The sequence below is a fragment of the Vicia villosa genome, linkage group LG2 (assembly GCF_029867415.1).
Source record: "Vicia villosa cultivar HV-30 ecotype Madison, WI linkage group LG2, Vvil1.0, whole genome shotgun sequence".
Taxonomy (NCBI): domain Eukaryota; kingdom Viridiplantae; phylum Streptophyta; class Magnoliopsida; order Fabales; family Fabaceae; genus Vicia; species Vicia villosa.
This window is the reverse complement of record NC_081181.1, coordinates 210,758,497-210,825,585: the sequence shown is the minus strand read 5'-3', so window position 1 is coordinate 210,825,585 and position 67,089 is coordinate 210,758,497. Positions and strand designations below refer to the sequence as shown.

General features: G+C 35.8%; 2 protein-coding genes and 1 non-coding gene across 3 annotated transcripts; all 3 read right to left on the bottom strand.

Moving 5' to 3' along the window:
* Window positions 1-12,298: 12,298 nt before the first annotated feature.
* LOC131648129 (callose synthase 12-like) lies at window positions 12,299-20,518 on the bottom strand. The gene is made up of 2 exons (XM_058917912.1): window positions 20,499-20,518; window positions 12,299-17,534 (listed from the first exon to the last, which is right to left on the bottom strand). The coding sequence occupies exons 1-2, from the start codon at window positions 20,516-20,518 to the stop codon at window positions 12,299-12,301; spliced, it is 5,256 nt and encodes a 1,751-aa protein (XP_058773895.1).
* Window positions 14,557-14,637, bottom strand: LOC131654456 (small nucleolar RNA J33). Its single transcript, XR_009299493.1, has one exon. It is a non-coding gene; the product is annotated as a small nucleolar RNA J33 (small nucleolar RNA).
* A 3,310-nt stretch (window positions 20,519-23,828) lies between the features above and the next one.
* Window positions 23,829-25,087, bottom strand: LOC131648128 (chromatin remodeling protein EBS-like). The gene is made up of 4 exons (XM_058917911.1): window positions 24,969-25,087; window positions 24,502-24,841; window positions 24,358-24,426; window positions 23,829-24,150 (listed from the first exon to the last, which is right to left on the bottom strand). The coding sequence occupies exons 1-4, from the start codon at window positions 25,033-25,035 to the stop codon at window positions 24,045-24,047; spliced, it is 582 nt and encodes a 193-aa protein (XP_058773894.1). The 5' UTR covers window positions 25,036-25,087; the 3' UTR covers window positions 23,829-24,044.
* Window positions 25,088-67,089: the final 42,002 nt, after the last annotated feature.

Genomic DNA, 67,089 nt, shown 5'->3' with positions numbered 1-67,089 from the left:
AATTCAAAGCCTAAGCCTGGCCTGTAGCCTATCATAAGCTTATTTTTTTGCCTAAGCCTGGCCTTTCTGAAGACCTGATAGGCCTGTTAGCCTACTTAAAAGCCTATTACATTTGAACATTTGTAAATAAGTCATTCAACTAAACTTTATATAGACTAACAAATTAAAAGATCAGTGAGATTGAATGTTTGTTTGTATTGACTTATTTGAGTTTAACTAGTAGTATAAATTTTGTGATACTATTTGTTTGAAAAAACTTATGGAAGTAACTAATGACATTGTTCATAAGATTTTTTTTTCATCTTATTTTCATAATTTCTTTAAGGTAACTAATATTTATTTTTATATTTTAATTCAAAATATAAAATACAATATAATAATAATAAAATTATTCAAATTTATTTAAATAGGTCGGCCTCATAGGCTTAAAAGGCTTTTTATATGGTATGTGGTCTAACCTTTTTTTAGCTAAATAGGCTTATAAAAAAGCCTAGGTCTTTTCTATTTATATAAAAAGCCTGGCCTGACTTAAGCCTATGTAGGATGGGTCGTAGGCCCCTGTTAGTCGGCCTAGCCTATTTCCACCCCTAGCTGCAACAAGTCGAAGGTGTGCTTCGAGGCACAAAATGGCGAGGTTCGTGGTTTCTCCACAGATTCCCGAACGATTTCTCTCTGTAGCAGATCCCAAATCGCAAATTGGGAATCCTACGTATGTGAGTTGGGAAGAACAATATGCGTTGTGATAAGTGCAAAAATGTTGTTATTTTGAGTATATAATTGTGGCACTTATCGATTCTATTCATTCTAATTTTGTAATAAAATCCACACTTTTGTGTATATATTTGCATACTTTAGTTTTCATTTGTTTTATGTATCATTTACTAGCTTTTCTTTATGTTTTTGTAGGTATTTTATATTTTGCGAAGCTTGGAATGAAGCGGGCAAGTTTGGAACACTTTGGAGCAATTTTGGAGCCATTTTGGAGAAGTTTAGTTCAGCAAGCTCCGCTGAGCGCCCGTCCAGCACGCTTTCCAGTGGCGAACCAATTTTCCTAGCCGCTAAGCGGAGGTCTGGCCGCTGAGCGGACCCCTGTTTATTGTTCTAGATATTTTTGTAATAAGTGTAGTCCGCTCAGCGAGGTTTGCCCGCTTAGCGGACCTGCGCAGAATTGTCTTTATATTTATTCAATTGAACCATTTTAGGGTTATGGTTTTGGGAAAGCTTTAGTTCCAACTCCATCATTTTCATTCTTAGATTAGGATTAGCTTAGAAAACAACACTGGGTCATGCACTTGGAAGATCGGAGGTGAATTTCTCATCAATCGGAGCTGACAACCCGCGAGATGTTTGGTTTATCTCTTCTATTCTCTGTGTATTTCTTTGTGCTGGGTTTGTTTGTATAGTTACTCGAATCTTATGTATATTTACCGATTATAATGTTATATTTAACTTGCTTTACATATCTGTGTTGATGTTATCCTGGATTTTTGCTCTATGCTGGGGATTTAGGTTGCTTTAGAGATAAACTGCTTGAATCTTTATCTAGGATGATAATCTGTTGGTTCTGAACTCTAGAGATAGATTTAGAGCTAGCATTCACTGTTTGTATCTATTCTTAATGCTTTCGTGTTTGAGCGGCACGCGAGAGATCGCCGACGCGAGAATATGGATGTTCTCGCAGCTTCGCGTTAGAGATAACCTTAGTTGTGAGATGATCTCGTTTGTGCTCCAGAGATGGACGCTTATGTGAGAGATACGTGATGACATAGATGAGTATCGTAGGTTGAGTATTACGGGTTGGTAAGTGTATGTTTGTGAAGAGTGAATATATTTACATTCCTGATAAGTTATTTCTCTTCTAAGAATGTGTTTATTCTTTTCCTGTCTATATCTTTGTTTACTTTTTGCTCATTCAATCCAAAGGTCGAAACCGTAGAAACTGTTGAATGGCATCTCTCCATCTCTGAGGACGATAATTCCCGAATAAATATTTCCAAATCTTTTTTGTTGCTTGCCCTATACTGCATCCAACAAAATGGCGCCGTTGCCGGGGATGGTTGTTGAATTGCATCGCAATAGTTTTCGTGGTTTTGAGCTTTGTATATAACGTATATATTGTATAGTTTCACTTGTATATATATTTACTTGTACATGTTTACTTGTTTATGTTCACCATATAAGTTTACTTGTATATGTTACATATAAGTATACTTTTATTGGTGAATGTTGGTGAAACATGTTGATCTCGGATGAGCTCTTTAATAACAAATCTTCACTTTTCAACTTGTGAATCCAACATTCACCAATTTTCTCTTTTTGGTATGATAATAATTGTATTTGTTCCATACTTGTATATATATGTTTGTTTGTGCATATAGTTGTATACTTTGGTTTTTATGTTCGTTTAATCATTGTATATATTTGTACCCGTAACGTTTGTTGAGTGCTTTGGTTAGGACACTTTATTTAGGCTTGTGCGGTGAGACGTCACCATGGCATGATTGGAGGAAGCTACTTTCCAAACACCGAAACAATAAAGGTGTCGAGCTAACGACGTAAAACAAGCGCTTGTTGGGAGGCACCCCAACGGTTGTAAATTTTTGTCTATATTTCAGTATTTGAGGTATTTAGGTGAAGTGGAGAGAGCTGAAACACCAGATTCTGTTCTGATTTTTCTGGTTTTTTCTGTGTCCGCTAAGCGAGTATAGCAGAATTTTGTTTTTCTGCTCTGTACCAGAGGGGTTCCTATTCCACTTGGTTCACTCCTTTTTCCCACTCTCACCAAGGCTAATTAATAGTATATATTAGTTTTGTTTTTCTAATTCTTTTGTTGGCTGTTTGTACTCAAATTTTGTTCGGTGATTCGAAGATTTTTGAGATGATTTTCCAAAGCTTGAGTGTTTCAACTTGCGGATGTATGGTAGGATATTGTTTTTGAAGTGTATAATTCAAGGTACTCATTTATCGCTTTCTATAGCATAGCATGTTTAGGAAACTTTTCATTTGTACAACTACCATACCATTCATTCTTTTGCATTACTTGCTTGTTGATTGAATCACTTTAGTTCCCAAACCATAAATGTGAGGAAGCTTTCCATTGCTTATATATGCTGGAGGCCACAAACTTTGTTTTAACTGGATTTTATTATGCTTAATCTTTTGTTTATGTTGATTTTATGAAAGCATGAAAAGGATCAAGGCATTTTGTTTCATTTTGAGCACAACCACCATAACCAAATAGTCAATTCACCTTGTGAGTGTGTGATCATTTGTAAACCCTTTTGAGCCTTTTTATCACTGTCCATGTTGTTTTTGCTAAATGCTTATCTTTGAGTGTTTGGTTCTCATTTTTGCATGGATGATTGATTCTTTGTTTTCTTGAACCCTCAACCATGATTTTTTGTTTGAATTTTTACCTTGCCTTAGAAAGTAGGGAGTATTCGTATGATTGTGTGGTTGAATTCAAGTTGGGGAGAGAAATGGTTGCTACTTATTTGGTTGTTGCTATGAGGTTGAAAAGAAAAAAAGTGAAAAAGAAAAAAATGTGAAAAGAAAAGAAAAAAAAAAGAGAAAAACTTTTGAAAAAGAAAAAGAAAAGAGAAGTGAATAATTGTGCTAATAAGTATTGTGATTGGTTTGAGAAACTTGTGGTTATGGAAGAAGTTTAATCCAGGTTTTGTTGTTTGAATCTTTAGTGGATTGATCACTCCCTTAGGTTTAGGCAAGTTTTTGTTTCGATTAGCCTTAAGACATATCCCTTGTTTGTTAACCAAGCCACATTACAACCTTGAAAAGCCCTTGTGATCTTGCTTTTGTATCTTCAATGTAATTTTTGGATGAATGCATAATTTAATCTTTTATTTGCAAGATTGTTGGATGAGTGTTAAAAGTCCTTCACCTTTGTGTGTTCTTCATCCATTGATGAAATTTTGCTAGGCGTGATTCATGAGATAGCTTGTATTGTTTTAGAATGTTTTGCATGATTTTTGTACTAATGATTCGCTTCGTTTACATGTTGTCGTTGTAAGATAGTGGCAAGTATTTACTTTGTTTATACGTTTTTGTATTAAGCCATACATTTGTTTTTGGTTTTCTAAACTTGTTGATTCACAATTCTTTGGTTTATTACTTTCAATTCTTTGATTTATTTGACATTGTTTGAGGACAAACAAAGTTTCAAGTTGGGGAGAGTTTGATAAGTGCAAAAATATTGTTATTTTGAGTATATAATTGTGGCACTTATCGATTCTATTCATTCTAATTTTGTAATAAAATCCACACTTTTGTGTATATATTTGCATACTTTAGTTTTCATTTGTTTTATGTATCATTTACTAGCTTTTCTTTATGTTTTTGTAGGTATTTTATATTTTGCGAAGCTTGGAATGAAGCGGGCAAGTTTGGAACACTTTGGAGCAATTTTGGAGCCATTTTGGAGAAGTTTTGTTCAGCAAGCTCCGTTGAGCGCCTGTCCAGCGCGCTTTCCAGTGGCGAACCAATTTTACTGGCCGCTGAGCGGAGGTCTGGCCGCTGAGCGGACCCCTATTTATTGTTCTAGATATTTTTGTAATAAGTGTAGTCCGCTCAACGAGGTTTGCCCGCTTAGCGGACCTGCGCAGAATTGTCTTTATATTTCTTCAATTGAACCATTTTAGGGTTATGGTTTTGGGAAAATTTTAGTTCCAACTCCATCATTTTCATTCTTAGATTAGGATAAGCTTAGAAAACAACACCGGGTCATGCACTTGGAATATCGGAGGTGAATTTCTCATCAACCGGAGCTGACAACCCGCGAGATGTTTGGTTTATCTCTTCTATTCTCTGTGTATTTCTTTGTGCTGGGTTTGTTTGTATAGTTACTCGAATCTTATGTATATTTACCGATTATAATGTTATATTTAACTTGCTTTACATATCTGTGTTGATGTTATCCTGGATTTTTGCTCTATGCTGGGGATTTAGGTTGCTTTAGAGATAAACTGCTTGAATCTTTATCTAGGATGATAATCTGTTGATTCTGAACTCTAGAGATAGATTTAGAGCTAGCATTCACTGTTTGTATCTATTCTTAATGCTTTCGTGTTTGAGCGGCGCGCGAGAGATCGCCGACGCGAGAATATGGATGTTCTCGCAGCTTCGGGTTAGAGATAACTTTAGTTGTGAGATGATCTCGTTTGTGCTCCAGAGATGGACGCTTATGTGAGAGATACGTGATGACATAGATGAGTATCGTAGGTTGAGTATTACGGGTTGGTAAGTGTATGTTTGTGAAGAGTGAATATATTTACATTCCTGATAAGTTATTTCTCTTCTAAGAATGTGTTTATTCTTTTCCTGTCTATATCTTTGTTTACTTTTTGCTCATTCAATCCAAAGGTCGAAACCGTAGAAACTGTTGAATGGCATCTCTCCATCTCTGAGGACGATAATTCCCGGATAAATATTTCCAAATCTTTTTTGTTGCTTGCCCTATACTGCATCCAACACGTTGTTGTGCACGTGGCTTCTTTCCACCATTTTTGATGCTCTTTTGTCTCAATTCATTCTTGTTCGTCATTTATGGAAGATTTGGGATGAAATCCATGTGTATTGCAATATGCAAATGAAAAATGAAGTCCCGACAACTTCGATCAGAGCTCTGATTGTTCACCAATGGCACGTGCACTCTCATTGAGTTTCTGGAGCGTGTTCGCACGATTGTGAGTACTCTGATGTCCATCGGAGATCTTATTCTCCTTCGCGAGCAAGTTGAGTTGATCCTTGAAACGTTACCTATTGAACATGATTCAGTTGTTGCTGCGATGAATTCGAGGTCAGATCTCGCCTCTCTTGATAAGCTCAAATATCTCCTTCTTGCTCAAGAAGCTTGCATTGATAAAGTCAAGAAGAAAATTACTGAGAATGTTGTTGTTAACCTTACTCAAGGTACTCCTTAGTCTTCCAATGTTCAACAATCTTTCCCTGAAACTCCAGGTACTGATACATTTAATCCTAATGCTGGTGGACCACAACAAATGAGCTCTCTAATCCTTTCCTGCGTTGTCTGGCATATGTGATTCCTGGTTTGTAACGTTCTATAGATCGAGGCATAACCGAAAAATTAGGAAGAATAGCAATATCATTTATGGCAGGAGAAATAGAATGAAACATATATTGATTATCAAAAAATGTAACATTCCGAGAAACTCGAAAACGGTGATTAGAAACATCATAACACACAAAACCTTTATGAGAGTTGCTATACCCCATAAATGCACATTGAATAGATTGTGCTCCAAGCTTATTTCGTTCAAACGGAGGTAAGTGAACAAAACACACACATCCAAAAGTATGTAAATCACTATAATTAGGCTGAATTTTAAAAAGGCGAAAAAAAGGAGAATCAAAATCAATAACCGTAGAAGGAAGACGATTGATCAAGAATACAACTGTGGAAAGAGCCTCTACCCAAAATCGGGATGGCACAGAAGCTTGAAGAAGTAAGGTGCGTGTTACATCAAGCAAATGACGATTCTTTCGCTCCGCCATCCCATTTTGTTGGGGGGTATTGGGACAAGACCGTTGAGACAAGATCCCTTTTTGTTGTAGGTATCCCTGAAATTCATGAGACATATACTCACCTCCCGAGTCAGATCGAAAAATTTTAACACTTGCTTGAAATTGATTTTCAACATATGTCTAAAACTTTTGAAACATAGAAAACACTTCAGACTTAGATCTGAGAAAATATATCCAAGTAAAGCGACTGTAATCATCAATAAATGTGACAAAATATTTATAGTTAGCATGAGATGCTGCAGGAGACATTACCCACACATCACTATGAATCATCTCAAAACAAGTAGAAACACGATGGGCACCAGACGGAAAAGGAAGTGTTTTACTTTTAGCCAGTTTGCAAACAGAACATAAAATAGAAGCAGGACGATCATGTTTATTTCCCAACAAACCAGTTTTAAATAAATGAGACAAAACAACAGAATTTGGATGGCCCAATTTTCTATGCCAATCCTCATAAGAGTTCAAAACAGTATCACACGCAAAAGATAAATGACTAGAACTAAACTGGAGCGGAAACATTCTTCCCACTTTAGGCCCCTTCGCGATCACCTTCCCCGACACATGCTTCTGCACAAGACAACCAACACGAGAAAAATTAACATTACAATTGTTATCCACCAATTGACCAACCGACAGTAAGTTGGAAGCAAGTCCGGGTGATACAAGCACGTCACGAAAGTTAGAGTTTATGTCACCAACATCAGTGATAGAAAGTTTATTACCATCAGCGATTTGAATTTGTTGATTACCATTATACGAATGTAAATTTTGCAAGTATTCAGAGGAACCCGTCATGTGATTGGATGCACCAGAATCAAGAAACCATGGTTGAGGAGCATTAAAAGACTTACCCTGAATTCCCAAGGCCGAAAGAGCAGAAAGTACCATTTGTTGAATCATTTCAGGTTGTAGAACACCACCAGGAGATGCACCATTACTAAGAGAACCAATTGCAGAGTTGGTAGTGGCCTGAAATGCTTGAGCTGGACGTTGTGCGGGTCGGGGAGGACGTGTGGGACAATCAGAGATGATATGACCCTGTTGTTTGCAATAGTTGCAAAACTTCTTACTGCAGCTGCGAGCAACATGTCCAAATTGTTTGCAAGAAAAACATTGGACTTGTCGCATATCACGACCCTTTCCTCTACTTTGAGCAGCATATGCAATTGCCACAGGTTCGGAACTGACAACATCATGAGACATGCTTCCTTGAGTAAGTAGACGTTGTTCTTCCCTTAGAAGTTCACCGACACAAGTATCTAAAGAAGGAACAGGATTCCTATTGAGCAAAGCACCTCTGACAACCTCAAATTCTGGACGGAGTTTCATGAGAAATTGATCTCGCCTACTAGTATTGTAGACCTCTTGAACAGCCGCGAGAGAGATTTTGGGAACATTAGCATGTATAATAGCAGAGTGTTCTGTCCAGAGATTCAAAAAACCAGAATAATATTGTTGAATAAACAAATCACCTTGTTTATAGTTGGCTATGTCAAGCTCCAATTGAAAATGTTTTGCCGAATTGTCCTGGTTGTAAATGCGCTTCAGATAGTTCCATATTTCTTGAGCAGTTGAGAATGAGCGCAAATTATTTATCATCTGAGGATCAATGCTGTTAAGAATCCAAGTGATGATTTGAGCATCTTGAGTTTCCCATGCATCTAAAGCAGTTTTATCTGTCGGAGCCTTAGAAACATCGTCTAAGTGACTCCATAACCCCTTTCCTTTAACATACATCTTGAACTGAAATTCCCATGCCGAATAATTTTTACCGGTAAAACGAACACAAAAATTATCTCTTTCTTTTTCGGAAGCCATCTGAATTATTATGCAACAAAGGTTCAACCCCACTAATTAATAGATTATTATAATTATTATTATTATTATTATAATTATGATTATTATAATAATAACAATTCACCGTCAGCAAGAGCAAACAATTCACAGTCAAACAGTAGAACACTTCTACAATTCACCGTCAACAACAGAACAAACCAAGATAATAGCAATTCACCGTCAACAATTCACCGTCGGCAAGATACCTAAGAGAAGTCCACTAACAAAACACTCTACAACCCACGAACAGTGCAACAGCAAGGAAACAAACCAAGATAACAGCAAGCAAACAAACCAAGATAATCCACGAAGAAGACAATCCACGAAGAAGACAATCCACAACCAACCGCGATTTGGAAGGAGAAGATAATCACGATCCAAAATCTCAAACCAAGAACATCCAAGACCAAAAAAAATCAAAATTGCAACTGAGAAAGAAACCAAACACGACCGAGAATAACGTTTCCGGAAGGAATCGCAAAACAAACTGAAACCCTAACCTCAGAATTACGATGGCATAGGTTTGATCGACGAGGCTGATACCATGTCAAGAATTCTTGGCTTAATACTTTTCTCATTATTATTTCTTGTATATATATAGAGGTTACAGGGCTATACCGGTAATTACACTAACTAATTACATTTAATGAGAACAAATCAATTTCTAATTTGTTTCCCTTATTCTAGGAACAAAGCCTTATTCTAGGAACAAACTAATTCTTATTCACAGATACAAGTATCTTGATCCTAATGGTAGGATTTTCCTTTCTAAAGATGTCATTTTCAATGAAATTAGGTTCCCCTATACTGAACTGTTTTCATCATCATCTCACTCCATATCTGGTACAAGTAGTCATGTCTATTCCAACAATAATATTCAATCATTCTTGATGGCTATACCCACTCCCACAGTCTCTACGCCTATATCTCTTGTCTCACCAACAATATCCACTGTTGAATCATAATATTCATCCCATCACACATCCACATCTATACCAGAACCTTCTCACCATTCCACAACTGAACCTACACCTGCATCCATGTCCTCACCTTCTATATCCCTATGGGAATGGCTTGGGTAACTTTACTGTTACCCATGACTTTGTAACTTTAGTTGATATGCTACATAAATAAATAACTAATATATATTATATATTAATGTGATGGAAATTATTTGGCCTAAAGTTACCAAAGTTACACTATTGTAAAGTCACTGAAACCTGGTCCATATCTTCTCACTCAAGTGAACCTGATTTCATTGCCCAAACACAACTTCAAGTGGCTGATTCTAACAACAATCTTGAGTCTATATCATCAAGTCTGCCCATTTCACCAAACTCATCTAATGACTCACCTCCACCGGCCCTTCTGCCTGCTCCCAGAATTCATCCTCTTAACAATCACCTTATGCAAACCAGAGCTAAAGATGGCATAGTTCAACCCAGAATTCAACCAACTCTACTTCTCACTCATGTTGAACCCACCTCTTATAGACAAGCCTTGACCACTCCTGAGTGATCTACAGCTATGCAGGCAGAATATGATGCACTCCTCAAGAACAATACATGGACTCTTGTCTCTCCACCTACTCATAGACAACCCATTGGATGCAAATAGATGTTTAAAGTCAAAGAAAATACTAATGAGACTGTTAACAAGTATAAGGCCAAATTGGTAGCTAAAGGTTTTAATTAAATAAAGGGATTTGATTTCACCGAAACATTACCTATAACTATGAGAATAATTCTTACTCTTGCTATCACCCATGGTTGGCCTATTCAGCAGCTTGGCATCAACAATGCCTTTCTTAATAGCATTCTTAATGAGTAAGTTTACATGGTCCAGCCTCCTGGTTTTGAATAGTTTGGACCTAAACTTGTGTGTAAATTAAACAAAGCCTTATATGGGCTTAAGCAGGCTCCAAGAACCTAGTTTGACAGGTTGAAAGGTTCCCTACTGTCTCTGAATTTTACTGCAAGCAAGTGTGATTCCTCCTTGTTTATGCTCCACACTCCAAACAATTGCACTATGGTTCTGGTTTATGTGGATGATATAATCATCACAGGCACATCCAAGTATTTCATTCAGCAACTCATTACAAAGTTGAATCTCTGTTTCTCCTTAAAGGACCTAACGCAACTAGATTACTTCTTAGGCATAAAAGTTCACCACCTTCCTAATGGCTTTCTTATTCTATCACAGACTAAATATTTAAAGGATGTTCTCACCAAGGCCAATATGGCCTCTGCAAAGGAAATTGTCTCTCTTATGGCATCTAGCATTAAGCTATCTAAGGTTGGTTCAAAAAATAATGTTGATCCAACAAAATTTAGGTCTATATTAGGAGCTCTGCAGTATGCAACTATAACCAGGCCATAAACCTCCTTTGTTGTAAATAAAGTATGTAAATTTCTCTCCAATCCTCTTGAAGACCAATGGAGAGCTGTCAAGAGAATTCTGTGGTATTTAATTTGCAAGGAACCCTACACCATGTCCTTCTACTTGTTCCAGCTTCCCCTACAGTTCCCATTACTATAACTGGGTTTTATGATGATGATTGGGCCTCTGACCCAAATGACAAAAAGGTCCACATCTAGAGCCTGCATTTTCCTTGGGCCTAATTTGGTCTTCTAGTGGCCAAAAAGCAAACACCGATTGCCAGATCTAGTGCTGAGGATGAATACAGGAGTTTAGCACATGCCACCGTTGGAATTCTATGGCTTCAATCCCTCATAACTGAGCTTAAGGTCAAGCATCAAGTACCAAGGATTCTATGTGATAATTTAAGTGCAATAACATTGTCTCAAAACCCAGTGCGTCATGCAAGGACAAAACACATGGAATTAGACATTTTTTTGTCAGAGAGAAAGTGATCAACAAAAGTCCTACTGTCTCAGACATACCAACACACAGCTAGTGGGCTGATATCCTCCCTAAGCCCTTATCCACTTCCAGATTCCTTGAGCTTAGAAACAAGTTAAGAGTGACTGATAATTTGTTACTTAATCAACTACCTTAAACTTAAGGGGGAAATATTAGAGATATTCTAGTAGAAGTACTAAGTGAAGTTAGTTATCTCATCATAGCAGAATAACAGAATTCTGCTGAATCAACTATATAATCGTATTAGTTATATGTAATTAAAGAAAATAAATTTTTTGTTTTTGAGAACTTAGTTAAAATTGAGAAAAATAGTAAGAAATCAAATAAAATCTTATTATTTTTATCGAAGGGATTTTGGTGGTTAAAGATTTAAACTTTGAATGAAAATAATGGACGAGGGAGTTTGGAGTTCCGTGGGGAGACAAAATATATAAAATTATATTTTATGACTATTACAGTTTAAATAAATTACATATGAATTACCATATTCAAGAGTAGTATATGTATATGATATGATATTTGCCACGGCCCACGAGGCACATGACTAACAGATGAATTATTACTTTAATACTATGAATGAATTGATACATTGATTGGCAATATTGAGTATTGGCACTGATATATGATAAAATTGAAATCCCCGCCTTTTGTCTGAAATTGAAACAAAGCATGACAAAATGCAAGTCACTACACGACGTAATTATATGCCATTTCAACAAGTGGCCACATGTGATGCGTTGGAATGAAGGAGTAATTTTTCAATTATTCTTCTGATTGTGCTCTCAGCTTCCAGATATACTCTTTTTGCTGTTTTTTTAATTTCTCTAGCATAGACGATAAAGTATGGGAAGCAAAAAAGACTTAACTAAGTGACAAAATCAATTAGATTTCTTCACTTTCATTCAAGAGCAGGAAAACCAGATAGTGGTCTTATAAAACTTCTCTGTTAGCAATAGATTGGTATAAAAGAACAACTACACCAATACAACAAATGAATAAAAACTACACGGAATTACATTCAACTTTGAGATTTTTTTCCTGTAACCATCTGGAATATCCGGAGTCCCTGACTGAATGCTTCATTGAAGAGAATTCTGGTTTGCATTGCCTGAAAGCCAGGCAACCAAGATAGTACTGCAACAGGAGCCATAACAATTATTCCAAATAATATATCATATAGTCGAGCCAGGGCAACAACACCATGCCAAATTATGGTGTGCTGCAAAAATGGCCTAAATACTTGAGCAATCAATAACATACCCCAGCCTGTGGGAATGAATGCCAACAAGCTAGAAAAAAGGTCTATGAATTTGAACTCGGTGAATTCCAACAAAGCAACTATCACGAGTATGGCAAGAACTACAACAATTGACTGGACCAGCCTATAGTATATATGATGTTTTGCATCATATTCATTCCTGGCATAAGCTACCACCACATAAACCCCAAACACAACGAATACATAAATCCATGATAGCAAGTAAACAGCAATACTGGTACTTCCTGCAGCTATGTCTAGCTGATAGACAATACCATACTGGAAGACAAAGAAACGGAGGTCTAAAACAATCTCCATAAGCTTTCCCCAAAACCCAGTTACCTTTAGATGATCTTGCTCTTCATACCACCACTTTTCCCAACTATCTTCAGCTTTAGCAAACACACTTCCACGGAACCAAATCCAGTTCATGAAGTCGTCAAAATCATACACAGTTTTTAACCAGTCAAAACCAGATGGATTGAACACAAAAGGTGCCATAATCCATGATGCAACCAAGAACCAACTGGAGATAGTCATAGCTAGATAAACAAATGTTTTAGATGATACAACACTGTGTGATGCATAAATTAGTAATATTAACCCCAACTCAATTGCTTTCACAAAATGGCTACGAGCATAGAGTCTATAGTTTTCTGCAAAACTTTTGTGCTCCACAACAAAACCACGACCTGTGGCTCGGTATTTTGCACCGCCGTGCAGGATAGTCCTCCCAAAGAAATGGCTACGTGTACCCATGGAGAATGTGTAGAAAACTGATGAAAGTTGGAGCTGCATTGTCAAAAACTCCCAGACAGCTGGAAGGAACCCATGTTCAAGGGAATTCTCCACAATCATTGGAAGGGCGGTGAAAAGTCCAATTTGGACTAAGAACTGCTGATTCAATATCATAGCAAGTGCTTTATTACTATTGCTGTTACTTTCCATAGCAGCTTCAACACCACTAAGAGCAAGCAATAACCGACCCCATAGAAATGCATAAACAGTAAGAACCACCATCATTGTATTGAAAAAGAATCCCACTGTTGTATAGAAAAATGACAGCATCCTGAAAAAATCCAGTCTATGACCCAATCTATATACATCTCTGCTTAGTACTTGCTCCCCATTTCCACTAGCAACCTTCGCTTCAAACATTGATATTTGATTCAACCCAACATCCCTTCCTTTTCCAACCTGAATGTATTCATGATGTGTGATATTACCTCGACGAAGAGTACAGTTAAAACCTGCAAAAATGTCCTCGCTTATGTTGATCACTCTGGAAGCTTTGCTGATACCACCTCTAGTTATAAACCAAAACCTGTCAAACACATCAGGATGGCCATAATGCATTCGGATTTTTAAAGGGTTTGCCAGAACTCTCTGTCCTAAGGTGACAAAACTTGATTCCTGAGCTGACATGAACCAAGCAAGAGAGGAAACGAAACCTGTAAAAATATGTTCCCTCACTCCCAAAATAGTTGGTTTTCGAATGCCATAGTAATGCCTGAATTCTTCCAAGAGATTTCGCATTTTAAGTGCCTCCTCGAAATAGTTATCCTGGTTCATATCAATAGTTTGGACTGCATCCCCACGGGTGAAGATGATGGCATGATTTTGATTTTCTGGCTTTCCTTCTCCTAGTTTTAAGGGACCTGGCAATTTTACACGGTAAATTTCCACCTCCCTCTCCAATTGTTGGTCGTACTTAACCAGAACAGAATAATACTCCTTCTCATCCCTCCCTGTGTGAACCTCGTCAACATAGGCAACTCGGAGGGCTTCATTGTTTTTCATTAGATACAAGATTTCATCGGCATGGGGATCCTTTCTTTCCTTCTGACTTCCGTATATCTGGCAAGCAATCACGTATGTGAATTTCATTAAAGCAGTTCCATAATCATGGCCTCTAAACAAATTTGCTGAACTGCTTGCTCTGGAAAAAGATGGTGACTTTTCCGAGTTGATACCGTCTGAACTATCTTGATTCAATGAAACAAGTTCACGTGAACCTTCTCTGATCTCTACTTCTGATGCAGAATCTAAAAATGCCAGGAGCTTGAGAGCCTTGTAATAGTACATCATTCCTCTAACAGTCCGCGATAGTGTCTGGCCTCTATAGGAAGCCCAGGACCTCAATTCTCTTAGTTTATCTGTCCATATATCTTTGTCTTTCATCATTCCCTCTCGCCGCATTCTCTCCATAAAATTCTTCCATTCATCTTCATGTATAGTCTGCAAATAATATAGAGTTGAGATCCCATCTTCATTCCCAGTTCTGAGTTGTTCTTTACTGTAAACTACTTCCTCACTATAATAAGGGGTTAGAACACTGAAAGCCATCATTTTCTCAACTTGAGGAGCATGGGGCATGTTCATAAAAAGTGAGTTACTGAAGAAAGAAAGTCGCCGTCTAGCTTCTAGATTTATTGGAACTTTTTGCATCGAATCCCTGGAGGTAAGAATAGTATGCAGGCGTCGAATCTGGCGATAAAAGTTATCGTTCATGGTGTCAGGAAACTGAATGGCATTCTCAAAAAGTAGAATTGCAGAAGAAACTGAATTTTGTGGAGCCAAACCATCCTCCTTTAACCTTTCATTATTCCTTTTCTCCTTGAAAAAATCTCGCATAGAAATCTCATACAGGGCCTGAAGGGTGTTCACCAATTGGTTAGCATTTTTCTTTCCTTTGTTTAACAATTCAACAAGTTTTATCAACTTGTTGTGGAGCTGCGGAAGTGCAGTAGTTTTAAATACTTTAGTGAATGTCCCAATCTCAAGTGAATGATCAATTTCTTGAAACAGAACGGTAACAATAGAATGCTCTTCACTATCAGGTCTAATAATCTCTAGAAGCAAGTGTTTGATACAGTCATATGCTTCAATCACAGCACATCGCCTGAACTCATGCTTACATATCTTTCTCCAAAGCCTCCTATCGGGAGAATCAACAAGTTCTTTGGCCTGACTTAATGCCAGTAACAACTCATTACAGAGAAGAAAACACGGCCAACGAATAACCCTGACATTCCAAGCACTGTTTGGCAGCTCCAGCAACTCAACCTCTTTGTCAGAAATGATATCCTCCTCTCTGAACGACAAAATTATTTCGTTCCATAACAAAGCAAATTTTTTGGCCTCAGCCTGGTTAGACTCAAGCTTCTGAAAAGGCTTTCCAAGTCCATACCTGAGCTTCATCCTACGAACTGCATCCTTAACTTTGCTAATCAGTGTTCCCGTTCCACTCAATAACTGCTCCTCTGGCATTAAATTAAAAAGAACAGCAGTGGCGAAAAACTGAAACCTCAACCTCAGCTGTTGCATACTTCGAATCTCACCCAAATGTGCAAACAAACCCACTGTCGCCCCCACCAAAGACGAATATATTGAATACCATATCTGAATATCCATTAGATATATCAAAACAACAGGAATCCACAGTATCCCAAGAGCAAAAACGTTACCTTTTTTAAAAAACTCATGCCAGTGATATTCCACATCCGTAAGGCCCAACACTGCCTTTGATGGAGCAATCATGGGATAAATCTGTAAAAAGTAACTGAAACTAAATTTTGAGGCCAAAACTACAGCCCAAAACAAAGTGTACTTAATATTATCTACAAGACCCTGACTCAATCCACGCCCAACATAAATTCTCCCCTGAAACCACCACGATAACATGTAAAAAATCCTCCAATTTCTATTCTCCATAAAATTTCTAACCCAAGGAAGTATAAAAAGTGCCAAAGCAAGAAGCTCTGGAATAACAAAAACTAAAGCAACCTCAAGAAAAGTCCTCAACCTCTTATTTGCTTCAACCGACCAATTTTTATCATGGTTTCTCTGCGACAACACCTTAGCATAAAAGTAAGCAAAAACAACTATCCATCCAGCAGCAACAATGATTTTCAACACCATCCTCACTCCAAGCATCTTTGTCTCCCTTGAAACCAACCTCCATTGCATAACTATATCAAGCAAAGATTGAAAAAACCTTAAAGCACTCCAAGTGAACAAAACAGTTAAAAGCCGAACCTGCACATCACGATCCTCCAACACCACACGCCAAGGATAATCCCTATCTCTCCAACCAACAATAATCGCAGCTTGAAGAAACAAAATCAGCATCATCCAAAGCCTATCAAAACTCCGAAACAAGTTCCAAAACGACCTGCGCTCCACAAAACCAGTCTTCCCCACGCGATTTCCAACGAAGAAACTGCTCCCACCATCTATAGGCCATTTGAGCTTACTAAAACACCTCTTAGTCCAAAAGTACTCGTTAATATCATCGTAGTTTCTCCATTTAGCATGCGGTTCTGTTCCATTGCCACTATTAATATCAGCTTCGAATTTCACTGTTTCGTATATAGGCTTCACTACACTATTTAGAAAACCGTAACCGTTTTGCGGATCATAAGACGGATCGTAGTCGTATTGTTTATGAAAGATTCTGTTGAGGTCCATGGCCATATGATGGAAAATGTAGCAAATGCATTCCGGGATGAACCGGAGATTCGCGGACTCTCCCCAGATTAGGAGATAGAGAGAAACATAGAGAAGCTCCCGGCGGTGATCGGAGTTAGTGGCGGATAGATCGGGGAGCCAGACACTGGGCTTGACTGCGAGATACGAGCACCAGTTAGAGTAGTTACGGAGGAGGTATTTACGGAAGGAACGGAGGACGGTGGATTCGAGAGAGTCTATGTTGTCTGGGGGAGGGTTGAGACGCATCTGAGCGTTGGCGAGATGGAGGATGAGATGCTCGCGTTGGTTGCGGACGTTGTCATTTTGGAAGCCGAAGAAGAGAGCGAGCCAATCGAGGAGGTCCATGTGAGGCTCCCATCGAGGAGGGAGGCGGAGGTCTCCGACGGTGCGGAGAGCAGAGAATGCGGCGCGGACTTCGGGGAAGCGGAGGGAAGGGTGGTCGGAGTTGAGGTCGTTGTGGAGGGGGATGATGTTGTAGGGTTCGACGTCGTCGTCGGGATGAGTGGTTGGTAATGGCATATCATTGGGATTGGGAGAAGAGTGTGGCGAAACGGGATTTTGTTGTTGTTAGTTGGTTAGGTAGAGTTACAGAGAGATAGAGGGAGAGTGAGAAGTGGTCTTGTGTTGGAGATGAGTGTAACGGTCACCGCGCGAAATGATAGACAGAGATAGAAGAAAAGGCGCGATAGTTAACACGTTGCATTCTTTTTTTACTTATAAAACCTTACCTTGTATTTATCTTTAAAATGTTATGAATATACAATCTGATTTTGGTCCAAACCTATTTTTTTTGACATATTAATTTATTTTCAATTAAATTAATATGTTCGGACGTTACTCTTGTTAGGAACAAACACATTAAATGTCTTTCATGTAATGGGTAGCATTTCGTAAGGAGCTTCTGACGTGTGTTCCTTCACTAGTCAGTATAATATCTATTTTATCTTAGGATACTAGAGTACCTTGAACAACTTGCTGGGAGATCCTAATTGTTGATAGTATGACTTGAGCTTACCAACATAATGGATTGTACGGTCCTCTGAGGCTGAGGTACATAAATTGAGTTCCTAAAGTATTGTTTTCCCCTTTTCGTCATTTGCAAACTATACAAGCTTTTTTTTCTTCTATATCATCAACTTTTCCCTTTCTTGTGAGATCTTTTGGTCAATCTTCTAATTAGGTTCATCTGTGATATTTCATTAAACAGTATTTGCAACATGTAGGCAATTAACTTTGTTTCTTTAATTTAAAGACTATTTTCCTTCCGTTCACTAATGTTAAAATATTTTATATTAAATTAGTGACACTCTAAGATACTCTCAATTATAAAATATATTATAAGGTATTAAAAATATATTAAATTAATATAAAATATATTATAAGGTATTTATAATATTTTTATTTTAAAAGATATTATAAGATATTTATCATATTCTAAATTAATGTAAAATATATTATAAAATATTTATAATATTTGTGTTCTGACAATTAATTTGTTATGTTTTAGACTCATTAAAAACCATTGGGTTTAAGTAGTTATAAGTATGTATCACTGTCATTCTTTTCTTTACACCCTTAAGAACTTTATCAACTGAAGACAGATAGAATAAATAGAAATGTTCAGCCAATTTATAGAGGCAATGGTTGAAATTCCTTGAAGTTATTGAAATTTGGGATTTGGGAAACTTTTAAAGGTATATAAGGGGATTGAGAAACACTTTGGACTTGTGCAATTTATACATTGAGAGTTGGAGAGATTAGAAAACAGTTGTGTTTGTTGTTATTAAAATTTAATGTTTAACGGTTTTATTGATTTATTTTTTGTTGTTGTTGTTGATATTTAATGTTTAACGATTCTATTGATTTTGTTTTGTTATTTTTGTTATTGAGATTTAATGTTTAACGATTCTATTGATTTTGTTTTGTTATTTTTGTTATTGAGATTTAATGTTTAACGATTCTATTGATTTTGTTTTTTTTTTGTTATGGTTGTTGTTGTTATTGTTATTATTGTTGTTGTTGTTCTTATTCTTGTTATTGTTCTTGTTCTTATTGTTCTGGTTCACTACTACAAAAACACATTTAACCTCGGAGGCAAAATTTATTTAACCTTGGCTACAGAAGCAAGGTAACGAAAGGTGTCATGAAAAGCTGCCACTTTACCCCTCTGTTTTTAAAAAATTGAGGGATAAAGTTATCTGCACATGGGTTCGAATCCCAACATATGTACTTTTTATTATTTTCAAAACTAGTGCATCACACCTCTCTGTTTACGAATAAAACTGAGGGATAAGAAAAATTCTTTTTTTTAATTGTTACATTGTTTACACTGGCAAAAAAACTCATACATGTAGGAACCCACTCGAACATGTCCCGAACTTAACGGGGAAAACCCGCTTTAACTCGGTTTGGGTTCGAATTTGGATTTTTCCCGATAACAAAATATGGGGACGGGTCGGGTAATAGGGACACTAGTATCCACCCTGAACCTGCCCTCGAACCCGCCCCGTTTATTTCATTATGTACATTATTATTTATTTTTGATAATTTAGAATATTAAATATATAGTCAATGTTTTGATATTTTAATTTGTATTTATTATTTAAAATATTTAAAATGTATGTATGAAATTTTTTGAAATTGTTTTATTTTATTATTTATAATTTAATTTGATATTGGAAAAAAGTATTTCTATTTGAAAATTTGATTTCACTAAATGAATGGTGGCGGGGCAGAGATACCCAAACCAGTTTTGGTTGGGTTTGAGTTTTAATTTTTCATTCTCGTTTGAGTTTGGGACGAGGAATGAGGATTATTTGGAGATTCGGATTTGAGTTTACGAGAGGTAATAACCGTCCCCAACCCGCCCTGTTATGATATCTACTTCTGCATCTCGAATACATCAAATAAAAACTTTATTTGATATAAATCACAATTTCAACTTCTCAAGTAATAGATTCAGAATAAATATCTTGCAAAAAATGATCCCAAACTTTAAATCATCTTAATAGTGATTGGAGATTTTCTCATCTTTTAATTAAAACCCTCCTATCCAATAAAATATCTTCATGAAATATTTTTTTAATTAAAACTTAAATCAACATCTTTTTAGAACAAATCATGCATAGAGTAAATCTGAACCAAATTTCCTTTCAAAGCAAATCCAATCAAATCTTCTCCGACTAAATCAAATTAAAATCTTTTAGTTAAATCATATCATCCACATTCATGATTTAATGAAATATTTTCCAAATAGATTTGGATAAACAAACTTTTCAAAAGCAATCTTATGCATCTTTTGAGGGAATTAAAACCAAATCTTCGTAGAAACAAACCTAACCTACTTAGTTTTATTCATGAAATATTCAATCTTCCGTTTAGGTGTGTGGATTATCTCACTTATAAAATATTCAATCTTCCATTTTCTAATCAAAATGAATCTTCTTCCTCACACTTGATTCTCAACACTCTCCCTTCACTAGGGAACATTGATATAATGTGAGACTTCCTTTTGAGCAACACACATTTGTGAAAGACACACCATTTATTCACCCGAAACCTTAAAATGATAGGTGTGTGGGTTCTTTCACTTATAAAGTGTTCAATCTTCCATTTTCTAATCAATGTGAGACTTCTTCCTCACACTTGATTCTCAATAATAACATATATGCATAAAGGGTCCTCGCCTTCCTCGTTACATTAGTTTTCCATTTTAAAATTTCAAAACACTTACAAGTTTCAATTTATCATTTTTTCCATCCAAACTAAGTGTTAAGGACTACAATATGTTTCTAATCATCAAACAATCTATCAGGTATGTTTAAACTTACACCGTATTTGTATTTCACATAGTTTTATAGGAATTTAAAAACCTTAAATTCATTACCATGGAATGTTGTCAACTAAAATGATATGTAAATATCCTTCTAGAAACTATTTTAATTACCACTATAAGGAGGCTTCCTAAACCAAGATGAGTAACCTACAAAATAATCTTTCTGTAATGATAATAATTAGTTGCTATATTAAGAAAGAAAGATTGCATCATTGTAAGCTCATGTTGCATTTGTGCTTTGAGAGTGCAGATATCTCGAGTTGATTAAGGCTACTCGTCTTAGGATCAAAGTTTGTAGTATGATTCAAGAGAGACGTCTCAAGGTCGGGGTCCATAATATGAGTCATGGAAGATGTCTTAGGCTAAAGGTTCTTAATATCACCAGATCTCATTCTTGGCTCATTGGCATTTATGCATACCATCTTGTAATGGAAACTTTGGTTCATGGCTAAAATATTTACCAACTTTACTTTTAACACTAGTAACATCGGGAAAACATTAATATCACACACACAGAGTAGGGAAAAACTTTTCCAAAACAATCTGCATTGAATGATTATTCGAAAAAGGGTTGTTTGAGATTTTTTAGGGGTCTTTTAGATATGTAGAAGATGAATTAATAATTCCCTAATTTTATTCTATTCTTTTTATCTTTGCATCCATCTTTGTTGCTTGTACCCTTTGATACGAAGGTTCAATCCAATTTTTTTCTCACCTCTCTACAAACGCTAAGGTAAACAAAAAGGGAGAAAGAAGATTACCAAAATAAAAGACAAAATGCACAACGACTTCTACTTCATTTGACTCCCACCTTCCATTGGCCATACGACCCCCAAATCATTAAGGTGCATTCCCTTGCACCACCACACATCTGATTTCTAAATGACAAAGGGGAAAACATAAAAGGGATAAGATTCAACATCCACTACTTTCATTTGCTAATTGTTAGTTTTTCATCTTCTTTGCTAATTCTTTAGTTTTTCTTCTTCTTTTTTTAATTGTTATTTTCCTATTCTTCTTTTCTAATTTGATTTTATTTGCATGTGAGTAATTATATCTTATTCAATTTTAACATTGTCTCACTACAATAAATAATATATTTTATGACAAAATTTTTACCTCAGTCAATACATATTCGGGGTTTAATTTTTGGCGCACCATATTTTAATTTATAAAAAAATAATAATTTAGTCAATACATATTTTAATTTATAAAAAAAAAACATTTATTCCCTCGACTATTTTAGAGAACCATAGAAAAACTAACTAAGAGAAACGCTTCAAATCCTAGCAATTGTAGTTTATGTTCTTATTTCTTTTTAAGGATTTACTTCATTTTACAGTGGCGCATTACTTCATAGTTTATTTTTTAATAAAAATAAAGTCGCTTTTCACCACGTGAAATATTAGACTTTTCACCTTGCTTGTGGTTTTCAATCGATGTGAGACACACACACACACAACTTAGCTTGTAGGTCTCTTCATTTTCACTTGCATAAAACAACATACTGAGAAGCCTAACAAAGTTTATAATCTCCATTAACAATGAGATCCCTAAACATATATGATCCTCAACTCGTGCAACATCATACTATAACTCCATATCCATATCTAATCCAACTCGTAAAAAAGCAAGGAAATATGAAGATTATATGTGTTTAGGCCTCTTGTTCGATACCTGCAAGAAGGAAATATATCAAAATCATTTCTTTGAATTCTTCTTCGCATATCTGGTACGTGAAACATTACTACTCATGTTACATAAATGTTGTTGTTGTTGAGACACTAAATACTATAGGTTAAATGTTGTTGTTATTGTTGTTATTTAGACTGAGATTGAATGTTATATGTTGTTGTTTTTGTTGAGATAAGTATGTAATGGGCTTATTGCTGATGTTGTTTTAGTTTTTTTAAGATTGAGATTGTTGTTTTTAAGTTGTTGTTTAATGTTGTTGTTTAATATTGTTGTTCTTGTTGTTTAGACTGAGATTGAATGTTGTATTTTGTTGTTTTTAGTTATTCTATTTAGAAAAGTTTTGAAAGCTATATGTTGTTGTTTAGTTGCCGTTATTGAGTTTTAGATTGAGATTGAGATATTGTTTTTGTGATTCTCTGTGAAGCTCTCATCTTGTTTCGCTGAACATGTTAAGATGATATTAGAGTGACAAAATATACCGTTAAGTTTATTACTCTAATGTCGATTTTTTATTTTACTAACCCATTTTTGAATATATAACCTATTAAATTGATTTTAAAAATAATAATACGAAAAATTAAGTTTTATTTGAAGAACAACTTACACTAATCAATATTTTTTGAGCATTCTGTAACTCAATATCCATCTATTATTCTTTAAAGGTTAAAATTTCTCTCAATGCTTCTAGTTTTCGTTCAACTCTTTCTTCTATACTTGTTCATTTTGTAAAACACTAAATTTTATGCTTTGAAGAATGAATTAGTAGAGAAGGAAGTGTTAAATGAAGAACTTGAAACATTGAACAAAATTCTAACTATCAAAGAACGATAGATGAATAATGAGTTACATGATGTTCAAAATCATTGATTATTGTAAGTTAATATTCAAATTAACATAATTTTTTATGAAAAATTTTCTAAATTAATTTGAGAGCAATATATTTGTTCTTCAAATATACATATTTTTTAACTAGAAATCTTTTTATAGATCTTTTTATACAATTGTATATTTCTCTCCAATAACCTCAATTACCTCAATTGTATCTTTTTAAAATGTGATTTCTAATGAAACAAATAGGGAGAATGAGGTGTTGATTCGTAAAGTAGAGGTGATTACCTATTGAAAATCAAAATTCATACATTTTTTATTAGAAATCTAGTTTTTAAGATTATAACAAGATATTCAAAATATTTCAGACAATCTATATCTAGTACATCATAAGAGTAGGTTGTTCATCAAATATAATAACAAATTCCTTTTTTATTAAAGCCATGTCGGAAACAAAAGGAATAGATCAAACAAAAACACATGTCAAATCCACAACATTATTATCATAAAATACAAGGAGACAACTTCCATGCTAACAAGTCTTAGCTTCAATACATTGCCAACCACAACTAGCTCCTCAAAGGGTTCATCTATTTTCCTTTAAAAAACAAATCAACTTTTCAAAACCAGTCTCCAATATCCACATCTAATGTGTCCCTAATTCAAATCACAATCAGATGGATAACAATCAGAACAAGCAAATCCTAACCCCTGCAATCTCATGGCTTTTCCAAGAGTTATACCCACACACTCAGGATGGTACCTACAAAAAAAAATGAAATTTTTCTTCCATAATAAGATCTATAACAACATAAAATAGTTCAACAATCTAACACAGAATTACTTCTCAGATGCTTCATAAATTCTACAAATATTTTGTAATGAATGAATCTATAATGGCAGATAGATACGATCATAGAGAGATTAACCAAATTCAACATAAATAAACCCTAGCATTAATTCAATTTACCTTTCGTCGCATGTCCCACACACCGCCATAAACCTATCTGGGTTATAAGGCATTTCACATTTACAAAACCTTCAAAACACAAAAGCAAAATCAACAACTTTTCTTCGAAAAAAATCCAATAGAAAACTCAGTATTGAAACTTACACAGGGACGCGACGAGGTTTAAAAGTCCCGGTAGTAACTTTGTACTGAAACCTACAAAAGTAATCTTCAGCACCAACAGTCGCAAGCTTAGTGTATCTCTTCAAAGTGTGCACAAAAACCTTCCCTTCAATGGTGTCAGCATTATGAACATCATGATAATCAGACAAAAACAGCTCCTTCTCTCCATGAAACGATTTGCGTCCTCCGATCGCTTCTTCCGGTCGATAGTACCATCTAACATGAACCCTTGTGCGGTTCATGTTATCAGACTCGATCTTCTCGATGCGAGCCATGATCGGTTTGCTCGCTACGGTTGGGCGTAGCGAAACACAGTCTCCAGCTGCAGAAAAATCGAAAAATGAAAATTTACGTCAACGATGTTGAAATGGTTTTGAATCGTTTACTTTGGTCTCTTTGTAAGAGAAACGATCTTGAAGGTGTGAGAAAAAAGGGTTTAGATGGATTACCTCTAACGATCTTTTTGGTGCCTCTGATTGTGTATGTGTTCTTGCTTTGCATTGTTATCGCCACCATTGTGTAGGGTCACTATAGATTCTGTCCGAGAGAGAAGCTGCGCTAGGGCAAGAGATATAGTAAAGTTATATATATATATATATATATATATATATATATATATATATATATATATATATATATATATATATATATATATATATATATATATATATATATATATATATATATATATATATATATATATATATATATATATATATATATATATATATATATATATATGGTATATTGTGGTGCATGAATTTGTGCAAAATGAGGTGAATTATAAACAGTAATCTCTTCAATTGAAAAGGATTATGATTGACTGAAAAGTCATACCCGTAAGAAAAAACTTATTTTTAATAAATTAAATAATTAATGTAAAAAAGATTATATTTTAAATTAATTAAATAATTAACGTTCTTACACAAAATACAGACCAAATACATTGTATATTCATTTATATAAAAAATTTCATAAATAAATTCAGATAGAGTATGATAGTTAGAGATTAAGGACTTGATTCATTTGATTTTTTAAAACTATTTTTTAGTTTTATTAAAATTTAAGAATAATAAAAAGTGGCGTTACAATGGTGTGGTGCATGAATTTGTGCAACATGAGCTGAATTATAAGGACAAATTAAAATTGACTGAAAGCTTTATACCTCTAAGAAAAATTAATTTTAATAAACTAAACAGTTAATGTAAAAATTTTATTTTTTATATAAATTAAATAATTAACGTACTTAAAAAATATATAGATTAGATGCATTTTTCAGTTTAATATATAAATTTTTTCTTATAAATAAAATCAGATAGAGTATAATTGTTCTAAACACCATTTTGATTTGCATTTGTAAAATTGTTTTTTAATTTTTAAAATAATAAATTTGTTTATTAGTATAAATTTACAAAATTATTATAAAAAAAATTCTATTTGAGTGTTTTAAATAATAAAACCTAAAATAAATTTAAAATTTTTATTTTTTAAATGTAATTGCATAGATTAACACCCATTGAATTGATAAGGATCAATGAGTCATAATGACAAAACTGCATTTTTACGGCTAGATTCGGACTCATTCCATCTAACTAGTACTTTACCCTGTGCGATGCACGTGTTTAGGCGGGATTTTGGTCTAAAGTTGGCGCCTAAACATGTATTCTGTTTTAATATATTAAAGATTAAACCAAAAGATATGTATGCAATGTCATCCAAATGTTTTTTTGGATTTAAAAAACTATAACTATTAGGTTTATCGAATTTTCAAATCCACCGTGTACTAATTTTAAATGATGCGAATATGTAATATATTGTATCCGGCAAAAATAATACATTAGGTTATTTATTGTCTTAATAAATAGAGTGAAGACCCATTTTGGTTCCTCACAAAAACTACAGAACTCAAATTTTAGTCCTCTACAAAAAATAGGACCCGATTTAATCCCTTATAAAATATAATCAGGTCATATTAGTCCTTCTAGGGATTTTTTTTCAAACCGGTTTTTTCTTCTACTTTTAAACCGTGACTGGACCGCCAAGTCGTATTTTATTTTTCATTTTTATTTTTTAAATACTAAATAGATTTTTATTTTTAATTTTGATTTTATTTTTAAACAATTCAGATTTTAAAATATAAAAAAAGATAAGATTTGTTTTGAGAAGGAATAGAACTCAAGACATTTAGGTCACATCCTATGCCTTTACCACTATGTCAACATACATTGATGACAAATAATTAACATGATTTATAGTAATATTAAACAATTTTGAATTTAAAACAAAAAATATAAATTTTGATACCTACGGGGTCTCAAACCCAAGTCCCTTCAAATTAAATGGTAGTTACTTTATTGTAAATATGAAAAGTAATCTAAGAGGGGTTGCATGAATTAGATTAATTGATATTAGTGAATTTTTCTCGATAATGAATGTTAACAATGTTTTGATTCTTTTGAAACTATTATAACAATTTCGAAAAAATTAGAACAATATTGCTAACATTCATAATCGAGAAAATTCACTAATACCGATTAATCTAACTGATTCACCCGCTCTTAAATCACTTTTCATATTTACAGTACAGTGAAGTGACTATCATTAAATTTGAAGGGACTTGAGTTTGAGACCTCATGGATACAAATTTTATATTTTATATTTTAAATTTAGAATTGTTTAATATTACTATAAATCATGCGAATTATTTGTCACAAGTGTACGTTGGCATAGTGGTAAAAGCATAGGATGTGACCTAAAGGTCTTAAGTTCGATTCCTTTTCAGAACAAATCTTATATTTTTTTGTATTTTAAAATCTGAATTGTTTAAAAATAAAATCAAAATTAAAAATAAAAATCAATTTAGTATTTAAAATATGAAAAATGAAAAATAAAATACGACTTGGCGGTCCAGTCACGGTTTAAAAGTAGAAGAAAAAACCGGTTTGAAAAAAATATCCCTAGAAGGACTAATATGACCCGGTTATATTTTGTAAGGGATTAAATCGGGTCCTATTTTTTGTGGAGGACTAATTTGGGTTCTGAAATTTTTGTGAGGGACCAAAATGGGTCTTCACTCTAATAAATATGTATTTTCTTAAATTATGAGAAAAAAAATATTGTCAAATCAATCACCACCGTGTATCAAATCAAATCATCTTGATATTTTTAAGTTAATTATGTGATAGGACTAATTGATGAATTTTCATTAGATGATAGTGTAAAAGTATTTTACACTGTCAGTGCACTACTTTTAACCTCATAAATTATAAGTAAAATTGACAATTTTTTTACATTTGATTTTTAATGTATCTAGTTCATATATGGACTACATATATTGATTGTTAAATGTATAAAAAAAGTCAAATTTGTTTATAATTTATCATGGAATAGACTTTGTTTGCGAGATTGGAGGGGAATGAAAGACAGGACTTTGAAAAATAGGAAGAATTGGGTGAAAACAGGGGCGGATGTATAGCCCAGCCAGCCCGGGCACGCGCCCGGGCTCAACCCCTCCTTTCGTTGTATACTCCCCCACTTAATAGTAGATTTTTAGACAATACCAGGGGCAAAATTAATAATTTTAGACAAAATATAGGGCAAAATTAGTAAAAACAGGGGGCAAAATTTTTAGACAAAATCAATGGCAAATTTTTTAGACAAAATCAAGGGCAAAATTAGTAGAAACAAGTTATAAAATTAGTAAAAATAAAGTGTAAAATTTTTGCCCAGGCTCCCTAAAATTTCTGCCTCCGCCAGTGGGTGAAAAGAATAAAAAGATTTTGCGTAGGAGAGTTTGATTTTATTCATAACACCAAAAATCAAATAAAATAGGGGAACTCAAAATTTTTATTGAACAACGTTTTGGAGGGCTTACATAAATTTTCCAAATATCTTTTAGGTTATTATACTATTTTGAAAATTAACAATTTAGTAATGATAATGATTCTTTTATCATTCTAAACAAAATTATTTTTTAAAAATTGTCAAATATTTTTCTATATTTTTTTAAAATTTCGTTTTCGGAAGTCTTCCCCTCCCCTCCCCTCCAAACTTGCAAACATAGCCTAAAAATATTTGGATGAGATGGTAAAGTCTCTTTCAACTTAACCAAACGTCTTGAGTTTAAATTTAACCTTAAGCACATAATTAATTTTTTTAAGGAGAATTTACCATCTAATATAGTCCTACAAAATTCGAGAAATTAATCTCAATTGTGTGCATAAAATATTCGATTTAAAAATACAATATATTTCCTAGTTCCAAATTTCTTCCGAACATTATTGTATCTTACAAAAATTAATACATTATGTTATTTATTGTCTTAATAAAGATAATAACGCACAAATTTGGTCTTTTCTTCTTTTTTTTTTACTAAATAAAATATTCATTCATTCCAAACGATAGAGTACATTGTTGCAATACAAATTAAGAATCGCCAAAAACAAAAAGGATGAATCTGCAAACAAACTCACAGTATCCATGTTAATAGCATAAAACGGGAAATTGCATATGCCTACGAATATAACTATGACTATATTGAAATGTCTGAAATATTCATGTCTCTAGATCTGTAGCGTTAATGGCACCAAAGTCATAGATAGGATTTGCACTAGATCAAAATTCATCTTTCAACCTGAAACAAATGAACACTGCGCACAAAGACAGAAAAACAAAATACACCGCACAAAGACGGGAAATCAAAACAAACAATGACACAATAAAATGACGAAAACACACAAAAAAACACTAAATATATTTGAAAATCACGTATTTAACTAATAGAGAAACAAGAACAATTTGGAGGGGTGATTTAGAATCAAAATCGATCCTAAATCACCCTTCTCTAAAAGATACAAATTTCTTTTAAAAAAAAGAAGATAATAACGCACTGTTACAAATTATAAATTGCTTCATAGATTTTATATAAATAATAACTTATTTAAAATTATTTATAATTATATACTAAATAGTGCAATGGTAAAAACTTCATATTTTAAAGTTTAATAAATAGAATGTTGCGAATTTAAATATATGCTCTTTCAGTTAAATTTTCAAGCACAAAAACCAATTAAATTGATTTAATAAGATAACTATTTTACAATTTCAATGCAATATATTAATTATTTTTTTATAACATGACATATTTACTTTTTAAGGAATTATCATATTGTATAGCCATATATAATTTATGTTTTTCATAAAATATTTAAAACATAAGGGTTTGATATGTTTTTGGACCATATAAAAAATGCATGTTTTGGTGCTTACAAAATTATTATGTATATAGCTTTAGTCTCTCTTGTTAAATCAATGTGTATTCTTGAATTATTATTTTGCAGACATGTTTAAAATATTATAAAAAGTTATTTGAAAAAAAACTCAAAATTTTATTTATAAGTAGAGATTTTCATTACTTTACCTTTTGAAATTTAAAAAATTCATAATTAATTTTCTCATTTAAAATAATTCTAAAATATGGTAAATAAATATTTTACAGTATTCTAAACATGCATGTCTTATCACCTCAGAGAGCGGCAATGATTCATGTAACACCCCATATTTTCTAATTTTAATTTAATTGGAAATTAAATTATTAATTAGAATTATTTTGGTATTTGGTTGAATTATTGTAGAATTATGGATTAAGGGCCATTGGGCCGGATGGTGAGGTTAGTAGTATGGGGTGCGAAGTGAGTAAGCCCATTACTAACTATTTTATATTTTCATAAAATAAGGGAAAAGAAGGAATTGGGAGAAAGGAAGAACACGTGAAAAAGCAAGGGCAAAAGAAGAGAAGAGGAGCAAGGAGGAGGGAAACCCCAAAAACTCAAAGAGAATGAAGAACCTAATTCCAGGTAAGGGGTGATTACTCTAATTATGTAGTATTATGATTTTGATGATGATAGGATTGAATTAAGGGATTAGAATCTCTATTTGGGATGTTAGGTTTTGTGAAATACCAACACTGACATGTATGATTTGATGAATTGACTGCAATTGATGATGTAGTATTGTTACATGGTGTTGTGGTATGTTGTTTGTGCATTAGAATCATGTATTTTGAGTATTTTGATGTTATTGATGATCAATTTCGTAATGGTATGAGTTGATATGTGTTTGGGATGCATAAAAGTCTTAAAAATCACTTTTTTTAGCTACTGGGTTCGTGGGAACCGGTTCCCATGTGGGAGGAACCGGGTTCCAGTGTTGTTAAACGTTAAAAATGACATTTTTGGGTCCAGGAACCGGTTCCCATGTGGGACGAACCGGGTTCCAGTACAAATTCCAGCAGCACGTTTTGAAAACTGTCCTAACTTTAAAAGCTTCTAATTTTCAAACCGTAAGTCCGTTTTATACGCCGTTTTGGACGTTGTTCCTTAAATTGAATGGTTTACCATATGAAATAAAGAAAACAATAATAACTTGATTTTATTTTGAAAAGTATCGTTTTCTTCAAATGTGGTTTATTCTTGTTTTGCATAGTTGATGAGGTGCAATGAATTGTTGTTTGCATAATTGAATAGGTGTGATGATGTGTGTTGTTATAATGTGATTGCTTCTGCTTGTTATGCAAATGGATGTTGTTCGTGGTAAATATGGTTATCATGTGTTTTGATGAATGATGATGCAGATGGATGTTATTCATGGTAAATGTTGTTATCATGTGTTTTGATGATTGATGATGATTGATTTGTTTTGAATGATGCATGTACATGTACATACTTGTCGTGACGTTATTGGTAAGATGTGATAAGCGATGTTAAGCATCGGATTGATGATGATATATGATGTTATAAGTATGTGACATGTGTGCATTCATTCATGAATCATTTGCATTGGAAGGCTAATTCCCATTGTGCGGAGATTAGCGGGAAGTCATCGTGTGCCCATGTGGGGTGTGAGCGATGAGGCAGTAGTCGTGTGCCCATGTGGGGTGTGAGAGACTAGAGGGCAGTATCAAAGAGAGAAGTCCTGTGATGTGATTCACGAATTTTGGTACCACATGCATGAGAGTCTGCATGGTCTTTGTATAAATTGTGACATGTCAGGATGAAATCCGGTGTTATGATTGTGTTGTGTTATTGGTGCATACTATTGATTTGTGCTTGTGATTGGTATGAATTGATTAATCTGAATATGCTAAGTAGGGTGGATAATTGCTTATGAAATTCTATATCTGATTATTTATAATGTTATTTAATTATGATGTAGTCTCACCCTTACTTTGATGATTTCAGATTGAAGTAGCGGCTTAAGAGACCGGTGAGGATGACTCGTAGAGTTTATCCGGTTATGTTGGGTCGTGTCGGTCATGCTCTGATTTGTAACACTGGAATCGATAGTCTTAGAGCTACTTGTGATACAATGTTTTACCATTATTGGTTTATGTACCGTTGATTTTATCAGAAATGTTTTATAACATTGTAGAATGAGTTTCCGCTGTGCTGAAAATGTGTTTTAATATTTTTGAATTATTTCTAATAAAGCATGACAAACGACTTGGTATTTCGTTTATTTTATTAATTGTAACATCCTTGTTGTATAATTACTCTGATTTTATTATATTTTCTGCGGGGGTTTAGAAGGGTGTTACAATAGTGGTATCAGAGCAGGTTGGTCCGTCCGGCCAATTGTTGAGTCTGTTGAGTTGCACGACAGTTGAATACTGCCGGCGTATTAGCCCTTGGTACGCGACATGTGAGTGGATCACTGTCGGTACTTGTTTGTTTTGTTGCAGGGGTTGGTTTGAGCGAAATGGGGGAGAAGCTTTGTTTCTCGGTTATGTTCAGTCGTAAGATGATTGTTCGGTAGGCTGTTGTTGGCAACAGTGCAAGCATTGTTGGAGTTGTTGTTTTCTGAATTGAAGGTGACTGAGAAGTAGGACTCGACTGGTAGCTAAGTTGGAACATCTAGAAGGAAAATGATTAGAGGTAATTGATGATTATTTGTAGGAGAGGAAATTAGGAACTTGTAATGTATCAGCTCTGCTGATAGGCTGTGAAGTTGTCAGTTGAGTAGTCGTGCGTCTCGGAAGAGGTTCAGCTGCAAGTTTGCAAAGAGGATTGTTGTCGTAATGTTTCAGAAATCGCACTTCGGCAATGGGATGTGCTGCTCAAGTTATAAGGATGTTTGGAAGTGAAGGGATATGATAAGGAACTGTTTGGAATGTGATCGAGTTGAAGAGAATGAGTTTTGGAGTGAAATTTTCGTAAGCAAAACGCAGGAAAATTGCTGAATAGCTGTAGAACTTCGAAAAATCATAACTGAAGTTCTGGACATCCGATTTGAGTTCCGTTTGAAGCGTCGGAAAGTTAAAGAGATGAACTTTGTTATAAAAAGTGTTGCAGCAGCTGTAAATATTTAATTGTGATAGGATGATGTTGGAAAGAGGTGAAGTTGCAGTTACACGTGCTCCTAGAACTAGACTTGTTTGTTGGTACGGCACGGTGTCAGAGTTGAACGGATTGAAGGAATTATTAAAAGATATTCTGATAAGTAATTTTAGGAATTAAGTTTAACATTTGAGGAGTTTTGGAAATATCATTTAAGGTGTGGCTGCATGGCGTCAATGTTGCAACTTCGGACAATGATTGGAAAATTCATATCTTGAAATCCGAGTGTCTGATTTAAGTGCCGTTTGGGGCATTGCAAAGCTGACTTAATAACCATGATATATGTTGTTATTTGATGTTTAAAACTTGTTTGAAATGTGTTCCCATTATAAAAGAAAAGGCGTGGGAATTTTGGGTTGCTGGGAACCGGTTCCCAGATAAAGACAACCCGGTTCCCCATAGTAAAAATCAGAGACGAGTTATGGGAAGCAGCCAGGAACCGGTTCCTGTGTGGGAGGAACCGGTTCCTGTGTGGGAGGAACCGGGTTCTACTGTGTGTTTTTGGAAAATTGTTTTTACTTTAAAAACCCATAACTTTTGATCCTATGAGGAGATATTCTGTAGTCGGTTAAGGAAGCGCAAGACTTGTTGAATAGGAATGCTTACTACCGTGATTGTTTGAAACAAAATTGAGTAGAATATGTTGTTGAGGAATAAGTTGATGAGATGTTCAGTAATAAAGATGATTTGAGTACCGATGGATTTTAGTAAGGAGTGAATTAGTAGAAAAGGTGAAATAAGTTCTAGTACGGTTGAAGTCGTATTTATGATGCCAAAGCAACGACATGTATAGAAGAAGAATTGTAGAGGATTTCTTACACCTATTGGTGTGAGGAAGAATTGCTGAGATTCCGAGTGGAATGATAATTGGACGCAAAAGATGTCATGGGATTTAGAGTGAAACCACGAGTTATGAATGTTACCGCGGTCTTTTGCTAGATGAGGATTTTGATTCAGAACGAGATAAATAGAAAGGTACGAGTATATTAGTGATTATGAAGTTGGGAGTACTTAACAAGCGTGTGATGCTAACCGACTACGAAGCGGATTGTGTAAAATGTTTCGACGTTGGTGTCTCACCGACAAGAGCCAATGAAAGGGAAGTGTGTGAGTTGTAAAGACTCAGAGTGAACTATTGGACTATGACGATGTTAATGAGTTTGAGTGCAAACTCGGAAAAGGACACTATTATGTAGTAACGACGGTTCATGCTTAAATATGGTTGTCGACTATCTATTGACAAATTGAGGACTTGATCACCCTTAATCTCTTGTTGATAGTAGACGGGATCATATATATGGGATGAGCTTGTTTGTTACCTTAATGGTTTAAGATATGATGAATACTAAGCCGTGAGAATAATCACTCACCATGTTGTGTGAATTTATGAAGAAGTGAATATGAAAGAATGCAATATATTGGACGGTGACTTAAGACGGGTAATCAAAATCGCGCAACAAAAGTGTGATGTGGATTAGTGTGCGAGTACTACTCGTGGGCAGTGAGGAATTAATAAGCCGGGAGCCTACGTAGAGAACATGAATTAATCTATATGATAAATTTAGAATCTAGTGGATGCAAGGATGTCGTGCTAGAGAATTAGAACTCTTTTGAATAATTGCCGAGATGATGAGTATGTTATTATGGATGTACTTAGTTAACGAGTATGTATTCAGCGAAGCTAAGGTGATGAGGTGATACTATATGATGCTATGATAATCTTATGATGTGGTAAGGTGTTATTGTAGATTCCAGATGTAACGAGGAATTATACTCTATGAAGGACGAAGTTGATTTAATTCTTAGAGAAGAGCGAGACTCAGTTTGAGCTATTTTGTGAGCAATGGTATATTAAGGCCGATGAGTATGATTATAATTACTTGTGTGTACTCATTCTGATGGTTAGAATATTTAAATAGAGGAAGTAAATCAGGACTTTGTTTTGAGTGCGAGTAAGTGTTGCTAAATGGTAGATGAGTACCATGTATGATAAAGAAGGATTCTGGAACAAATGAGTAAAGAGAGTCGAAATTGGATAAAACTGAGAAATCTAATTGGTAATGATGATTGTAATGAGTAATCAAAATAGTGCAGCAAAAGCGGAATATAACGTGTTGGATAATTGTTGGTATGACTTGAGAGGAGTCAGATGGTTGAAATTCAATGGTATAGGAATGTTATCATCGAGCTCTTGAAGGAAACAGTTGGTGAAAAGTGTAAGTGTTATTTCATCGCTCAGATGGAAAAGTGTGTCTAAGGTTGGTACGTTCGGTAGATGGAATGCTTTACTGCAGTGTTGATCGGGTGTGGTCATACCATGGTTGTGTAATTAGATTACTCAATTATTGGGCGTATTGTATGGATCGCACCCCGACGTTTCATTGTTGTTAACCTTTTGGAGATATAGCGAGTGGTATACCTTGGGATGGTCAAATGCGACGTAAGAGGTGAGATTGAATGCATGAGACATGCTTATGTTGGTTATGTCAGATGAGTTTTGAGGTTCGACTAAGAAAGTGTTAACTGAGAACAGGAGAGTCAGATGGAGGACTCCTATTTGGAACCTTTCACTAGAAGTATGTTTTCGAGGACGAAAACTCTTTTAGTGGGGGAGAGTTGTAACACCCCATATTTTCTAATTTTAATTTAATTGGAAATTAAATTATTAATTAGAATTATTTTGGTATTTGGTTGAATTATTGTAGAATTATGGATTAAGGGCCATTGGGCCGGATGGTGAGGTTAGTAGTATGGGGGTGCGAAGTGAGTAAGCCCATTACTAACTATTTTATGTTTTTATAAAATAAGGGAAAAGAAGGAATTGGGAGAAAGGAAGAACACGTGAAAAAGCAAGGGCAAAAGAAAAGAAGAGGAGCAAGGAGGAGGGAAACCCCAAAAGCTCAAACAGAATGAAGAACCTAATTCCAGGTAAGGGGTGATTACTCTAATTATGTAGTATTATGATTTTGATGATGATAGGATTGAATTAAGGGATTAGAATCTCTATTTGGGATGTTAGGTTTTGTGAAATACCAACACTGTGTCATACCCCAAAATTTGTCCGATCATATCTATATCTTTTAATTCATCAAGGGTCAAAATTAAGAGTCAAGGGGTTTGACATTCCTATTGTCAAATCCGGCCTCTTATAAAATATCCTGAGAACAAAATGGGTGCGATTAACATGTGTTTCAAGGGTTTCATCATTTGTTAATATTATTTTTCTTTTACTAACATTTGCATTTTTTTGGATTATTATTAGTAATTTTTATTACTTCTAACTATGAGTATTTAATATTATTAGGTTTATTAAATATTATTATTATTTGTTTATTGTTATTATTATTTCAAATACTAATACTATTACTAACCACTATTATTTATATCAATTTAAACATTATTATTTTAAAATTTGTATATATTATTATTAACTATTATTATTACTACTAATTTTAATTATTAGGATTTTTTTATTATTATTATTATGTTATTTATATATATTTTAGTTAATTGGGCAATAGGCCCATTAGGCAAAAAAAACCTAACATTATAAAATAACTTTGGACATTAGGGGAGAGAGGATTGGCCGAAAAAAAACTTGTAAGGAAAAAGCAACAAATCGTGAAACACAGGAGAAGAAACGGTTTTGATTCATACGAAGCCAAGCATCAGATTTGACTCGGTGGAATTTCTGAAACAAGAATCGATCTTCATCATCAACCAAACAACCGAAACACCTTCATGTGTTCATGTTTATGTCAAATTTATTTTGAATCTGAATTCATCCATAAATGAATCCTAAATCGTATTTGAGTATATGAACGTGTTTATAATCTTATTTGCAACCCATCTGGAATATTTAATTGCAGTTTTATTGTAGGTAGAAGAATTCACCATGGCTGGGGTTTTGGTTTCATGAATTGGGGATATTAAATTAAGGGCGAAATTGGACAAGATTAAGAACATTATTGGACTCGGGAGATTATTTACTATTATTCTGGATTATTATTTGTTATTACTTGATGAAAAATTGCAGGTTTTAAAGGGGAGCACTAAGGCCACGCAAGAAACCTGTGGCTGAAAATGTCACTGTGTTTTCAGAAAAAACAAGAGGAAGAAGAAGCTACAGGCAATTTGAATTTATGACGTTTCGTTTATATATTATGCATATGGCATGTTCAGTAAACAGCGAATGTGTGTGGTTGAATTGGTTAGATGTTCTTGCTGGTGAAGGAAAGGACGGGGGTTCGAACCTCACATGCGACAGGAGTTTTTTTAATAACAGCTTATGTTGTAATCTGCTCATGGATCCGGTGTATACAATCAGCGTATGCCCACCATGTACTCTTCAATCATCACCACCGGATCATACCCAAGCCAAATCCAACGAACACAAATCTGGAGGTTCACCATACTCCCTCCAAGAGCAGCCACACAGGATTGCATCCCAGGTTTCTTTTACTTTTTATATTATTTGCATATTATTTATATAATTGTCTAATTATAAATATGTTAATATATATATATATATATATATATATAAAATTTATTTATTTTTCTTTAAATATGATTATAACACTAAAATTAGGATTAGATTAATAATACAATTAACATTAGGACTATTGCCCAATTATTCGATTACGTCGATTAATTTATTTAATTAATTATTATTAAAAATCACAATAAAAAAACCTAGAAAGGTTTATTCGTCCATTAGGGTTCGCCCAATCCCATTGGCCACTTGGCCGGAGTTTTAGGATTTAATTTGTTACTCGTTCCGACTAAACCTATTGGTCGCAATGATTAATAATCGATTAATTTAATTAATCAAATCCTATAAATTAAAATAAACTTATTTTGCTAAATGGTTTTAACCAAATCTATTGGTTATGATGATTAGCATTTCCTCCTTAAAAATTCGTTATTATTTTTAATCAAAGCTATTGATTATGAGGGATAACGATAAATTAATAATTATATTAAAATACATTCCATTTGCTAAAAGTGATAATCGAATCAATCGATTAGAATTGCCAGCAATCCTTTACTAATCTATTAATTATGGTGATCAAACCTATTGATCATCGCGATTAATAGTACAAATTAAAATCAGGGTTGTACGCCCAAATCTAAAAAATATTCAAAACGCTTCAAATCAAACTACGGATCTTCATCCTTATTCAAAACTACGACAGGCCATTCAAAAAGCCTTCAAACAACTTTCATCAAATTTCAAATCTTAAGGGCGTACAACCCGTACCCCGAACTACGTAGACTCTGATCCTCCCTAAGGAGGTACGTAGGCACTTGGCAACAAGGCGAGTCCCCCTCTTCCAAACTCTAATCATGTTCAATATAATTAGCCTTTTAACTCTATTAATTGTCTGTCACCCTTCTTTATGTTTTTGCCATAACCCTTATCTTTGCAATGTTAACCTTTAGGAAAGGGTTGAGGGTGCCTAACACCTTCCCTCGACCTGAATATAGTATCTTACCCTGATCTCTTAACTGCGAGGTTTCCTATTCGCCTTGGTAGAAAAGGTGGCAACTCTAAAGCTTAATTTTTAGGGCAGGTTGCTACACACTGACATGTATGATTTGATGAATTGACTGCAATTGATGATGTAGTATTGTTACATGGTGTTGTGGTATGTTGTTTGTGCATTAGAATCATGTATTTTGAGTATTTTGATGTTATTGATGATCAATTTCGTAATGGTATGAGTTGGTATGTGTTTGGGATGCATAAAAGTCTTAAAAATCACTTTTTTCAGCTACTGGGTTCGTGGGAACCGGTTCCCATGTGGGAGGAACCGGGTTCCAGTGTTGTTAAACGTTAAAAATGACATTTTTGGGTCCAGGAACCGGTTCCCATGTGGGACGAACCGGGTTCCAGTACAAATTCCAGCAACACGTTTTGAAAACTGTCCTAACTTTAAAAGCTTCTAATTTTCAAACCGTAAGTCCGTTTTATACGCCGTTTTGGACGTTGTTCCTTAAATTGAATGGTTTACCATATGAAATAAAGAAAACAATAATAACTTGATTTTATTTTGATAAGTATCGTTTTCTTCAAATGTGGTTTATTCTTGTTTTGCATAGTTGATGAGGTGCAATGAATTGTTGCTTGCATAATTGAATAGGTGTGATGATGTGTGTTGTTATAATGTGATTGCTTCTGCTTGTTATGCAAATGGATGTTGTTCGTGGTAAATATGGTTATCATGTGTTTTGATGAATGATGATGCAGATGGATGTTATTCATGGTAAATGTTGTTATCATGTGTTTTGATGATTGATGATGATTGATTTGTTTTGAATGATGCATGTACATGTACATACTTGTCGTGACGTTATTGGTAAGATGTGATAAGCGATGTTAAGCATCGGATTGATGATGATATATGATGTTATAAGTATGTGACATGTGTGCATTCATTCATGAATCATTTGCATTGGAAGGCTAATTCCCATTGTGCGGAGATTAGCGGGAAGTCATCGTGTGCCCATGTGGGGTGTGAGCGATGAGGCAGTAGTCGTGTGCCCATGTGGGGTGTGAGCGACTAGAGGGCAGTATCAAAGAGAGAAGTCCTGTGATGTGATTCACGAATTTTGGTACCACATGCATGAGAGTCTGTATGGTCTTTGTATAAATTGTGACATGTCAGGATGAAATCCGGTGTTATGATTGTGTTGTGTTATTGGTGCATACTATTGATTTGTGCTTGTGATTGGTATGAATTGATTAATCTGAATATGCTAAGTAGAGTGGATAATTGCTTATGAAATTCTATATCTGATGATTTATAATGCTATTTAATTATGATGTAGTCTCACCCTTACTTTGATGATTTCAGATTGAAGTAGCGGCTTAAGAGACCGGTGAGGATGACTCGTAGAGTTTATCCGGTTATGTTGGGTCGTGTCGGTCATGCTCTGATTTGTAACACTGGAATCGATAGTCTTAGAGTTACTTGTGATACAATGTTTTACCATTATTGGTTTATGTACCGTTGATTTTATCAGAAATGTTTTATAACATTGTAGAATGAGTTTCCGCTGTGCTGAAAATGTGTTTTAATATTTTTGAATTATTTCTCGTAAAGCATGACAAACGACTTGGTATTTCGTTTATTTTATTAATTGTAACATCCTTGTTGTATAATTACTCTGATTTTATTATATTTTCCGCAGGGGTTTAGAAGGGTGTTACAATAGTGGTATCAGAGCAGGTTGGTCCGTCCGGCCAATTGTTGAGTCTGTTGAGTTGCACGACAGTTGAATACTGTCCGCGTATTAGCCCTTGGTACGCGACATGTGAGTGGATCACTGTCGGTACTTGTTTGTTTTGTTGCAGGGGTTGGTTTGAGCGAAGTGGGGGAGAAGCTTTGTTTCTCGGTTATGTTCAGTTGTAAGATGATTGTTCGGTAGGCTGTTGTTGGCAACAGTGCAAGCGTTGTTGGAGTTGTTGTTTTCTGAATTGAAGGTGACTGAGAAGTAGGACTCGACTGGTAGCTAAGTTGGAACATCTAGAAGGAAGATGATTAGAGGTAATTGATGATTATTTGTAGGAGAGGAAATTAGGAACTTGTAATGTACCAGCTCTGCTGATAGGCTGCGAAGTTGTCAGTTGAGTAGTCGTGCGTCTCGGAAGAGGTTCAGCTGCAAGTTTGCAAAGAGGATTGTTGTCGTAATGTTTCAGAAATCGCACTTCGGCAATGGGATGTGCTGCTCAAGTTATAAGGATGTTTGGAAGTGAAGGGATATGATAAGGAACTGTTTGGAATGTGATCGAGTTGAAGAGAATGAGTTTTGGAGTGAAATTTTCGTAAGCAAAACGCAGGAAAATTGCTGAATAGCTGTAGAACTTCGAAAAATCATAACTGAAGTTCTGGACATCCGATTTGAGTTCCGTTTGAAGCGTCGGAAAGCTAAAGAGATGAAATTTGTTATAAAAAAAGTTGCAGCAGCTGTAAATATTTAATTGTGATAGGATGATGTTGGAAAAAGGTGAAGTTGCAGTTACACGTGCTCCTAGAACTAGACTTGTTTGTTGGTACGGCACGAGATGTTAGTGTCAGAGTTGAACGGATTGAAGGAATAATTAAAAGATATGCTGATAAGCAATTTTAGGAATTAAGTTTAACATTTGAGGAGTTTTGGAAATATCATTTAAGGTGTGGCTGCATGGCGTCAATGTTGCAACTTCGGACAACGATTGGAAAATTCATATCTTGAAATCCGAGTGTCTGATTTAAGTGCCGTTTGGGGCATTGCAAAGCTGACTTAATAACCATGATATATGTTGTTATTTGATGTTTAAAACTTGTTTGAAATGTGTTCCCATTATAAAAGAAAAGGCATGGGAATTTTGGGTTGCTGGGAACCGGTTCCCAGATAAAGACAACCTGGTTCCCCATAGTAAAAATCAGAGACGAGTTATGGGAAGCAGCCAGGAACCGGTTCCTGTGTGGGAGGAACCGGGTTCTACTGTGTGTTTTTGGAAAATTGTTTTTACTTTAAAAACCCATAACTTTTGATCCTATGAGGAGATATTCTGAAGTCGGTTAAGGAAGCGCAAGACTTGTTGAATAGGAAAGCTTACTACCGTGATTGTTTGAAACAAAATTGAGTAGAATATGTTGTTGAGGAATAAGTTGATGAGATGTTCAGTAATAAAGATGATTTGAGTACCGATGGATTTTAGTAAGGAGTGAATTAGTAGAAAAGGTGAAATAAGTTCTAGTACGGTTGAAGTCGTATTTATGATGCCAAAGCAACGACATGTATAGAAGAAGAATTGTAGAGGATTTCTTACACCTATTGGTGTGAGGAAGAATTGTTGAGATTCCGAGTGGAATGATAATTGGACGCAAAAGATGTCATGGGATTTAGAGTGAAACCACGAGTTATGAATGTTATCGCGGTCTTTTGCTAGATGAGGATTTTGATTCAGAACGAGATAAATAGAAAGGTACGATTATATTAGTGATTATGAAGTTGGGAGTACTTAACAAGCGTGTGATGCTAACTGACTACGAAGCAGATTGTGTAAAATGTTTCGACGTTGGTGTCTCACCGACAAGAGCCAATGAGAGGGAAGTGTGTGAGTTGTAAAGACTCAGAGTGAACTATTGGACTATGACGATGTTAATGAGTTTGAGTGCAAACTCGGAAAAGGACACTATTATGTAGTAACGACGGTTCATGCTTAAATATGGTTGTCGACTATCTATTGACAAATTGAGGACTTGATCACCCTTAATCTCTTGTTGATAGTAGACGGGATCATATATATGGGATGAGCTTGTTTGTTACCTTAATGGTTTAAGATATGATGGATACTAAGCCGTGAGAATAATCACTCACCATGTTGTGTGAATTTATGAAGAAGTGAATATGAAAGAATGCAATATATTGGATGGTGACTTAAGACGGGTAATCAAAATCGCGCAACAAAAGTGTGATGTGGATTAGTGTGCGAGTACTACTCGTGGGCAGTGAGGAATTAATAAGTCGGGAGCCTACGTAGAGAACATGAATTGATCTATATGATAAATTTAGAATCTAGTGGATGCAAGGATGTCGTGCTAGAGAATTAGAACTCTTTTGAATAATTGTCGAGATGATGAGTATGTTATTATGGATGTACTTAGTTAACGAGTATGTATTCAGCGAAGCTAAGGTGATGAGTTGATACTATATGATGCTATGATAATCTTATGATGTGGTAAGGTGTTATTGTAGATTCCAGATGTAACGAGGAATTATATTCTATGAAGGACGAAGTTGATTTAATTCTTAGAGAAGAGCGAGACTCAGTTTGAGCTATTTTGTGAGCAATGGTATATTAAGGCCGATGAGTATGATTATAATTACTTGTGTGTACTCATTCTGATGGTTAGAATATTTAAATAGAGGAAGTAAATCAGGACTTTGTTTTGAGTGCGAGTAAGTGTTGCTAAATGGTAGATGAGTACCATGTATGATAAAGAAGGATTCTGGAACAAATGAGTAAAGAGAGTCGAAATTGGATAAAACTGAGAAATCTAATTGGTAATGATGATTGTAATGAGTAATCAAAATAGTGCAGCAAAAGCGGAATATAACGTGTTGGATAATTGTTGGTATGACTTGAGAGGAGTCAGATGGTTGAAATTCAATGGTATAGGAATGTTATCATCGAGCTCTTGAAGGAAGCAGTTGGTGAAAAGTGTAAGTGTTATTTCATCGCTCAGATGGAAAAGTGTGTCTAAGGTTGGTACGTTCGGTAGATGGAATGCTTTACTGCAGTGTTGATCGGGTGTGGTCATACCATGGTTGTGTAATTAGATTACTCAATTATTGGGCGTATTGTATGGATCGCACCTCGACGTTTCATTGTTGTTAACCTTTTGGAGATATAGCGAGTGGTATACCTTGGGATGGTCAAATGCGACGTAAGAGCTGAGATTGAATGCATGATGTCATACCCCAAAATTTGCCCACCACATTTATATACTCAAGCTCATTTTGAAGGAAATTGGATTCTCTACAAAATTGTCTCTCACATGCCAAGTCTAAAAATGCTTCATTTGAGAGATATGGACTAAAACATTATAGGTCATTTTCAAAAGTCAACAAAAAGACACTTTTTTCAAAGGGTCATATAAAGAGCATGGAAAAGAATTTTGATATGAGACCTAAGACATTGGTTAGAGGACTCTCTAAGGTTTCCAAAAAGTCCTAGATTACCTCCATATGATAATTTTTGAGAGAGTTAGAACCTTCTAAAGTTGAGCAATTTTGATGAAAATACATGAAGGCTAAAAGTGGTGAACTTTGATTTTTTAACTAAATGGGCTTAAAATCCTTGATCTCAAACTTGGCCCATGAATTATCCATGACCCATAAGTCATTCAATTTATTTTTATAATATATTATTTATTTTATTTTGAATTTAACCACTTAAATTCAATTTAAATTAAATAAAATACTAAAAAAAAAAAAATCAATCATCACATATTATTCCAAACTTGATTCAATATCTCATCAAAGAAGATTACAAATCAATCAAATCTCGTTTGGAAAGATTTGAGGCAAATTTGGCAAGTTCCAATCAAAAGATCAATCAAGAATCTCTCACATTCCAATCATCTCCAATCATGGATTTCTTTCTCCTTTTGTAACCCTAATGTATTCCTATAAAGGTTCATAATGTGTACAACATCAGGAGGACGAAAATTACAAGGATTTGCAGCTTCATAAACTCTAACAAAACTCACAAAATCTGAAGAAAAAACTCAACTTCGTTCTTGGAATTTATTGCCAATTCAGAGACCTTTGAAGATTCCTACATGTTCATGGAGCACTCTTGGTCGTTTTTCAATCACCATCGGAGCCTGGAGTGTTCACAATCGATGCCTATATACTAACGGTTTGCATTCGTTTTTTTCGAATTCGGTTTCGCTATTCTGTGCATAACTAGTGTAATATACTTCGATATTCAGGCCTTGGATGTTGCTGTGAAATGTTCTGGGCAGTTTAATTGGTTTTTAAGTGCAGGGAATGTATGAAGCCATAGTTAGGGTTTCCAACTTTTGATTTGGGGATTTCTAATTCCAAGGGAAATTGGATGAAGCTGAAAGGTTCATCATGGTCGGGAGAAGAATTGCAAACGAGCCATGGATTTATTTGAGAGTTATCATGCGTATTCCGCGGGAATGAAGTGGTGCAGGTTTATTGCCACGGAGCTAAACCGTTGCCATATCTCTGTAATTCGCAAGGAAGAAGACGACTTAAGTCCGCGCGCGTTTGGTTTAAGTTTAAAACGTTATTTTGGTTAAATTAATTTGGTGTCCCTTGCAGGATAACATAAACGCGTAGCTCAATTGGCAAGCGCGTATTGGCTTTCAGCGTGAGGGCCTGGGTTCGAACCCTACCCTCCACGCTATTATTTTGATGATTATTATGTAATAACTTGCAGGTTGATCCAGTGTTCACGTCTCTACCAAGCCTATGATGCATCTCCATCTGTCGGCCCTCGGATCTCTGCCAATGCTGATCTAACGCACAAGGATGGGCAGGCACACCATACACCATCATGAATCAATCACACTGGATCAGAGCTAAGATTTCTAAACTTTTTTTTTATATATAATTAATTATATTTTTCTCTTACATCAATTGTTTCATTAATTATAAATCATTATTATTTATTTCTTTTTTTCTAAAAATCATATAAATAGATAAAAATTATATAATATTTAATCGAATGTTCGACTTTTGTTACAAAATAATTTTTAATTGTTATTTAAACACCAAAATTATTCCATTATTTCGAATTAGGATCTAGGTTTTTACTGATAAATTTTTGGTATAATTTTAAACCTTATTCTGTAGGTTTTAACCTTAGGATTTCTTTGACTTTTGCCCCTGACTCTAAGCCTTACAAACCTTTTAGATCACGATAAGTTTTCTTAAATAAACCTTTTTAGGTTTAGGATTTGTAAATCGTTTATGGTTTATAGGTTCAGGGTTTGTAAACCTTTTATGGTTTGTAGATCATTCATACACTAAAATATTTTTTCTTTGTGCGAATTTTTCAGGATTACCCCGTATCCTCCGACTAGGCGCCATGCCAATCAAAAAAGCTAAGTTCTATTTCTTTTTTAAATATCATTTTATTTTTAATCTTTGCATTATAGGTTCGATTAGGTTTTACTTTATCTGTTAATGAATTCCTCCTACACTCACTACTTTCCTTTTTCTTCTGTCAACTCTTAATGGTCAGGGTCAATGCTTCTCATGCTTCAAGGCAAATCTCTGCCCCGCCAACCTTCACCAATCGAAGCGGAAGGTTTGTCAAGTCGCCAAAGCTACGAGTGTTGGTAAACCTAAACCCTACTTTTATTACTTACGTCAAACCCTATTAAGGGATCCGCTGGTTTCATTGTCCCCTTCCCCATATTTATGTAACTGTTTACTGGTTGTATTGTTTGGCCTTGAAGGCACTTAAACTGTGATATTGTATTATTATATTACTGCGTGGTTAGTAAATTAGGGAGTGCAAGATCATCAATCAAACGTTAGATCACTAACAATACAAGATTAAATATTCGAATTGAACCACGTGATTGCTACACACACGCACCTTTAGGGTAATCCCTTTGGTTGCCTTGTTGCCTTATTACTGTTGCCTTGTTGCCTTTTGCTGCTTAAGAATAGTCAAGTCCCTCGATTCCGAGGATACCTAAAGCAAAACAAATGTTGCCCTAAGTTCATTATCATCATCAATTTTGTCCCTCGAAGTTGCCTCGGTAAAAACATGATGATTGTCCCTTCGATTGCTAAGGTATCCTTGCATGATGCCTAAAAAGATTTATGACTATTATATCCTTCCCTCAGACTACCTGTCCTCTTTATGGCAAGGGACAGTCTTATGGCGAACGATTATTCGATGACCCTTAAACATCCAATTGAAAGACTTCCTACCCTTTATGGTATGGATAGATCCTTTCGCCTCTAAAAGCTAAAAGAACGAATTTTCAAACTTAGGGTAGTTGCTACTAATTGCTTGCTCTAAATTCAAAAAACTATTTTCCCCCTCTTTTCAAATCTAATTCAAAAGACTACGCTTATTTACAAGCTAAAGTACTTCTTCAAAAATCAAACAAATTCAAAATACTTTTCACACCTCCTTTCAAAACAGTTTCAAACAAGGCTACGCTTATTTACAAGCTAAAGTCCTTAACGAGATTTTTACTATTCGCACACTGCTCTTTTCAAACAAATCAAACATTTCAAACAATACAAAGTGAGCTAAGCAATTAAGAGCCCATGGGTAACCATGGATGCAAAGGGTGCCTTACACCTTCCCTTTGCATAACTTACCCCCCGAACTCAAAATCTTTTAAAAGGTCTTTTCCTGTTCTTTTAGCCTTTCCTAATTGGATAAAATAAAAGTCGGTGGCGACTCATGCTTTACCGCGACATTTTCAAATAAAGTCAGTTCACCGTATTACAGAATTGGCGACTCTGCTGGGGATGCTTTCGATTAAAAGAGGGGTTACCTTAGAGTTTAGGATTCACTTTAATTGTTTGATTTGTCTGCTTTATATTTCAAAGGCTGTTTTGGGTATTTACTTGTGTGAAAGATCCTAACCCGGATCTGAGAACCTTAGGTAAATGGCATGAGACCAAGGAGACTGCACAGCGTATACTGATGTGGTTGATATGGTGGCCATCGTTAGTGTGACACATTGGTTTGTCCTGGTGTTCCTTGGGATCTGACTTGAGGAAATGCTTGGCTGCCGCGTGGTGTCATTAAGCACTAATTTGCCCTTAGAACCTTAGTCGAACTTGACTTTAACCTATAGAAAGTAGCGAGATAGCTGGCTTTGGTTCCGACTGAAGTTGGTTGATACTCGAAGCTACACTCATATGGACTGGACTTTCAGGACCTTTTCGGTCGGCGATTCGATTGCCGAACTGAGATAAGCGCCTTCGAGAAAGGTCAATGATATGAGCTCCCTAGAACCCGATCTTTATATAGGACAGGTTTGAACCAACTAAACTTCAGGGGGAGGGTACATACCTCTGGACCACGTGCAAGCCTAACCTTAAGGCAAAAATGTGTGACTTGTGTGACTTACTTGTGTGTGCTACTAACCCTTCTATTTCCTTGCAGGATTTGCTTGTAGGACTTTTCGTCCTTATTACCTTATGCCTTACTTAATGCATCACATGTGCATGACATCATGACATCATAAGCATAACATGATTTAACTAACCCTTTCAAGGATCCTAGGAATTTAGGGCGCACGATTTCAGGTACTCTTATCAAGGACCAAATTCCTATCAAGGGGCAAGAGGATTTATTTTCCTCTAGCCACATACCTTCAGATTCAAAGGTGTAGCACCTAACAAGGGGCAAGAGGATTTACTTTCCTCTAGCCATGTACCTTCAAATTCAGAAGTTCCCGAATCAGAGGCGGTGACCCACTCGATATGGTGAGCTCGATTCTCAAAGAAGGACGTTCCAAAACAAAGTCCAGGATTCTTCAGACAAAGACGCAACCAAATCATTTTCTAAATGTTGCTAACTAAATTTCCTATAGATCCTTGAAAACATTTCATTTGCATTCATGACATTGCATATTTCTAACTTTGTTTTCAGGTTCCGCCTCGGCAAGCATTCCTCTCAGACATAATCGAGCTAGAGATTCATTCTGACAAGCCTTTACATTCCAAAACTTCGTCAAATAACTCATCGACTCTAACGAACAAGCATTCTCTATCAAATATGGTCTAATGTATGACCCGTTCCGGTATTTCTCAACCAGATATGGTCTAATGTATGATCCGTTCCGGTATTTCTCAATCAGATATGGTCTAATGTATGATCCGTTCCGGTATCTTCAGTCAGATAGGGTCTAATGTATGACTCATTCTGGCATTATTCATCAGATATGGTTTAATGTATGGCCCGTTCTGGTATTCTCCTTCAAATATGGTTTAATGAATAACTCGTTTTGATATCCTTCCTCAGATATGGTCTAATGTACGACTCGTTCTGCTATTCCCCAACAGATATGGTCTAATGTACGACTCGTTCTGAAACCCTCCTCAGATATGGTCCAATGTATGACTCAATGCTGTGCACAATCTTCCAAGGTCTAATTCAGTTACTACGAACGGTACTGACACGATCAACATTCAAAGATTTAATCATGACAACAAAGTCACGACAACAAAGTCACGACAACTGAGTCACGATAATGGAATCATGACAACAAAGTCACGACAACAAAGTCACGACAACTGAGTCACGATAATGGAATCATGACAACAAAGTCACGACAACAAAGTCACGACAACTGAGTCACGATAATGGAATCATGACAACAAAGTCACGACAACTGAGTCACGATAATGGAATCACGACAACTGAGTCACAACAATCAATTCACTCATATGATCCAGATGCTCAGGGAAATCGAGCCAACGAATTCTAACACCATCCTCCTGAAACTCCTGTGGTAATCACCGCTCCTACGCCTAGTCATGACAAGGCTGATTGACGTCTAGACGGACGGACTTTGGATCATTAGATCTACTTGCATTTGCATGTTTCTATTCTGTTTGTTTAAACATTCTAATCATGATAGACATTATCTGTTTTAATAATCATCATCAGTGCATTGCATATGTTTGTCTTGAATAATTTATTTCGCTATCACTCATTTAAACTGCATCTTTACTTTGCATATGTTTTATGATACTCAACTTCTGCTAAAGTCGTACACCTTTTAAGGGAGGATGACGAAAACGATACCGCAACCTCATACAATATGTTTTTGAGCGGACTATGCTGACGATGTACAGGCATTGTTTCAATTCCTAAACAGTGGAGATATAAGGATGATAATCCCTCGTCAACCCCTTTGAGCCTAAGGAGTAGAAGTTTCTTTTTGTACGAAAAAACCGCATTTTTAACCTGGGGCAGGGTAGTTCTCAGTTAGTTTGGCTGTGCATTCTATTTTAAGAGAATCACTCTGTACACCTTTCAACAAAGGTTTCAATCACAAGCGTTCATCCGTACACATCAAAGGAGTGTTGGAGATGTCAATCAAAAGCCAATAATGGCTCATCAATCATTAAGCAAGGCAGTCAATATCTTTCAAAAAAAAAAAAAAAAAAAAACGAAAAAAAACGAATGAATGAAAAACATATATACAAAGAAAGGCCTGCTAAGTCAAAAATCAAAAGATGACTTAGGCAAAAAATCAAGGCATCCCGCTGACTGTAAGCTCAAAATAGACAGTTCAGGCAAAAGTTAGGGATATCAAAAAGATGAAAAAAAGAAGTCAATAAATTCCTGAACAACACAATGTTATGACTACCAAAAGGAAGAAGTGAATGCCATCTCAAAAGCTCTATTTGCTTATGAACCATCATCATTATCAAAGGTGCAAATCCAAAAGTCTCTTGGAACTTGAATGCATAAGTTGAATTAACTGACCTTAGGACTGAAGATCATCACGAAGAAGGGTGGGTACAATCAAATTTTGAGCCATTATCCTTTGTTTCTTAAACCGTGAACCAAGCCACGTTATAACCCTTGAAAGTCCTAACTGAAGCATGGTTAGTTCGAAAGCATACTGTCACCAAAAAGGTATCCCGACTCCTTGAAGTTTACTACAAATGTTAAGTTGGTATCCTGTTTTTATAAACATCACATTGTTACAAATAGCATGTTTTTACAAATATCACGCTTTTACATCTTTTGTTTTAATGTTTTCCAAAGACTCAAGACAGACGTATGCATTGCATCTCATGAATTCAATATTAAACATATTTTGCTACATAATCTCAAATGTTAGCATCAGAAAGAACTTGCACAGGGTACAACTAATGACTGAAAGTCATCCCGACAGACAATATTACTCCAAGAAGCAATGTCTCCTACGTATCCAAGGGGCATGACACGTTTTTCCCAATCAATCTGGGGCAATCAAGTCAAGATTCGAAGAATCTCTCAAAAGCCAAACAGTCAGGGGCATCATCCTAAGTTTACGATTACTAGGGGCATGTCACCTACAATATACATTTCATAAAGTCCTCGCGAGGCGAATCTTTCCAAAGTTCCTACTAACTGGGGCAAATCTATGCAAGTCCAATTTGACATCTTGATCAACATTCAGTGGCGTGTCCTAATTAAATCCAAGAATGGTAGCTACTATAATACTGGGGGCAACTTTCACCCATGTCTCCCCATAGAGTCGGGTTCACAAGTTCATATCCCCACAGAGTAATCATTAAGAAGATATTTTCAAATCCTCTCAACAGAAGACATAGCTCCCCAACACAGAGGTACATCTTCAACAATACCGGTTCTCCAACACTTCGCTCTTCTCCAACACGGTTTGTTAATATCTCTAATCCCCAATCAGGGAACATCAAGTTACTGGTCATCCCCAAGCAGAAATTATAAACCCCCAGCTTGAGCATCTTCAAAACAAGATCAGATTTAGTTTCTCAATCAAGACAACATAAATCATATTCACATATCATATGTCATAAACATATCCATACATCGCATACATACTAAACTCACACATAACATACAAAGCTTCTCATTTATTTTGAGAGACTTGTCCCATAATACATGTATCATGACATTGCATAAAGACTAACTTTACTTTTTCAGGATACGGGAACAGACAAATGAACAAAATCTCCAACTTCCCAAGATCTAATTCATTTACCACAAACGGTAATGACACGATCATTTTCAAAGATCTAATTCAGTTACTACGAACGGTACTGACACGGTCAACTCTCAGAGATCTAATTCATTTACCACGAACGGTAATGACACGATCATTTTCAAAGATCTAATTCAGTCACTACGAACGGTACTGACACGGTCAACTCTCAGAGATCTAATTCATTTACCACGAACGGTAATGACACGATCATTTTCAAAGATCTAACTCAGTTACTACGAATGGTACTGACACGGTCAACTCTCAGAGATCTAATTCCATCATCACGAACGGTGTGGACACGATCAACTGTTTCTAAAGTCTAATTCAGTTACTACGAACGGTACTGACACGACAAAAAGATCTAATTCTATCATCACGAACGGTGTAGACACGATCATCTTCCAAAGTCTAATTCAGTTACTACGAACGGTGCTGACACGACCAACTCTCCAAAAATCTAATTCATCTACTATACGATCAACATTCAAACAACTACTTCTCAAACACTTCAGTCTCGACATCTGGATGGCATCTTCAAGCCCATCTCCGACAAAAGTCCCTACTTCAGCTAGGGCAAATTTCTGGGTATTCTAGTGTTCAATCCTCTTCTACCTTCAGATTCCGACACACGCACGTGCCAGTCTACATCTTCAGGTATAAGAAGATTGAACAGGGGCAGCTGTCATACCCCAAAATTTGCCCACCACATTTATATACTCAAGCTCATTTTGAAGGAAATTGGATTCTCTACAAAATTGTCTCTCACATGCCAAGTCTAAAAATGCTTCATTTGAGAGATATGGACTAAAACATTATAGGTCATTTTCAAAAGTCAACAAAAAGACACTTTTTTCAAAGGGTCATATAAAGAGCATGGAAAAGAATTTTGATATGAGACCTAAGACATTGGTTAGAGGACTCTCTAAGGTTTCCAAAAAGTCCTAGATTACCTCCATATGATAATTTTTGAGAGAGTTAGAACCTTCTAAAGTTGAGCAATTTTGATGAAAATACATGAAGGCTAAAAGTGGTGAACTTTGATTTTTTAACTAAATGGGCTTAAAATCCTTGATCTCAAACTTGGCCCATGAATTATCCATGACCCATAAGTCATTCAATTTATTTTTATAATATATTATTTATTTTATTTTGAATTTAACCACTTAAATTCAATTTAAATTAAATAAAATACTAAAAAAAAAAAATCAATCATCACATATTATTCCAAACTTGATTCAATATCTCATCAAAGAAGATTACAAATCAATCAAATCTCGTTTGGAAAGATTTGAGGCAAATTTGGCAAGTTCCAATCAAAAGATCAATCAAGAATCTCTCACATTCCAATCATCTCCAATCATGGATTTCTTTCTCCTTTTGTAACCCTAATGTATTCCTATAAAGGTTCATAATGTGTACAACATCAGGAGGACGAAAATTACAAGGATTTGCAGCTTCATAAACTCTAACAAAACTCACAAAATCTGAAGAAAAAACTCAACTTCGTTCTTGGAATTTATTGCCAATTCAGAGACCTTTGAAGATTCCTACATGTTCATGGAGCACTCTTGGTCGTTTTTCAATCACCATCGGAGCCTGGAGTGTTCACAATCGATGCCTATATACTAACGGTTTGCATTCGTTTTTTTCGAATTCGGTTTCGCTATTCTGTGCATAACTAGTGTAATATACTTCGATATTCAGGCCTTGGATGTTGCTGTGAAATGTTCTGGGCAGTTTAATTGGTTTTTAAGTGCAGGGAATGTATGAAGCCATAGTTAGGGTTTCCAACTTTTGATTTGGGGATTTCTAATTCCAAGGGAAATTGGATGAAGCTGAAAGGTTCATCATGGTCGGGAGAAGAATTGCAAACGAGCCATGGATTTATTTGAGAGTTATCATGCGTATTCCGCGGGAATGAAGTGGTGCAGGTTTATTGCCACGGAGCTAAACCGTTGCCATATCTCTGTAATTCGCAAGGAAGAAGACGACTTAAGTCCGCGCGCGTTTGGTTTAAGTTTAAAACGTTATTTTGGTTAAATTAATTTGGTGTCCCTTGCAGGATAACATAAACGCGTAGCTCAATTGGCAAGCGCGTATTGGCTTTCAGCGTGAGGGCCTGGGTTCGAACCCTACCCTCCACGCTATTATTTTGATGATTATTATGTAATAACTTGCAGGTTGATCCAGTGTTCACGTCTCTACCAAGCCTATGATGCATCTCCATCTGTCGGCCCTCGGATCTCTGCCAATGCTGATCTAACGCACAAGGATGGGCAGGCACACCATACACCATCATGAATCAATCACACTGGATCAGAGCTAAGATTTCTAAACTTTTTTTTTATATATAATTAATTATATTTTTCTCTTACATCAATTGTTTCATTAATTATAAATCATTATTATTTATTTCTTTTTTTCTAAAAATCATATAAATAGATAAAAATTATATAATATTTAATCGAATGTTCGACTTTTGTTACAAAATAATTTTTAATTGTTATTTAAACACCAAAATTATTCCATTATTTCGAATTAGGATCTAGGTTTTTACTGATAAATTTTTGGTATAATTTTAAACCTTATTCTGTAGGTTTTAACCTTAGGATTTCTTTGACTTTTGCCCCTGACTCTAAGCCTTACAAACCTTTTAGATCACGATAAGTTTTCTTAAATAAACCTTTTTAGGTTTAGGATTTGTAAATCGTTTATGGTTTATAGGTTCAGGGTTTGTAAACCTTTTATGGTTTGTAGATCATTCATACACTAAAATATTTTTTCTTTGTGCGAATTTTTCAGGATTACCCCGTATCCTCCGACTAGGCGCCATGCCAATCAAAAAAGCTAAGTTCTATTTCTTTTTTAAATATCATTTTATTTTTAATCTTTGCATTATAGGTTCGATTAGGTTTTACTTTATCTGTTAATGAATTCCTCCTACACTCACTACTTTCCTTTTTCTTCTGTCAACTCTTAATGGTCAGGGTCAATGCTTCTCATGCTTCAAGGCAAATCTCTGCCCCGCCAACCTTCACCAATCGAAGCGGAAGGTTTGTCAAGTCGCCAAAGCTACGAGTGTTGGTAAACCTAAACCCTACTTTTATTACTTACGTCAAACCCTATTAAGGGATCCGCTGGTTTCATTGTCCCCTTCCCCATATTTATGTAACTGTTTACTGGTTGTATTGTTTGGCCTTGAAGGCACTTAAACTGTGATATTGTATTATTATATTACTGCGTGGTTAGTAAATTAGGGAGTGCAAGATCATCAATCAAACGTTAGATCACTAACAATACAAGATTAAATATTCGAATTGAACCACGTGATTGCTACACACACGCACCTTTAGGGTAATCCCTTTGGTTGCCTTGTTGCCTTATTACTGTTGCCTTGTTGCCTTTTGCTGCTTAAGAATAGTCAAGTCCCTCGATTCCGAGGATACCTAAAGCAAAACAAATGTTGCCCTAAGTTCATTATCATCATCAATTTTGTCCCTCGAAGTTGCCTCGGTAAAAACATGATGATTGTCCATTCGATTGCTAAGGTATCCTTGCATGATGCCTAAAAAGATTTATGACTATTATATCCTTCCCTCAGACTACCTGTCCTCTTTATGGCAAGGGACAGTCTTATGGCGAACGATTATTCGATGACCCTTAAACATCCAATTGAAAGACTTCCTACCCTTTATGGTATGGATAGATCTTTTCGCCTCTAAAAGCTAAAAGAACGAATTTTCAAACTTAGGGTAGTTGCTACTAATTGCTTGCTCTAAATTCAAAAAACTATTTTCCCCCTCTTTTCAAATCTAATTCAAAAGACTACGCTTATTTACAAGCTAAAGTACTTCTTCAAAAATCAAACAAATTCAAAATACTTTTCACACCTCCTTTCAAAACAGTTTCAAACAAGGCTACGCTTATTTACAAGCTAAAGTCCTTAACGAGATTTTTACTATTCGCACACTGCTCTTTTCAAACAAATCAAACATTTCAAACAATACAAAGTGAGCTAAGCAATTAAGAGCCCATGGGTAACCATGGATGCAAAGGGTGCCTTACACCTTCCCTTTGCATAACTTACCCCCCGAACTCAAAATCTTTTAAAAGGTCTTTTCCTGTTCTTTTAGCCTTTCCTAATTGGATAAAATAAAAGTCGGTGGCGACTCATGCTTTACCGCGACATTTTCAAATAAAGTCAGTTCACCGTATTACACATGAGACATGCTTATGTTGGTTATGTCAGATGAGTTTTGAGGTTCGACTAAGAAAGTGTTAACTGAGAACAGGAGAGTCAGATGAAGGACTCCTATTTAGAACCTTTCACTAGAAGTATGTTTTCGAGGACGAAAACTCTTTTAGTGGGGGAGAGTTGTAACACCCCATATTTTCTAATTTTAATTTAATTGGAAATTAAATTATTAATTAGAATTATTTTGGTATTTGGTTGAATTATTGTAGAATTATGGATTAAGGGCCATTGGGCCGGATGGTGAGGTTAGTAGTATGGGGGTGCGAAGTGAGTAAGCCCATTACTAACTATTTTATGTTTTTATAAAATAAGGGAAAAGAAGGAATTGGGAGAAAGGAAGAACACGTGAAAAAGCAAGGGCAAAAGAAGAGAAGAGGAGCAAGGAGGAGGGAAACCCCAAAAGCTCAAAGAGAATGAAGAACCTAATTCCAGGTAAGGGGTGATTACTCTAATTATGTAGTATTATGATTTTGATGATGATAGGATTGAATTAAGGGATTAGAATCTCTATTTGGGATGTTAGGTTTTGTGAAATACCAACACTGACATGTATGATTTGATGAATTGACTGCAATTGATGATGTAGTATTGTTACATGGTGTTGTGGTATGTTGTTTGTGCATTAGAATCATGTATTTTGAGTATTTTGATGTTATTGATGATCAATTTCGTAATGGTATGAGTTGGTATGTGTTTGGGATGCATAAAAGTCTTAAAAATCACTTTTTTCAGCTACTGGGTTCGTGGGAACCGGTTCCCATGTGGGAGGAACCGGGTTCCAGTGTTGTTAAACGTTAAAAATGACATTTTTGGGTCCAGGAACCGGTTCCCATGTGGGACGAACCGGGTTCCAGTACAAATTCCAGCAGCACGTTTTGAAAACTGTCCTAACTTTAAAAGCTTCTAATTTTCAAACCGTAAGTCCGTTTTATACGCCGTTTTGGACGTTGTTCCTTAAATTGAATGGTTTACCATATGAAATAAAGAAAACAATAATAACTTGATTTTATTTTGAAAAGTATCGTTTTATTCAAATGTGGTTTATTCTTGTTTTGCATAGTTGATGAGGTGCAATGAATTGTTGTTTGCATAATTGAATAGGTGTGATGATGTGTGTTGTTATAATGTGATTGCTTCTGCTTGTTATGCAAATGGATGTTGTTCGTGGTAAATATGGTTATCATGTGTTTTGATGAATGATGATGCAGATGGATGTTATTCATGGTAAATGTTGTTATCATGTGTTTTGATGATTGATGATGATTGATTTGTTTTGAATGATGCATGTACATGTACATACTTGTCGTGACGTTATTGGTAAGATGTGATAAGCGATGTTAAGCATCGGATTGATGATGATATATGATGTTATAAGTATGTGACATGTGTGCATTCATTCATGAATCATTTGCATTGGAAGGCTAATTCCCATTGTGCGGAGATTAGCGGGAAGTCATCGTGTGCCCATGTGGGGTGTGAGCGATGAGGCAGTAGTCGTGTGCCCATGTGGGGTGTGAGCGACTAGAGGGCAGTATCAAAGAGAGAAGTCCTGTGATGTGATTCACGAATTTTGGTACCACATGCATGAGAGTCTGCATGGTCTTTGTATAAATTGTGACATGTCAGGATGAAATCCGGTGTTATGATTGTGTTGTGTTATTGGTGCATACTATTGATTTGTGCTTGTGATTGGTATGAATTGATTAATATGAATATGCTAAGTAGGGTGGATAATTGCTTATATAATTCTACATCTGATGATTTATAATGCTATTTAATTATGATGTAGTCTCACCCTTACTTTGATGATTTCAGATTGAAGTAGCGACTTAAGAGACCGGTGAGGATGACTCGTAGAGTTTATCCGGTTATGTTGGGTCGTGTCGGTCATGCTCTGATTTGTAACACTGGAATCGATAGTCTTAGAGTTACTTGTGATACAATGTTTTACCATTATTGGTTTATGTACCGTTGATTTTATCAGAAATGTTTTATAACATTGTAGAATGAGTTTCCGCTGTGCTGAAAATGTGTTTTAATATTTTTGAATTATTTCTAATAAAGCATGACAAACGACTTGGTATTTCGTTTATTTTATTAATTGTAACATCCTTGTGTTTACGGTGATTTCCGGTAAACAACCGCTAGTCTTCCAAACTATAATAAATATGATTTGGTTACTCGCAGGATCGACTAGATTGATCCTAGGACACATAGTCAAAAAGATTGTTATCAATGTTCATTCGAATCATATTCGTGATTCGTCCTCTTCGATAAGCGTTGTTCGATTAAAGAACAAATAATCTTGATAATTACTTTGTTATATGTAATTGTAACTTCAACGAAGAGATAAGTAACATAACATATGAAACTTAAAGACTGTTAAAACATAAAGAATTTTAAACTGGAGAAACGTTAAGGATTTTGAAAGTAAATAATCGTGAAAGTAAATTCGAAAGTAAGTTATATCAAAATAAAGATACAGGAATGTAAATGACAAGAAGTAACTGGAATGCAGTAATTCTGAAATATATTCGAAAACGAAATACAATACACATGTATTAAAATGGTGGTGTCATACGTACATTTTCTCAGCGAACTCTTTCTCTTAACGCTTGATACTTGAGTAAATATGTGAGTGATTTGTACAAAATGAACACCGAATCCTAACATTAAGACTCCTATTTATACTAGTTTCGACCTTAACGGTCCTACACTAATCTGCTGCCACGTTTCTCATCAGAACTTCCAGCGAAGCCATCTGTTATTGGACAGTTACGAAACCGTCTTCGAATTTCAAATCTTCCCGCCTGAGTCCGTCTTCGACGCGTGGCAGTGTATTAAAAAACACTACGAAAACACGCTAAGTAGTAATACTTAAATACATATTCTATAAATTTTGTCTAAGTCCCGAAGACATATACTTTCATTAGTCTTTCAGTGTTTACTATCTTCATCGAACTTAGAAGTCTTTATTCTCGAAGCATGACCATCAGTAGCCATTCTTTTACTTTTTAAGGGATGGCCATCAGTAACCATCTTTCCTTCGATTTCCTATTCCTTCGAAGGACAAACACTATGAAACGAAATCTTCAGCTAACAAATTGCCCCCAATAAATGCCTGTTTCGAGAATCAAAAGAAATAGGCGTTTCTTGTCATTATAAGATTTCGTTTTTATGATCCTTGAAAGTTCCAAGACTGCTGACTAACGTCATAATCACTGATAACACTGTTTCCGAAACGTCTTGTCATTTTCAAAGATGTCTTCTCATAACTTACATTCCCACGTTTTAACCTTACTTCCTGATCATTACTCCTACATACTAGGAGTGAAGCTAACTCATTCGACCGCCGTTGGATTAAATCACCAGCCGCCACATGTCTCTTGGGTTTTACCCAAAAGATTCAAAAAGGTTTCCGTTAAACCTTTAAATACTTGATCTTGTGCCTCTATACCGCCTTTCATTCATCTTCTTCACCGAAAAACTGAAACATCTTCACTCTTTTTAGAATCTTGCTCTTTTAATCAAAAATATTCTCTATGGCTTCATCTTCAAACGTTCTTCAACCTGCTTTGAAGCTTCAATCAACAACACGTTCTGGGGAACGAGAGTTCGTTCCAAACCCTAACACTGAAGAAATACGTGCTATTTACGCTTCCCAGGTAATCATTCCCTTTGAACTTTCTGGAAAAACTCTCGCCTTTATGGGTCCATTACCAAGTGAAAATATCCCATCTTTGAATAAATTTTTCCCTGCTTACTACAAGACTAGACCATTAGTTAGCAAAGTTAAGATAGATGAAGATGGTCGTTCTCCTTTAGGCAAATCTGCTAATGTTGAGGAAACTTCAACTGCAAACCCTTTAGCTTTAGCAAAAATTAGGTTAAACTATATGACCAACTCTGTAAAAGTGTTTAGGTCATTCCCTTTAGCCAAAGACCCTGATTTGTACTATGCCTGGTTAGAAAAAGTAGAGAAACAGAAAGGATCCTTCTGGAAATCGTTAGGAATATACGATTTGATTCAACTGTCAAAAACGGGTTTAGAATACAACCAACCCATGTTAGTAGCAGCGGTTCATTTTTGGGATGCTTCTCACAACACTTTCCATCTCCCATGTGGAATGGTTACCCCCACGCTTTTCGATATGGCCGCTATCACAGGACTTCGACCAACTGGCGAAACCTTCGATCCCAATGAAATGGATAATGACACTATTGGTTTTAATGATTCGCAAGTCACTTATACGGCATTCATCCAGAAGCACCATATCACCACTGAAACGACAGTATCTGATGAAGAGCATATTGCTTTTCTAGCATTATGGCTTTCACGATGTGCCTTCTGCTCAAGATCTATCCAGGTTGCAAAGAGGTACCTTTGCATGGCTAATCAGTTGCATGCTGGGAGAAAACTCAATCTCAGCCAACTACTTCTAGGGTCTCTTTATGAAAACCTTAGTGAAGCTGCAAACCTTACCAAGAATTTCACATCTGGCACTTTACTTTACGCTGGTCCTTTCTGGCTATTGCAATTATGGCTTAATGCTACATTCGAAACTCATCTTCCCTTTCGAGGAGACGTCAATGAGGAGGATAGCACAATCAGAAATCGAACTATAGAGGGGACCAGGTTAGCTTACCTAACTCCAAAAGAGGAAATGGGAAAGCTTCATGAACATTTCCTGGCGTATTCGATGATGTTTGCTCGGCATGACCAGTTCGATCCTTCTATGGCCCCATTTGTACACAGAATAATAGGTCCCGAATGGTTTACTCGAAAGTTTCCACCAACATCTCAAGATCAACAAATTGAATCTATGGAAATTTGGGAAGCCTTTCTGACTCCAAGATTATTTTCCCACCGTCTTCGACCGTCAAAAGGTCAATGTATCCTCATGTGTTATCAACCAAATTTGGTCTCGAGATAGTTTGGGTTAGCTCAAATAACACCCAAGTGCTTATATGAGAAAAGGAACCATATGTGTTTCCACACTTTGTATTTGACTGAAGAAGAATGTGAACAAAAAATCAACAAATACGTTGGCATCACCAATCTTTCTCCTATTCCTTTCGAACCTACTTTTTACTCTACACCAGATTTCCATCAATGGTGGACGGAGTATTATAGCTCTCAAATTTTTGATGCTGATAGCCTTGCTCAGGAACTAACCGCAGCTTTCACTGATGTGCAGGAGAACTTCCAAAAAGGTACTTCAACTCATATTAAAGAAATCCAAGCTTTTCAAAAATTCTTTGAAACTATCTATAGGCCTGATGATCTTAGTCGGACCGTTCATGAGGCTGCAGTCACTTTGCGCGAAAAGTTTTCCGCCAAACTGAATAAGTTGAAATTGCCCTCGTATGTTCGACCAGAACTACGTTATGAAGTGGCTTTCAAACTTCATCCTCCAAAATTCCCTCCACTACCAAGTGCTGATTTTGGTGTGGCTCTAAGTCCTCCTTTCCCAGACTGGTTTGTGTGTGGGAATGTTCTCAAAATTCTTCGAGAGAGTACCAAAAAACGCGCTGAACGAGTGGTTCCGACTAAGCATACCTTGGATACTTTCAAAGGACATCTTCATATAGATCTAAAACATGTTCGTGTCCTGACTCCAATACCTGAAGGTTTGGATTAAGACAATCTTTTCGACTGACTTTTCTTTTCTTTACTGATATACTGATTTCAGTCTCAACTACAGCTGTTGCATGAAGGAGGAAGATTAAGGAAGCTTCTGCCCCAAAAGACTCTGGGACATCTAAAAGCAATAAACCAAGTGAGAGTGATTCCATCGTCACCGATAAGAAGCCCACGGTACATACTCATCTCATATTCTCAATCTTGTACAATCTGTGATTAGTACTCATCTTTCTTATTTCCCACTTGCCAGAGCTCGAAACCCCCAACGGGCTCGAAGCGTAAAGCTTCTTCGACAACTGCCTCAGATGGCGAAGATAAATCCCCCCCTCAGACTAGACAAGGACACAAGAAGAAACACAAAGCTGTTACCCCTTCGGGAAAAGGGAAAAAAAATAAGCCCTTCCAAAGCTGCTTCCCCTGGTAATAAGGCGTCTTCTGAAGAGTATCCTTTGAAGACTGCTAGCAATGCTTTCATTGTGGAAAGTCATAATTCAAGTCCAGACAATATCCTAACCAAGGTATTTTGGGTTTGTCCCACATATTATCTCGTGATTTTAACTAAGTAATTGCACTGACATTTTACCTTGTTATTGCAGGATGATGCTGGCACTGCTACTTCCAGTTTTAAGGACCATGGCCTCACCATTAATGTTGACAAACTTCATGGTAATTGTTAAATCTTAACTTTCGTCAATTAAACCCTTCAAAGGCTTATCCTTACGACTAACTTTGCTTTGTTCAAAACAGATACTTCTCGAGCTAAAACTCATGTTCTCTCACCAGTCTTCGAAGACGTTAGGCCAATTGCCACCATATTGCCTAATGAGCCAATCGAAGAAAGCCAATCTACTGACGAATCCCCACCTACTCATCAAGGTAAAAATTTGGAAGAGGATCATCCATTCTCAGGCAGCGACAATGTGAACCCGCAATCACATGACAACGAAGATTCTCCGTCGGAGAAAGATGCTATGGAAGAGACTTCTCAACCAGAAAAACCAGATTCTCAAGGAACTTCGACTCGCGATGCAAAAACCATTCCTGAGACAACTTCGACGCCTGCCCCTGTAAAGCCTACTCCTTCGGAGCTTGAACAACTTAAGCAAACTGATCCTCTTGGTTTCTTAAAGGCTATCATGAATGTGAATACTCCTTCGCCTCCGGAACTTAATGTCTCACCAGCTGTAACTGCAGATTCTAGTGACAAGGAAGATATCCCTAATCTCCTTCGACAAATAAATGAAAGATTCTTTGGTGTCAATCTTGTAGATGTTCTCAACCGGGACCCTATTAAGAGCCACAACTTAAATCAACTTCTAAAGAAAGTAGATTTGCTTCAAGTTTCCACAGAAGTTTCAGAGGTGATTGTTCTGCTAGGCTCTCTACTTGAGCAACTCCAGGCTAACATTCTTCGAAAGCAAAATGTCGAAAAAGAATTAGCTGAGACAATGGCCTCTCATGACTCTTCATGGAATTCTGCTGTGGACGCAACGAAACAAGGTGAGGCCCTCAAGCTTAAACATTCAGAGAATCAAAAGGCCATTGATGATTATGAGAAGAAAATCAGCTCCTGGAAACGAGAAATCAAAGTACTCGAGGGCAAGATAAAGGAGGCTGAAAGTTGTCAAGCAGCCCTGCAAAAATCTAATCAACAAGATTTGCTCGAAGTGGTGCAGTCAGGAATTAAACATTTCGAGACTGCACAAAAGTTAGTGCCAGAGATCGAAAGGTTGAAGAAACAAAGGGCACTAATTGAACTTCGTATGTCCTCATGGGAAACTCAATACTTGAAGATCAAAAAGGATCTCCCTGAGGATTTTAACTAGATGTTTTCAATCTTGTTACTTATTGCACCTTTATTTTGTAATCGAGACTATTGTAGACATATAATATTTGTATGCTTGACTCCCATTTATATCTATAACGTTTGCCAGCATTAATTTAGCAAATCTTTCAATTTTCTGCCAAAATATATCTTTAGATTTCCTACAGTGCTTTTATTAAATGCAACATGTAGAACCTGAACATCCTTCGCAGCATTCTTGCCTCTAGACTTGACGTTTCCACTTCTTCTAGCCATAATCATTATTAAATAGTGACGTCACTTTCTCCAAAACGTCGTTTTAAGACGTGCGTGCATCAGTTTAATGATTACTTCTCAACTTCCAAGGGCGGGAAACGGCGGAAGCCATAACTTCTCACTTTGGAAAACCAACCGCAGTCCAATCACTCATTAACAATGTAAAACCACCCTTCAGTATTCCCATTCTATATAAAGGGCCTAATATCACCTTCATTTCTTCATTCAAGTGCTTCCTCTCCAGACCAAAACACAGAAACAAAAAGAAAACACACAACTTTTTTTTTTTCACAACACCACTTTTTCTTGAAATGGCTGGAACTCTCTCTTTTAATGATGAACTTGTTCGTCACTTCATTAATATTGAAACCCTCTTTGCTAACCAGGAACTGAACTTCTACTTTGAGGAAGTCCTGGAGGGTGCCATCTACCCCAATATGGTGGCAGAGTTCTGGATGAATGCGTCTTTACGCATAGACCCTGAAGGTAGAGCCACCATTGATTCATCCATTCGACATGCTCACCTTAGCATCACTCCCACTACTATTGCCAATCTCATAAGATGCAATAACTCCGGAGCAACTTTTGATGATAATGTTTTCAGCATGACTACTCATATCATGTTGAGAACACTCATGGACAGTGATCGCTTCAGTGCAAAAACCATCAGGATCTGGCACCAAATGCTCGTAGGCAACTTCCAACCTCGGGTGATCGATGAGAACAATATCATGGTTGAAGATCTGGAGTTTATCCTCTGTGGTCTTCGGGGGAGAAAGATTAACATACCTTTGATTATCTTCAAGGGGCTTGTTAAAGCTGTCTCTATCGGTGTTGACCGTCGAGAGAGTGTGACTTGTCTTCCATACGGGAGACTCCTTAGTTACATTTTTCTTAAGAAAGGCGTAGTGAGAAGGATGCGTGATTCTGGAGCCAGGGATATGTTCGAGGCTGAACCTTCTCCTGTGCTGTCTTTGGAAGGCTTAGACCAAAGGATTAACTAGCAAGTTTCTACCTTAGGTTTTTTTTATATGCCTTCTTTTCTTTTTGTAATCTCAGATCCTATTCTTTGGATCTTTTTGTAATGAATGTACCTCTATGCTTGAAATGAAAAAATATTTTGGTGTCTTCTTTGACTTTTCCTTCCCATAGTTCATTCTGATTGTGAAGCCATTTTGATCAATGTTGCGTATATTTTTGACACATGCCTGACCATTTTGGCTTTTCGTAGTATCCTGAGTATCTACGTTTTTGCAATCTTTACTTCGTACATGCTAGGTTTATATCTCTTCAAATATTTCCCGTTTACTCTTAAGATCCTGCGATCTTCTGCTAACTCTTCAATTTCGTAAGCATTGTTCGAGAATACTTTTAAGATTCGAAAGGGTCCTTCCCAATGTGGGGACCATTTACCAAGTGCCTGATTCTTTCGGTCTATAGGTAAAATAACCTTCCAAACTAAATCATTATTAACAAAAGTTTTACCTTTCACCTTTTTATTATATGCTCTGGACACTCTTTCCTTTTGCCTCTTTATCATTTCCAGTGCTCGAAGTCTGTCTTCGTCTAAATCTACTAACTCATTCATCATTAATTCCCAGTATACGTTGGGAGGGATGTCTGCTTGTCTTTGTATTCTTACTGATTGCAAACATATCTCAATTGGAAGTACTGCGTCATGTCCAAACGTCAACTGAAAAGGAGTTGTATTTGTAGCTTCTTTTGGAGATGTTCGACAAGCCCAGAGTGCTTGATCTAAAGTCTTATGCCAATTCTTGGGTCTCTTTCCCACATGTTTCTTAATAAGGCCAATTATTACTTTGTTTGCTGCTTCAACCTGTCCATTTGCTTGAGCATAATAAGGTGTAGAAGTAAATAATTTGAAATCTATTTCTCTGGCAAAGTCTTGCATTTTTCGTCCAGTAAAGACTGACCCCTGATCCGTCGTTATACTTTCTGGGATTCCGAACCTATATATAATATGTTTTTGAATAAACTCAATCACAGCCTCTTGATCCACATTTGCAAGTGGTATTGCTTCGACCCATTTTGTGAAATAGTCTATTCCTACCAAAATGTATCTTTGACCTTTGGATGACTTGGGGTGAATTTCTCCAATCAAATCTAGTGCCCATCCCCTGAAAGGCCATGGTTTTACTATCGTACTTAGTTCGTTTGCTGGGGCGTGTTGGATACCTGCATGTTCTTGGCATTCTTGGCACCCTTTTGCAAATTCTATGCAATCTTTTAACATCGAAGGCCAATACATCCCATATCGAAACAAGAGCCATTTCATTTTGTGTCCTGCTTGATGTGCACCACATGCCCCACTATGTACGTTTGACAGAGCCAAGTACGCTTCTGCTTCTCCCAAGCATTTCAACAATACCCCTTCAGGAGTTTTCTTGAACAATTCATTTCCCATCAGAAAATATGACAGGGCTCTATACTTGATTTTCCTGTCTGTATCCGTCGAAGGATTTTTCAGATAGTTAATAATTGGACTCCTCCAATCTGTGTCTGCCAATGAATCTATATTTAGTACCTCGAATTGTTCTTTGTTGGCATAACCCAACCGTGAGTTCTCCAGATCACTTGGCGAAAGTTTAGTAAACATTGCTCTTCCTCTTACTTCAATCAATTCTTCCAACTTCTCTTTTGATACTTTATATCCTGAAGCTAATTGTGCCAAGTCGTTTGCTTCCTGGTTATTCACCCTTGATACGTGTTTTAATTCCACATATTCAAATTTCTTGAGTAGCCTATTTGCAATGACAAAATACATGATCAAATTCTCCTTGATACACTTGTACTCTTTTGTCAATTGTTTGATGACCAATTCGGAGTCTCCTTTAATTTCGATTCTGGTTGCCCCCAATTCTAACAAAGCCTCAAGTCCAGCAATCAATGCTTCGTACTCAGCTTCATTATTGGAGCATAATGGACCTTCGATTTTATACTTGAGCTTTGTTGGAATTCCATCAGGAGAAATTATCAACATTCCAACGCCAGTACCCTCTCTATGTGTTGAACCATCGAAATATAACTTCCAAGGTTTCAAATCCACATAATGCTGATGATTCTCAACCACCGCATGGTCGACAATGAAGTCTGACACAATTTGACCTTTCATTGCCTTGAGAGGCTGAAATGTTAGTGAATATTCAGTAAGGGCCAAGGCCCACTTGCCAATTCGACTATGTAGTATTGGCTTAGATAACATGTGTTTTATAACATCACAATGAGATGAAACGTAAACATCAACTGGCTTTATATAATACTTAAGTTTGATACAGGAGAAATACAAACAAAGGCAGAGCTTTTCTATATCAGTATATCTAGTCTCTGCATCATTGAGTACTCTACTTAAGTAATAAATGGCTCTTTCGATGCCATTCTCATCTTCTTGGGCTAGCATGCTGCCTATTGTTTTATCTGATGCTGAAATATATAGGCGCATGTGCTTCTTCCCATTTGGGGGAGACAAAATCGGTGGACACGTCAAGTATTGCTTTATTTGATCGAAAGCTTCTTGATGTTCTGCACGCCATTCGAACCTTCCTTGCTTAAGCCGTAGTAGGGGCGAGAAAGCTTGCGTGCGTCCACTTAAGTTAGAGATAAATCTTCTTAAGAAATTTATCTTACCCAATAATGATTGTAATTCTTTCTTCGTGGATGGAGACTTGGTTTCCATAATGGCTTTTGTCTTGTTTTGGTTGATTTCTATCCCTTTTTTATGGACTACGAAACCCAAGAAATCACCTGCCTGCACAAAGAAAGCACATTTAAGGGGGTTCATCTTCAAGCCATATTTCCTCATTCTTTCGAATGATTGGCTCAGATGATCGAGATGACTCATACTCGAGGTAGATTTTACCACAATGTCATCTATATACACTTGCATGAATGTTTCTATAAAATCGTGAAATATAGAATTCATTGCTCTT

Bases quoted from the DNA above. Each gene is read 5' to 3' on its own strand.
- LOC131648129 (XM_058917912.1), bottom strand. From the start codon at position 20,518: ATGTTCCCTAGTGAAGGGAG. The intron at 17,535-20,498 runs AGTGTTGAGAAT...GCCATTACCAAC, and splicing joins ATGTTCCCTAGTGAAGGGAG to CACTCATCCCGACGACGACG.
- LOC131648128 (XM_058917911.1), bottom strand. From the start codon at position 25,035: ATGGTGGCGATAACAATGCAAAGCAAGAACACATACACAATCAGAGGC. The intron at 24,842-24,968 runs GTAATCCATCTA...ATTTTTCTGCAG, and splicing joins CACCAAAAAGATCGTTAGAG to CTGGAGACTGTGTTTCGCTA. The intron at 24,151-24,357 runs GTAAATTGAATT...TTTTTTTTGTAG, and splicing joins TGTGGGACATGCGACGAAAG to GTACCATCCTGAGTGTGTGG.